General features: G+C 43.7%; 1 protein-coding gene across 2 annotated transcripts; it reads right to left on the bottom strand.

The window, feature by feature from the left end:
* Positions 1 to 1,872: 1,872 nt before the first annotated feature.
* ADRA1D (adrenoceptor alpha 1D) lies at positions 1,873 to 40,374 on the bottom strand. 2 transcript variants are annotated; one of them, XM_032444193.2, is made up of 3 exons: positions 38,880 to 40,374; positions 14,302 to 14,374; positions 1,873 to 5,544 (listed from the first exon to the last, which is right to left on the bottom strand). In XM_032444193.2, the coding sequence occupies exons 1-3, from the start codon at positions 39,844 to 39,846 to the stop codon at positions 5,310 to 5,312; spliced, it is 1,275 nt and encodes a 424-aa protein (XP_032300084.2). In that variant the 5' UTR covers positions 39,847 to 40,374; the 3' UTR covers positions 1,873 to 5,309. The 2 variants fall into 2 exon arrangements, with proteins under 2 accessions (XP_032300084.2, XP_015718525.2); XM_015863039.3 differs by lacking the exon at positions 14,302 to 14,374 and having other exon boundaries at positions 38,880 to 40,186.
* Positions 40,375 to 60,948: the final 20,574 nt, after the last annotated feature.

Here is a 60,948-nt window from a genome sequence, read left to right as displayed (position 1 = left end):
TGATGTACCTGTTTTGGTTGATGATGATGGTAGGTCTGTGTGCAGAAGCTTTAGCTTCTTCTCATTGGGAACCAAACCCATCAGCTCACCAAATGCTGTCTCAAATGCTGACGAGTTCATCACAGTCCTGGAAGGCTGCATGAAGATATACATGGTCTTTTAGAGGTTGCAAAGAGATGAAATGACTGAGTCAAAATGAGGTTGGACCAGCATCACCCTTTACTACACAACCCTAATCCCTGATTGTGTCTTAGTCACACAGTTTATACTATGGATTAAACTTGGAGTGAGAAGAGATGCTCAGCTCAGCACTGTGGTTCTGGCTCTGAAGACTCATTCAGCCCTTGTAACTATGGCATGGGTCTTGCTCAACGTGCCTTAGAGAAAGTCAACTAGCACTTTCCTCCTGGAATTCATGCAGTGCATCAGCCAAGCTTGTCAGTCATGCAGAAAGGAAGGAATTCCCTTCAGAAACTGAGAGTGGCATCAGCCAAGAGCATTGTTTGCTTCAGGCTTGCTAGAGGACATGGCATCTGTCTCCTTCCTCAGTGTCAGCCTGACTCAGCCACACACAGGCACAACCAAAATACATAGGTCAGTCATGACAGTCTTGCCCTGGAGCTGTTGAGCTGCAATCAGAGAGCTGTTTCTGAAGGATAGAAAGCCTTGGGTTATGTTCCATCATTTGCATTGTAAAGAACTATTTCTGGGATACCACTGTTGGATGCTTTCAGAGCTCTGCTCCCTCCTTCACTGCATTTCAGACTCCGTTATATGATGCTGCCCTAGAGTTCTGTGGGGCAGTTATCTTCTGTTCTTAACCTGTTTTCCCCTTTGGGATTTCCAGCTCAGAGCCTTTCCCATAACACAGCCATGAGGAACTGCTGCCTGGTATAAGGATGCATTCAGGGAAATGAACTACCTAGAGTGAAGCTGAAGCATGTGAAATGCTGTTTTATATCACCATGAGTAGGTTTTTTAGTGTTTTTTTTTTTGTGTGTGCGTGTGACTGATGATGGAATTTGAACTTTAGAAGGAAAACGATTCCTTTCTTCCCTACAGAAATCTTCAATAAGCTGAGATTTCAGTTTTCCTTCAAAAATCCTACTCTGATGGGCATTCTTTTACCAGACCTGAGCATAATCATAGAATCATACAATCATTACGATTGCAAAAGACCACTAAGATCATCAAGTCCAACCACTGACCCATCCCCACCATGTCCACTAAACCATGTCCTTCAGTGACACATCTACTCTTTCCTTGAACACCTCCAGGGGTGGTGACCCCACCATCTTTCCTGAACACTCTTTTGTAGAAGAAATGTTTCCTAATCCATAATCTGAACCTCCACTGGAGCAATGTAAAGCCATAACCTCTTGTTAACTGTGAGAAGAGTCCAAGTCCCACCCCACTACAATCTCCTTTCAGGACATTGTAGAGAGAAATAATATCTCCCCTGAGCATCTTCATCTGACTGAATAATCCCAGCCAGACTAAACAATGCCATCAACAACTCAAATCCCATAAACCATACAAATCCCACAGGCTGTGCAATAGCTTTCACTCCTCTTTCCATCTTCATTCCCTTGAGTCATGGCTGCATCCACATCCCTTCTGCTACAGGTAGTTTCTAGGAGAAGGCATAGCTTGGCCCAACCCCTTTATCCTATGTGGGATGAGGGAGATGATGTTCTCTTCTGACCTGTCATCACAAATTCTCACCTGTGGGAATGATAATCTTTGTGGAATTAGAAAATAAAAAACCTTTGTGAAAAACACAGTGGCTGGTAGTATATAGATTTTACTTCCTTCATCCCTCATCCCCTACAACCTGTGTTATAAAAATCAGACACAGCAGCAGTTCACAGCCATGTTTTAGACAGGTTTGTGCATGTATTTGGTACAAATAAACAAAAATATGTGCATTCTGTTTCATAGAGCTTACATCAATCCAACATTACTTGAATCACAAAACAGAAATACTCCGGCTAATAAATACGTCTGGGAATGAAAAATAAAAATCTATACATAAAAAATTCCAATGTCTGCTAAAGAAAATGTACACTTATATACACACTGTAAACAATAGTAATGCAACCCAACTGCTGTCCAGCTCAGGCTGATAGGAACCTTCTTTCTTCCTCAGATGGGACTCGTGAGAGTCTTCACTACTCAACACTTGACTCATTGAAGCAGCAAGCTCTGATGATGCAACAGTGGCACAAAGCCAGTGCAATGAGGTGATTGCTGTTGGATAACCAAGGGTTGAGTGCTTTGGGGATGGCTTGCTTGGAAAATGTGGAGAAATGGGGTTTTATCTTCAGCTGGTCACACCCCTTGTTGGTCTACAAAAATCAATGGGATCAGATAAAATTTACCTCCTGAAGTTTGAGCTTGTTTTTCCAAGCTTGGAGTTTAATGAAATCAGAGGGAAATGCACAATCTTAAATACTTAGGTCACATTTCATACAACATTGTCCTTCCCCTGGAGCACAGGCAGACCCAGTCTCCCCTAAATGAAGGTGTACAGAATCCAGTCCCAGTATGAATGCTTCTGATGCAATATCCTAAAAGAGAGGAGGGCTTTAGATGAGAAATTAGTGTTTTCTCTTAATGTGGAGTAGTGGAGCTCAAGATTTTTTCCTACAGCACCTTGTAGAGTATCTTCTGGGGCCTGATTAAAAACCCACAGCTGCAATGGGGAAAAGTAAATGGGCCAGAGCATGGGCATTGTTGTGTGTGTATCCATATGTGTATGCATATGAGTGCTTAAACAGATTTAATCTTCCTTTTCTATCCTGTAAGCCTTTATCCTGTAAGACTGGGATTGAGAGACAGAAAGACCTCAGAATAGTCTTTCTTTCCCTTCTCTATGTATCACATATATAAAAGTAATAAAGAGTGCATGTGTGTCAGTATGGTCACAGACGAGCACATTACTCAGTGCTATGGGTGTCTGGCTGGATTCTGAAAGAGGCTGTGCAGCAGCACTGAGGCAGATCTGCTCCTGAGCATCAGAAAGCATCTAATGACAAATGCCCATCTTTCCCTCGACTAGACTTTCACAGGCAGGCAGTAACGCATTTGGGTTTAGTGTAAGTGCAGTGCTGCCCATTTGTCTTGATGAGGTTAATGACTGGGAGGAAAATATTTGGTCAAAATCTGCAGTAAGTCATCCAGTTCAGAGTCCATTGCATTGAGTAAAGGGCAGAAAGGTTCTATGGGTGCTGAGATAGGGTCTACTCTGGGTGCCGTCTCTCAGCATGGGTTTAGATTTCCTTTAAAGCAGAGGAACAGTAAGAAGGAAGTTGCATTCTCCATGCCATGCCTGAGAGCTCTTTGGCTCCTTTGACAGCCTGAAACTTGATAATGACAATGCCTAGAACACATGACCAAGCAAGGTTTTTTGAGCTCTTCAGTTCAGGGTCTGTGAGCTTGGGGCTGAGCTATCCTGTTCCAACTCCATCCTCCCTGAGCTCCTGGGTGGAGACCATGGTGCCTCCCTGAGGAAACTGTGAGACTGTAAGTAGGGCAAAATTAAAACCCCATACCCTTATTAACACAGCTTTTGTCCATACTAACCAAGGGTAAGTGCTGCTAAGGCTTTGATGTGTCAGGAACAAGGAAAGCTGCCTGGGAAAGGAGTCATGAGTATAAAGTAATTGAATCATGTGGGTTGGAAAAGACAATCATGATCACAGAGTCCTGCCATCAACCTGACTCACTGAGTCCCATCACTGAGCTATGTCCCCTAGTGCCATATCCATCCATCTCTTAAATACCTCCAGGGATGTGGACTCCCCCACTTCCCTGGAGAGCCTGCTCCAGTGCTTGACCATCCTCTCCATGAAGAAATCCTTCCTAGTTTCCAATTTCTATCTTCCTGGTGCAATTTGACTGTTTTCTTGGGTCACAGTATGATCCTGACTGGAGAGAAGATGCATCCATATGAGGGAGCTCCCACTGCATGCCAGCTCCATTTAAGTTCTGGCTCTATGAGTAATGGAAGCAAGCCCCCCACATCTCTTCTGAGCCACAGGTCTGGTTGAGTGTGAACACAAGCAAAGCACCTAAGATGCATTTTTACTCAGTGCTGTTTGACAGAAACAGCAAGTGAGAATAAGAAAGGGAAAGAAAAAGACTAGGGATGGCTGACATCGAAAGAAGTTGCTTTCTCTGTGTCACAGCAGCTGGAACAAAGTGGGCTGCACATTTTTCCTCTGGAAAGTGGAATGAGAAATGTATCACAGGTTGGAATTAGAGAAGAAAGACCTGCATGCCCATTGGAGCAGTGTATACATCTGGACTGTTCCTCTGTCCTAAAATTAGGTGATGTGGTGGTGGCAAAGCTCTGGGCACTGCAAACATGATGGCTGAGGGACGAGATCTCCCAGCCCTGCTTGAGAATACTGCTGTTTGCTCACTGAGGCAAAGGCCTGGACCAGAGATCCTGTTGAGCCCCATGGCCCTGCAAGCTCCCAGCCTGTTGTCTAAAGGATCAGCTGCCACCTCCTGCTTACAACATCCATTCTGGATGCCACCTCTGGATGGAAATGTTATCATGTGTACTAAGGCAGAGTTGGCACCTTTCAGGGTTCAGTCCTTCCAGTAGTGGTGTTTTTAAGGCAAAGGAGACATCTTGTTCTCCCTTAATTGGACAGCTTCCTCCAAAGTACAAGATAAACATCTCATTGGAGGAAACAGACCTTTTCTGAAGGCCAGATGCACCCCACACTTTCTCTTCTTGCCACAGCTCATTACAATGGGATATTACATCCTCTCTTATTTGAGGAACCCATAATCCCATAGAAGGGATTAATGTCTCCTTGGAGGATACTTCCAAAACCTTTGGACAACTGCATTTTATACCTGATTGCTGCTTCCAATCTGCCTGACAGACCCACAGATGGTACCCCTTTGTGTTTCTGCAAGATACCACTAAAGAAACCATCAACACTTTGTCCCAGTGGCTTCAAATATCCGTTTCTCTCAGACCACAGCAGTCTGTTAAATCATAGGTTTGATAGTCAATGGTTTCCATAAAGTCATGAGGGATCCCAATAGAGACAGACTCCACCTCTGTCTTGTAGGTGGCTGTCACTCCTCCTTTGCTGGACCCTCCCCGGATTTTGTTAGAAAGACTGTTCATCTTCTCTTTCAGCTGGGTGGATGCTGGTTTCTGGAAAGGAGTGAGCATTTTCCAGCCCTTGAAGCTGAGTGTTCGCCTCTTGCTAGCTCTCTCCTGCAAGGAGGAGTTAAATATGAAGGAGCTGTTCAGGGTGCTAATCCTGGGCCTCAGGTCTGTCTCAGAGTCCTGCACAGAGCTGTTCACCGAGGCCCCTCTCCAGTGGTGGTCGTAGACACGCCAGATGGGCCGTCTTCTGCGGTGGCATTGGCACTTGAGCAGCCTGATAAATGCTCTCTTGAACTCCTTGCTGGAGCAGGGGTAGATGATAGGGTTCACGCAGCTGTTGAAGTATCCCAGCCAGAAGATGACCTTGAAGACCATTTCTGAGGGCTTCAGAGATGGGAAGAAAGAACCTTGGAAGAGATGGAAAGAAATAAGGTTAGAAGAAGTGGAAGGACATGGCAGCACAGTGTAGCCAGGCTGGTGGACAGACATTTCTTAGAAGGTGAGCCCTAAAAGAAAGCTGAAGGTATGTTTCTGATATTAGGTCTGGAACTTGCAATATTATTGCTACAAAAGTGAAGATCTAGGCACTACAATACTGGAAGGCATAGAACATGAAGATAGATAATACCATGCCATTGGCAGGACCCTCCCAGCCTCCACTGTAACAGGGCTTGTAGTCACTGTCCTGCTCTAAACTGATGCAGGAGAGCCAAATCCATGAGGCATCTTCCATATCTTGAGACCGAGTTGCTTTCTGAGACCTTATAGCAATGTCTGAGGGTATCGTTTTGGGGATAAGATTAGATAGTCTGGGGAGGCAGACCTCAAAGACCATCCAGTTCTAAACCCCCTTGCAGGCAGGGATGTCCAATACTTCAGGCACTAGGTCAGGCTGTCCAAGGCCCCATTCAACCTGATTTTGAACACCACTTCTGTGCTGGATGTTCCTGCTGGCATTCCTAAGAAAGCAGAGGTTTCCTTTGCAGCCAGAAGATGTCAGTGTTGTTCCCACATGGCCCCATCCCTTCGCATTACCCACTCAGATCCAAAATAACTTTCTGACTCAGCCTTAATTTCTTTTAATTTTAGCTCTGGATGACAAATCACGCCACCATGTGACTGAGCGTTAATTTGTATTTTAGTAAATAACATTAGCTCTGGATATCATTAGTATTTTCCCTGTGCTCAAAAGCCTGGTGTCAAAACAGTCAAACAGGTGCCAGATATTCAAGACTGAGGCTCCGAGCTTCCACAGACTGCATTAAAAGTCCCAACATTGATGGTTTTCTACTTTTTTTGATAGGGAAAAAAATCCACAAAATAAACCCAAACAAAAAAGCCATCATCCAGGACACTCAGAGCTCTGATTTCAGCAAAGCTTTCTTATATTCACCCATCCTTTAACAGTGCAGAGTCTGCAGACAGATGTGGTCTGTAATAGGGGCTCAGTGGGATATGTTGGCTCATACACAGTGGGGTATGTGGGATACCCCACCATAGAGAGATCTTCACATTTTCTGATGTTTAGGGCAGGGAAAGCACACAGACAGAAGTACAAATTAAATATCTGCCATAGGCCAACTCAAGCCATAGGGCTGGAGCACATGCTGGCTGTCAATATGTGCTGTGGGTGGCATTCAGTTAGGATAGCAAGCAGGCCTGATGTCTCTGTGCTGAAAAGACCTGGGGCTGTCATGGAGATGGATGGCATTTGAAGAGTAATGAGCAGCTCCTGGTGGTGCAGCCCATGGTTTCAAACAGCGAGGATAGAGGTCTGCAGAAGCTGTGCCCCTACTGCAGCTGTGTTTGAGTCAAAGAGTTTATTCCTTCTGAGATAGTGCTGAATTTAGAGGTTTATTGGCTGCTTGAATCACAGCATCAAATTCTAACCACAGAAAGAACCGTCTGTGGAGTGTTTAGACTCTAGCAGTGCTGGAGCAGTCTCCACTTGCACTGCATTTAGTGTCTCCTCCATTCTCCAGCCACCTGGGCTTCAAGCCTTCCCCTTTTCTTGCACCTCCAGCCCACCCCAAGGATCCTGATGCAACACTCCATCCTGATGCAAAATGGACCAGTGGTAGGTTTCTAAGATCAACACCAATTCCTATTCTTAATTTCAGGTCTTGGCAGCAATGGATGAGTACATTTTGGGTGGGGAAGCTCTTTACCAGGAGAGTGGTGAGGTGCTGGAATAGGCTGCCCAGAGAGGTTGTGGATGCCCCATCCCTGGAGGTGTTCAAGTCCAGGTTGGATGGGGTCCTGGGCAGCCTGGTCTGCTGTTAGATACAGAGGTTGGAAGCCCTACCTGTGGAATGGGGGTTGGAGTTTGATGATCCTTGAGGTCCCTTCCAATCCAAGCCATTCTATGACTCTCTGATTTTCCTGCTGGGCTCACCCCTGTTCCATCCTGATGGGGTCCAACCTCCAGGATGATGGGTTCCCTGCCTTTCAGCCCTGCAGTAAGACCTTACATTGTCCAATCTTGACTCTTCCACAGCTTGCTGTGAGCACTGGGAGCCAAGACAGGCAAATAAATTCTTGAGGCATGAAATCTCTCTCATATTCTTGTCAAGGGAGAGGTTCTGTGCCTCAGTTTACCCACTGGAGAAGGAGGATGGTTGCCATCATCTCTTTCACAGTGTTACTGTGAACCCTGTTTGCAGTGTGCACTTTAGTTCTTAGAGGAAGCATGGCTTTATGCAGAATACTTCTTTTTAATTGAGAAATAGGAAAATAAAACTTCATTGCACACAGTTCTATGTTCTTTGTTTTAGCACCCACACTGTAAATGCAAACTGAACAGCATAAGCTATGAACTCCCTGGCTGGTGTTCACCCCCTAGCACCTTGAGTACATCTGAAGACAAGGGACTCATTACCATCATAATTACCATGCAAATAAGCATGCCCTTGGAAGAGACGTGTATTGTGTGCATCCATGGTTTCCTCTTTTGATCACACTGGGATGAACAGAACAAGGCAGGGAGTCCCCAGAATAGTTCGCTGGCTTGTAATCTTGTGTACACTGGAGCATTTGGCTACCTTGGTAATCACTGGGAAGTTGCTTTTAAGAAAGAGATTCTGGGACCTTATTTAAGAAAAAAATAAAGTATGGAGAGAATTAGCTTGCTCTTTGTACACACGATCATTCAATTTTATTTTGATAGATGGAAGGTTTATGAATTGAGCAGTAGGACAATGGGACATAGAATCACAGAATCATGAAGGCTGGAAAGAGCTCTAAGATCCCCAAGACTGAAGTTCTGGCCAGTCTTTTACAACCTTCTCCTCCATCTACTGTCAATAACTCCCTCTGGTCATCTGTAAGCATATCAGGGTTCACAGAGGGTTAACACCTCCCAGCAACTGGTGGCATATCTTGGGGTGATGGGGGAGTTCGCTGTATTCCTAGGATGGAAGAGCTGCTTGGCGAAGGGAGGAGGACAGTATGTTCACAGTGACTCCAGCATTTTCCCCAGAGGACGATGGCGTTAGGATATTGAGTGGAATTCCTCAAGCCTGTGAGCCTTCCAGCTGTGGCCCGACCCCATAAACAAGCTGCAGATAAGCAACAGCTTCTGTCACACCAATGAAAACCCTGGTAAGCCGCTTGTGTGCATTGCTGCATGTAGGCATGCCTGTTTCTCTGAACTTCTGCACACTGATCCTGCTGGGAAGAAGAGCATGGAGAAACCACCCCTTCCCTACGCATTGCTGACATTCTTGGCAACACTGTTTTGTTCCATACTGGTGGTTGGATAGGCTCTTTCTGGAGATTTCCAGAAATGCCAAAGCCCATGATGTTTATGTATATTTGGAATGCAAGATCCCTGTGGTAGAGAGGATGATCTACAATGTGGTGGTGGGCTCAGGGAAGCCTTGTGTTAGGGCTGAGGGCAGAAGGAAAGTTGCAAAGATGGAAGATACCATCCATGCAGGTTTCTGGAAGTTTTGGTTAACCTTGACACTTTCAATAGCATACCAAATTTGAGAACTGAGTGTGGTTTTCTCATAAGCAAGCAAATAATAATGTGGCAGAAACTTATTCTCATAGTTTACTGGTGTAATTCACTGCTCTCCAAACATGTCCTCTCTGGGCTGTGGTTTGCCCAGAGATGTGGTTGATGCCCTGTTCCTTGAGACTTTTAAGTCAAGGCTGGATCAGACCATGGGCAACTTATCTACCAGATGTCCCTCTTCATTGCAAGGGAGTTTGAATAGATGACCTTTGAAGAACCTTTCCAACTCTTGATTCTATGATGTCTCCTTAGCTTTCCTCTTAAGTTACACCACATCAGTAGAAATTTGGCTGAAATTGCTTTCTTTTCCTCTCAGAGCTCTCACTGGGGCTTTACGCCAAGTAAGATGACCAAGGCAAGCCATTGCCATGTGAATCGTTCCAAGAAAATCTACCTGCTAATCAACTCACCTGCCTAAGTTTAGGCATCTAAAAAGGTCCCAGGGCTCCTCTTTCACTCAGTGGCATAATTGACAGTGTCAATGTAATGGATGGAGTAATCTATCTCAGTGTGAAGCTTTAACTCATACTGGCCAGGTGAATCACACTCAGTTTCTCCCAACTGGACTGAAACTCTTAGCTCATGGGTAGATACCACATTATATAAAGGCAGATCAGGGTGATTTGGGATTAATTTCATCCTTAAGTGTCATTGGCATCTCATAGTCTCCTGTCTTAGGAAAAGTCTTGCAATCTTTCCACGTAACAGTTTCCCCTGTGACTTCCATTTCAAGACAAGGGCAGGTGTGGCACTTAGGGACATGGTTAGTGGGCATGGTGGGATTGGACTGGCAATTGGACTGGATGAGCTCTAAGGTCTTTTCTGAACTTAATGATTCTGTGATTCTAAGATCTAAACTAACAGCAACTAGAGGATCTATCAACAGAAACTTAACTTGTCCAAAGTGCTAATTTGCTTAGAATGCTCCAGCTCGATCCCTCCAGATACATCTCATCCAGGGAACAGTTCACTCTGGAGACTGCTCTCAAAAGGCCACCAGGACATGACTATGAAGTCCCCTAGCAATGTTGCAGCAGGCCCTGCACCCTTAACCACTTCCATATGCCTTTATGCCACATCACAGGGCATACAATGCAAAGCATCTGTTTAAGTCTAAAGATCCACTCTGGTGGGCTGTTCTTCCAGAGACCCATCACTTCTGCAAGAGATTAATTATTTTGTAGGACCACTGGGAAAGGGCCTATGTGGGGCCTAAGAGAGACTCTGGGCCAGAGACTATGAAGTACAGAATCATAGAATATCCTGAGTTGGAGGGCACCCATAAGGATCAACTTAAACTCCTCTTTCCATTCAGGACCATCCCAAATCCAAGCTCTATGTCTGGGAGCATTGTCCAAAAGCTCCCTGAGCTCTAGTAGCTCAGGGCTGTGCTCACTGCTCTGGGTATGCTATTCCACCCCCACTGCCCTAACCCCCACCCGACCATCCCTGATGCTGCTCCATGTCATTCCTTTGGGTCCTGTCATTGTCACCAGAGAGCAGAGATCAAGTTTTCAAAGTACAATGAAGACAAGTCTGGACCCAGTGTATAGGTTGAGAGGGCACTGATGCTTTGTTTGGGGTCACACAACTAAAAACAGCAGAAGACAAGCTCCAAAAAGAGCATACATCCTTAGCATTATTCTTCCAAGGAATGGGATACCCCATGCTAGCATCATGCATAAAGATTCATTATCTTGAACTGAATCTAATGTTTCCCATATTTAATTAGGGATCTCTAAAGATGAATGTCTCGCACAAGATAATAAAGGAATAATTAATTTACCCTTAGGGACTATGGCCTGCTGCTGCACAGAGTTTGCTCTAAAGATGTATAGAGCAAACAGTCTTGGGTCTGTAGAAGAGGCAAGAGTGGATTCCCATGAATTCCAGCACTGTAGCCCTGTGGTATGATTATAAAACCATGCATTTAAAGTACTTCTGTCAGCAGATTGAGTGTTTTTCCCTGAATCCTGATATCTAACAGAAGCTTTGTGGACATGAATTGGGGCAGGACCTGTCTGAGCAAAGGCAGAGACATTCTGAAACCACATCTGTGGTTGAATGTTGCAAACCAAACTCACTTATCCATTTTTAAAGCTTTGAAAAAATGGTCAAGAAAACAATTCTTTTTTTGCAAGGGAATGAAGAGCAGGACTGAATGTCTGCTTCACATTTTGTAGAAAGCAGTGTTGACCCATTTGCTGTCTCATGCTTGCAGTGAAGTCGGGACCTGGGTTGCTGTTGACCATCAGTCCCAGGTCACCTGATGAACTTGCCATCAGAAGTATGTAGGAGGATGGGCTTTAAAAATGAGTCACAGGATTAATAAAAAGACAAAGATGTTGGCCTTTTTTTTTTTTTTTCTTCTTATTTTTTCATTTGGCTTCTAGTACAGACTCCCTTAAAAGTAATATTTTTTGCAGCATCTATTATGCATGGGAAAGATAGATGTATATCCAAATGCCTATTCCTTAATGATTCACAGATAACAGCCTGACTCCAGCCCCAAAGGGAACTTTAAAACAAACCTTAAAATTATGAGACTCAGCAAAAGGATGTAAATAAAATTAGGAAAAGAAAACAAAACAAAACAAAAGCACGTCTGCAAGGCTCACCAATTTGGCACATCCAAAGGGAAATATAAGGAAGGTTTTTATTTGCCTGATGCAAATGAGGAAAAATAACAATAATAAGTCTCCAGAGAGAAGGAAGAAATCAGGGTAACCGAGTTGCATGTCAAGAGCTCATCTTTCTGTTTGAGCAGGCTGAAGACTGGAATTCACTTGCTGATGTTAGAGCAAGCACAACAGAGACCGCAGTGAAATTCTTGCCTGCATGGTTAAACAGAGGAAACAAGCTTGGAGCAGCCTCTGAAAAGAAAATTTCCATCTGGCTCAGGATCTGAATGAACACAATGGCCATGCGATGTTGCTAGGTTCCCTCCAGGGCAATACAAAAATCAGTGTGTCATTCAGAGAGGAGCACTCCCGTAGCTCTCTGTTGTACAAATGCTTGAGTGTCCTGAGCATGATGGTGTTGCTTCATCTGAGCCTGGCAAACTCTTCTGTGCATGATAATGTCTCGGACACACTTTTGGGTATTGCAGCCAGTATGAGTGTCCTGTGGGGGAGGGAAGGATTTACAGGCATGTTTTGTAACGTAGGAGCAGACGTGGTCTTCGAAGTGGAACACTGCACATTTTGTTTGTCGGACTACATGAATCTTAAAGGCCCCTTCCAACTCAAACTATTCTATAATTCTGTTATTCTATGGACAAAACTTCAACTATAGGCACAGATAATCCAAAGATGCTACATATTCAAGTTCCCTAACCAGTAGCACAATGTGTATGAAGCCAACCTCTGACAATTCCCAGCCATGGATAATATTGTCCTAAACTGCTGATTTGCATAAAATGCTGTTTTGGTGGTCCATAACTCCATAGATGTAGCTAACAGCCTTCCAGTTACATCCTTAGCATCCTGATGTTTGCATTGCTGTCTCACACGTGTGACTTGGTCGGTTAAATGTAGGAGGCTGGTGGAATTTTTATCATCCTGTTGTATCTTTCTTGGCTTATTCATACAACTGCTGAAAAACTGCTGTGACTTTGCTATTTCCCAAGAAAAAACATGCTATGGGAAGTCAGTATGGGGCTAAGTTCAACATGGGGTTGGCTGGGAATATATACTGCATATTCCTGTCCATTCAGTCCCCCTGCAAAAGGAGATGTGTGAGTTTAAGGGGAATTTCTACTTCTTTGCATTCCCAACTAGCTTCCATTGGCAATCCATTGGATTTGTTTTTCACCCTTTGTCAGCAGAGGTTCCCAATAGACTTCACATTAATTCAACACCTGATCAATATTAGGAAATACTGAGTGACTTATTTAATGGACTATTCTAAAAAATCAACCAGAGTTTTATGACTCTCAGCATCATTATTTAGATAGATGAAAATATAGCACAAAGGTGGCTGCCAACTCAATTAAATGCACACTGAATCAAGACTAATGCACAATAACTAAGGAAGAGAGATGGCAAAAATTATTCTGGAGGGATCTACTGAAGATTCATCACAATAATCTACTTGAGGAAACCTGATATATTACAATGAATGAAGTGATGAAGATCTTCCCAACAAGGTGGGTAAGTCAGTAGACACATTGATATGATGTAACCCTCTGATAATTTGTTTGATGCATATATTTCATGGCACGTCATCAAAGATTTTTGCAAGTAGGTTGCAAAAATGTTTCTTCAGCTCTTGCCGCAAAACTTTGTTCTTCTGTATCTATAAATGGTGAATCAGTGCAGTACAGGGCTTTAAACTGGTTGTTCTCTCCTGAACCAGGAGCTGTTAATCCTCATCACTTTTGGAAGACTGCTTGGCTCCCTTAACAGTTCGCTTAACCGTTTATTAAGATTTCGTGGACCAGCAAGGTCTGGAGGCCACAACTCTGGATCCACTGTTCTAGATTATTGGTTCTCGCATTTACTAGAAAACACAATGACTTTGTGCCAGTTACTGCAACTGGCTTTCTCTATGCAAATCCTTTCAGCAGTGTTGAGTGTTCTCATAAAACTTCCTATGCAAGTAATTATTGTTCCTCTGTGGGTTCCACAAACGGAAGCTTGGCTTCAACCCATCTCCAAGACAAGATATCCCTTTTCTGTCAAACTGTCTCTTCCACTGCTGTCAGAAACATTGAGAATGTGCATTTTTTTATTTTTTTTATTTTTTTTCCCCACTAAGTAGAAAGCTTGGGAAATCCTGGAGAAAAGAAAGAGGAGAATGATTCCCAAGCAAGTCATCTGAGCCTTGGAAAAATCACTGTGTTTGCTGGGTCGGTCCCAAGACTACTCTTTGTTTTTCCAACTCAGAAGTTCTTTTCTCTGCACTTGGTTTTCTAAGAATGTGAACTCACCCGCCCCGTCCTGTTTACAAGCTCGTAAATATGTAGATCAGATTTGGCTGCAGGGAAGGCTTTGGAAGGGCCGAATCCTGCTGGGAACACATGGCATTTTATGTACACTAAGGCCAGATCTGAGAAGCGCAAAGGAAAAAGTCAATTTTTCACTGGGCCCAACCCAAAGAAAATTCTCCCCCAGAGCAAAATTCATGAGTCCTGGCTTTAACTTACAGTGCGAAGCAAGCAGCAATCACCTTGAGTGGGTAGGCATCACCAGGGCACAAATAGAGAAAGGATGATTGACCTAAAAGGTGAAAAACTGTTTTCAGCTGATTGTTTGTGGTGCTTATGGCCCTAAGCATGGAGAACTTGGCAGTGGCGGGACGCCAGCTTTTGGAAAGCTATTGGAGGAGGTGTGGGAGCTTCCTTAGTGTGTTTCCACCATACCAGTCCCAAGGACATTTTGTTTATATCACAGCCTAGCAGACAGCACGTCACCGGCCATAGAGCCTGGCACAGCACCACTTGCAGCCCGTGCCCCTTCCTGGAGTCATTGGCTATGAAAGATGCTGAACAGCATCCTCCAGAGAGCTGCGAGCTGTGATGTCATGGAGGAAAGGGTGGAGAAGAAAGACCGAGGGAGGCTGGTATTTTCAGCTTTCATGAAAAACCAGAACCTGTTGTGTGGGCTCAGGAGGGGTTATTCAAGACCAGCCAGCCAACTTCTTGTTTCTTGTCAAACTCAGTGTGGAAAATCCTCCAACACATGCCCGGTTTCCGCACCAAAGCTCCAAGGCACGGCCCTTCTACAGTTAGACTGCACGGCAAAATCTGCAGTTATTCATTGTTTGCTGTTCTTTCTGACTTCTTCTGACAAGAAGGAAAACTTTTTAAAAAGTTTGTATTTTCTTTTTCTTGCCAGCCTGAAATTATTCCAAAGAGACAGCTGAAAGCTGCTCTGTATCTCCCAAACCTAAAAACCAGCTTTCAGCTGATATCAAGCTCTAAAAACATTACACTCCCCAAGCAGGCTTTTTTTTTTCACCCCCCAGAAAACAATGGGTCACTGTAACAAGGCTCCAAAAATACAACAGGAATTCTGATAACAACATCCTCATAGCTCCATGCAGTTCCTGAAGCCTTAACTTGGAGGGATAAGACATCGTATGTAGTGCTACGAAGGACACCCCTTGGCCCTTGCTCCCACCTTCATGGTGAGGATCATGTCATCTGTCTGATAAGTCCTGTTATGCATCTTTTCATCCGGTTATTTAGAGGTGTTGGGCTTAAGCTGTATTTCTGGGTAAGGTCAACAGGGACAGAGCAAGGGATCAAGTTTTGACTGAGGGGCACTCAGGCTGTTAGTAGGGACCATGGAAAGAGTTTGGCCTGGACTTGGTGCAATGGGCAGCAGAGCCAAGGGATGGATGTTCACGCTCATCCTGGTTTGGGATAGTTTCTCTGTGGCAGTGCCAAGCATGTGGGGAATGCATTGGCCCCTTATCCCCTTTATTTGCCAGCACTGTTGTTTTGAGGTTGGACTTGATGGTCCCTTGAGGTCCCTTCCCACTCTTTTGTCACAGTAATGTCACAACCTGTCAGTGGAAAGATGTGACAAGCCCAGAAATCCCAGACAATCCTTTTCTTACTTGAAACACACATCTGGATGTCATGGCTGAATAGAAGGTAAAATGACATAAAATACACAAAAAAATAGTTATATAGCTGACCTAACAGCAGAGCTGAGCGTGGGATGAGCACTGGGATGCTGGGAAGGTTTATAACAACAGTCCAACCACCATCATGGTTGTTTTGTTCAAGGTTTATAGCCACAGGGAGTCTTAAGAATACTTTTATTGGGGGAGGGGAGAGAATGGAAGGACCTTGCCTTGGTTTGAATGCCTGCACAGGGCAATGGTATCTTTGCTGAGAGGAGATGATGAATGTCTCAAAGAGCCTCATTACAGAGATGAGGCTCACTCTCCACTGACATGTTCTCACTCTATCTCTGCCCTATCTCTTCTTCTTTTTTAATCTATGATTCTGAGGGGAAAAGATGAAAATTTGCATTCAATTTCCATGGCAATTTGTGTACATCCCATGAGATACCCACCTGCCTCTCTCTCGCCTTTTCACCAGATAAATAAGCCTTTTTGCTGTCCCTGCTCATCATTCACTGCTCAAAAGCAATAGCTGTGGGATATAGGGTGCCTGCTTTAATGTGTCCTTGACTCTTATTGAACTCTTAGATGTGCTAATTTTGCATACTGTCTTCTTGTTCCAGGGAACTAACCCCAAGTGGACTTTCCACCCCTTCTTAGAAAGGAGCTGTTTCCATGGACATTCCCTGTCAAGAACTGTGTCATCCCAGATAATTATTACGTCCTCTTCTCCCATCATCACAATTTTTTTTCACACATGCCACCTCATCCCTGATGAGGTGTTTACTTGATGAATAAAGAACCATGCCATGTAGACTTTGCTTTACTAGAGGACTGCCACCAGCAGTGTTGTCTAAAGGCAAAGAATCTGGGTGTCCAATGGGGAACTCCCAGTGGGTCCCCAAGGCCCACAGAGCACTGCCCCAGATCCTCAAGCCTTTAGGCTTGCTTATAGGACATAAGCTCTCAAGCTCCTTGCCCATTATACCCTGAGCAAAAACACAGACAGAAGCTTTCTGTAGCTCCAGATTTTTAGTCTGCTCCTACAGATCACCTTCAGATATTCAAAACACTGAAAAGAGCAATTTTGCTGGCAGCTGAAACCATCTGCCTCAGTGTTTCTTGAGGACCATCAACTTGCTTGTACCCAAATAACTTGTAATAGTGGGTGAAGCTGAGTCACCTGATGGTCCCTAGCATGAATGTTACGGTACAGATTTTAAGAATATTTACACTCTGAACTCTCATTAAATTCATGGCCACCTGGCATGAAAAAAAATACCCTTATAAACAGGAGGAACTTTTCCTCTGTTTCAATCCCAGTATCACAAACAGTGCTCTTGAATATCATTTCCACCCTGAAGAGCAGAACATGGGAGCATTTTGGTGAAATGGTTCTTTAGAGAAATACATTTCTTTCCAGTAACAGTTGATGACTTGATCTTGCAGCTACCTCCCTCACAGAAAGGCTGTCAAGGCTGCTGGCAAAAAGACATGTGCGATCCACCTCGGAGCAATGATTCATGGAGTGTTAGTAATAATAACAAAAACTCGGATCATAAACAAGCCAAGAAAAGGAACAGATGAACCGGACCAAAGAAGAGTGAAAAATTGAGGGAGCTCTTATGGAAAACCATGTTCCATTTCGGTGCCTGCAATGCAGAATAGATGCCGAGGAGATGGAAAATGCTCTGAGGAGCTCTACGAGATGATGCAAAGGTCTGGAAATCTTGACTTAGAGCGTGAAATTAATGGAGTGTGATCTATTGGCATTATCCAAGAGAAATTGAAGCAGCTTGCTCATGCATTGCAGTGACATACAGGGGAAGCCATTTCTGATAGCAAACGAGTTTTTAATCCAGCCAAAGGCAGTATAAAAGCTTAATGGTTTGGATTTATAGCTAGATAAATTTACATTGGAAAGAAAGCGGTCTTTTTTAGTAGCAGTGATATAAAGGAACTGGAAAAAGCCATGACTAGAGACATGGGTTCTCCATTATTTGCAGTCCTGGGTGTCTTTCTAAGAAAAAGCATGTTTTTGAGTAATGGGGTGAGCTGAAGAAGTTATTGAACAAGCTGCTTGTGTCGTCAGTAAATCACAGCAGACAGAAACTTCTAGCCTTGCAAACTGTGACTAACATTAGCAAAATATGTTCCAAAATGAGGTGGAACCTGAATATAAGACAAGTATAAAAACTGTCATGTTACAAGTGGTCTCCAGATATACTAAGTGCAATAACTGTCTGAGAACAGTACATCTGCTCCAAAAACTGCTTGAAGTGGGAATAGCAGTGGACTGATTCCCCTCTGCAACATCCCTCCCTGTGTTTGACATGCACATATGCTGTGATGTCTACATCTCTATGCATTTGCTCTTAATTAGAGGGACTGACAATGAGTCAAGCCTCTGTGTCAAGAGGTTTAATTGAGTATAATGAAGGTTTTGCTTCTTGGGGATCGTGTCAACATTAAATTAATTACAATGAGCTGCAGTGTTGATCTTTGAAAACAGTCGGACTCTCTGCACTCTCACACCCAGGGCTAATATCTTTTGGTATGCCAGTAATTGCCCACAGCAAACAAAGCTGAGAAGAAACAAGCACCACAGAGTGCCCTCTGGGCTCTTCCTCTCAGAAGAATGGCTGTCACTGGCTGGCACTGATGGTGATGTTTGCATGGAGGCCCTTTAGATGCCATCAGCAGAGACCAGAGCCAGCTTCAAACAGCCATTCAGGTCCCAGCAGCTTTATAACTGCATACCTTGTGCTGCTGAAGAAATTAATGCATCACATGCCAATACTGCTGGGCAGATCTGGAGACTCCGAGCAGCTGGCGAGAGAAGCCCGGGGTGTCCATGTGCTATACAGTGTGGTACTTGACCTTGTACTCTACTTTAGGGGCTTACAGCCCACTGGGGATAGGGCTAAAGGCCTCCAGAGGTAATGAAGGAGCAGATGTGTTAATGCTTGGTAGGAAAGGGCTTCTCTAATAATACCCCTGTCTCCTGACCTCTACCTGGTTGCTCCTTGTCCCAGCCTTATTTCCTTTGCTTTTTGTACCCTGTTCAATGCATTCTATCTTCTGAGAGTCTCAAAAATGGAAATAGTTGTGCCTGAAACCAGCCCGTCTTCAAGGAAAGCCACAATGGGAAGGCATAACTCCCTTTTTGGGAGGAGCAGACGCCTATGCTGAGGAGCCAGCTGCAGCTCTAAGAGGCTTTGAAGAGTTGTGCCAGAGCCTGGCTTGATCTCTTCTCTACTGCCTGCCAAGCAATCACGGCTGATCAGTACCTTAATAAATATGCTTTATTCCCAGTGTACCTTGGATGCTGAATGCCCTGTCAGGATAAGCATGATGATGACACACAGACTGACCTCCTGGCATTTGTCTCTAGAGGAAAGCAGATAAATCCCCTGATTCCAGCTCTTACAATCCTGCCTATGCTGATGGCTGCTATCTCCCAATTACATATCAGGCCATGTAGCATCACAGAGATAGACCAGACTTCTCAGCATATGCATTTGACTTCCAAAGTGCATGGCTCAAGATAGCAAGGAATGAGGATAGTAATTACTGTTTGCAGCCAGAAGCTCCTTGGATGATTAAAAAAATAATATGCTTTTCTGACTGAACCAAATCCTTAAAACCAAATGTCTTGGTGTGTGTGCAATGAAGGGGATGAAGAAAATTTGTTTGGGCTGCTGTGCTTGTATGTGGGTCCCAAAACAAGGCATGGCACTTCAACCTTGTGTATCTGGAGGTGAAGACTTCCATAGAACCCTAGGGGGTTTTTGGACTCCTCTGTTACACTTGGAATGCTCAAATCTCTCCATGCACAGACAAATTTTCCATGGAATTTCCATGATTAATTCTGTTCTAAACAGTACACGTAACCATGTGGCTACCTAAGGGCTAACTCACAAGCTTGGATCTTGCCAAGCATATTTGTTTTTAAATGTTCTCTGAGCTTGGAAAGTAAGAGCAGTGCAGCTGCACTTGCCCTACTCAGATAACCTCTTTAACATTTCCTAAAAGCAACTACAGAACACTTCCATTACTAGTACCACTAAGACCATGTCTGACCAGAAAGGACAGAACTCCCTGCCTATTTCTCACAGCCCCATGAAATCCATGTGATTCCCCAGCTAGAAATGCATGGGGAGGTGCTGTAGATGACTCTACTCTGGAATGTAAAGCAGTAAGCTGTTCAGCAGATGTGACCTTACTCCATGCTTAGGGAATAACATGGACAGATGTTTCAGTAAAGAAACGGGAATGTCAGCTGAGAGTTCCTTCTTGCTAATGGCCACGTTCTAAACTAACTCATACCATGAGACAATCAGCCCCAGGGAAAGGATGCTCATATCTAAATTGTGTGTAGGAACATCCTAGGAGAAAATAAGAGCCATTTTACACAGACTGGGGAAGAGGAGACAAGCTTTGAAATTATTCATCAAAAGTTGAATTTAGAGTCAATATACAGTACAACATGCACTGCTGGTGGACTTCATAGCTTCTTCCTAATGATAACCAGGATATAACAGATTTTTAATGACGCAGGTACTACCTGACATATATGAAGTAACAAAAGCAGATGCACACTGGAACCAATCTCAGTGTCAGGGCAGCCAGAAATTCCCAAGTAAGGGAAATATTCATAGAATCACAGAATTGTTTGGTTTGGACCTTTAAAATCATTTCATTTCAACCCCCTGCTATAGACAGGGACACCTCCCACTAGTTCAGGTTGCTCACAGTCCATCCAGCCTGGTCTTGAATGCTGCCAGGGAAGGGACATTCACAACCTCACTGGGCAACCTGCTCTAGGCCAAATCCAGCTCATCCAACCTGAAGTAAAGGGAGGAACTAGATAGTCTCTTAAGATAATTTCCAGCCCTTGTTATCTATATTTCTACGAAGCTAATGTCACAAATACCCATGATTTTAATGTGGAAAGATGGAACTTTAAGAACCAGCTTTTGCAGAGTGTGTCAGTGCACACTTGGAAGCAACATTCTCTGGAAATCCAGATGTCTATCTAGCTTGTGGGAAATTTCAGTTTGATATTTGCTTTCTTCCCAAAACAGAACGCAATAAAAAATTAATGAAAATTTCCAATGAACTATAAATTAAAAACAAATAAACAAATTCTAAGAACCTCCAATGCACACTGTTGTTTAAAAATGATGGATCTCTGCAACCCTGAGAACTACCAGCTGAGCAGGAATAGCTTGTTAATCTATGGAGACAGCCAAGCCAACACCCAGCATCAACCTGACAGATGTGCACCACTGGCTGGCAGGCTTCCTCTTCTCAAGCCTCTGCAATTTCAGGGTTCAGAAGATGTAAAGTTCTTGCCCAGGTATATTCCCCAGGCTTTCTATGGTTTGATCATAACGGGAGATTAGAGAATGGAAGTCATGCAGTCTAGAGTGTCCTAAAGTCTCCAGTATTAACACGCCTGTACCAGGAAACCTTAAAGCTCTAGAAATCCCTTTCCAGAGCCAATGTGCTTGGGGCTTCCAGGTTACTTGTGATGAATCCAGGAGTGTTCACCAAGTTAGGACAGAACTGCTAAGATTTTCAGCCTGCTGGTTGCATGGTAAGAAAGCCATGGGAAACTGGCATGAAAGCACTGCCCCGGAGCTATGAGTAGAGATCGAAGTAGAGGTTGTTAAAACCTGGAATATCTTTACTTGGTTTTCCAGCTGGCATTTCCCAATGAAATTCTCCTTTGTTGGCCAGAGTCCAGATGCACTACTTGGGAATCTCCTGTGTTTTGTATCTGCTTAAATACTTCTCCTGAAAGGGGCTCATAAGCAGGACGGGGTTGACTTTTTACGTGGTCTGGTAATGCAAGGAAAAGGTGGAATAGCTTTAAACTAGAAGAAGAGAAATTTAGATTGGATGTTAGTAAGACATTCTCTACTCAGAGAGCAGTGAGAAAGAGAAGCTGTGGATGCCTCATCCTTGGAGGTGTTCAGGGCCAGGCTGGATGGGGAGCTGGGCAAATTGACCTGGGGGGGGGGCAACCCTGTCTACAGAATGGAGATTAAAACTGGATGGTTGGTCCTTTCCAACCCAGGCCATTCTGTGAATGATCCTATGATTCTAAGTTTCTACAGTTCTCTTACTTCAGACCATTGCACCCAGGAGAATGATACGTGTTTCACAGGTGTGCAGGAGGCTGAATCCACACCCCAAATATTATATGAAGGTAGAAGAGGAATGGTTTGCTTTTGCTGCTGACTCTGGATTGACACTGGAGAGCACAGAGACTTCTACCATGGCTGCATAAAGGAAGTGTAGAGGTTGCACAAGTGTATCTTTTCTCTAGTTTTAACTTCTGCCTTCTGTTGTTTTTTTCCCCCTCTCTTTATGTACCATATATACCTCCTAGCCATTTAATACAAAAAGATGCCAATCAATCACCTGCAGACAGTAAAGCTGCCAATTTTGTACCCAGAATAGCCATTTGCAACTTTGCAAATGGAAAAACATACAGGTCTGCCCAACATGCCTGTGCTTTGCAGCAGCGTGGATGCCATCAGACCTCTGAGCCCTGCAGCTCTGACTGCTGTAAAAGGCAACACTTCCACCCCCAGCCATGCTGAGCTGGACACAAAATTAAGCTGTTGATTTGGGAGAAGAGAAATGACGTAAGCAATAGCAAACTAAGGTCTCTCACTCTTGATTGCTGATGAGAAGGGAGGGAAAAATGCTTCTGTCTAGGCAATATTGCTTTTCATTCGAGAAGAGTCCTTCCAGTAGTTGAAGAAGACCAGAACATACCTTAACAAATAGACATTATTTTTCAGATTATTTCAGGGCATGATTCCTTCCCTGAGCTCTCTGTTAAGGTAACTTCTGCTTCCCTGAAAAATTAAAGCACCGATGAATGCTGCTGAATTGCTACAGTGACCCTGTGGAAGGGGATGAGGAAGGGAGCATGGCTTCCCTCTAAGTCTCATTCTCCAGAGAACTCCTGGACATTCTGTCTGGCCCTTGCACTGGGCTATTTGAGCAAGAAGAGGAAGAACTTGGGTGACATGAGATATTCCCTTGGGCGCCAGGCGACAAATCAGTACAGAATTCATCCTCAAAGAAGGGGATGACCATTGGTCCAGCTGGGATACTTCTCTCCCAGGGTAAAGGTGCTCTCTGCCCTCCTCACTGCCTGGTACATCCGTATCATTTCTGTCTTCTGTCCATTCCTTTTGACCTCTCCTGGCTTGGCTCCCTCAGAGACCTCCCTGAGGAACAAGGAGGCCTGGTATCAATTAGCTGCACAAGACAGGAGGTCATCACCTTCTTTTTGATGCCTTGGCACAGAGAAATCCCTGGATGCTCACTCAGAGTGAGGAAATGGTGCAATCTGTGGATGTACTCTGCAGACAAAGTCAGGGCTCCCAGTGGGGACTGAGGACCTCAAGGATCAAGAACCTGCCCTTATTCCTCATCTCTCATGGCAGAAATGTCCCAGCTGTGGCCCACATTAAAAGGTGTGAGGGAGCCATGAATATTCAGAGCTTCAAAGAAAGATTTTTAGGTAACACACAAGAATCTGACTACATGGCTTAACATGACTCGGTGCCATTCACCAACAAGCAGGGCATGGTGCAATGAGGACAGATGAGTCTGGAGGCTGACAATCTGCTCCCTGTTTGTATGAGACTTCTTTGGAGTGTACCTCCAGCCCTCCTTAAGTTTTCCTGTCCATGACAGCAGTAGAAATAGGTCATTTCTATACATAGAGTTCTTTGTAGATGGAACTTGAGGTCTGAACAAGTTTCTTGTGATGTGACACTGGGCAAGGTCCCAAGGCACGGAAGGGGACATTCTTTATCCTGCAGTGCATCTGTGCCCTGAACTATTCCTCCATTGGGGTCTTCAGATGTTTCTCAATGGGAAACATCTGTTTCCCCCCTGTAGCTTGCCTGTGGCACACTCCACGGTGGTCTGGTCCCACTTCTCCCCCTACTCTCCCCAGAGTATCCATGCTGAAGATGATGTGCTCACAGTCCCCTACAGCCAAGACAGCACCATACCAAGCTGTCCCTGTCACAGAGCTCAGAGAATGCTGCTTTCCTTGGCCCCTGACGCTGCTTCCACAGCCAAGGGCATGTTCAGCTTGCAAGCCAAGAATGTCAGACTGACCCCTCCTGCCTGGGATTTGGGAGAGCTCAAGGGTGATTATTCTTTTAAGGATATCCTTTCTCACTCTCTGCCCTAAGAGTCCTTTGAAAGAGACCACTTAAAGTAATTCTGGAATACACAAATTAACAAAGGTGCATTTCAGTCTGCCACTTGTTCTCCAGTGGGAAACTGAAAATGGAGTATGATTAGGAAATGTCATGGCTGTTCATAGCAATGCCACACATCCACTTCATTCTCCAACAGCCTTAATCCCTTTATACACAGAGATTCCCAAGTGCTTTACAAGCAGTACCAGAGTATCTCTCCTGACACCACTCTCATGCAGCCTGCCAGAAAGAAAACCATCTGATGAGAGCAGGGGAAAAAATATATGGGTTGGCTGTTTCATTCACTAAGAAGCATGCAGATAAGGAGAGACAAATGCAAATATTCATGCAGGACAGACTCATAAAAGTGTTTTGGCCACAGCAGTTGAGAGAGAAATAGATTTTAAAGTCAAATGCAGAGTTTCATTCTTGAAACATTTCTAAACAAAACTTTTCTTTTGAGGTCAGGGGACAGAGATGCCAAAGCATGCGGTATTGGAATTTATATTTCTTTTTAGAAACAAAATTGAGCCTAATCAGAACAAAAAATGAAGTACGACATCGTGGGCCAATTTGAAATGCAGAGTTTAAATCTCTTTTGGTGACCTTGCTATCTTCTTTCACTAGATCCCAAACCTGCTGCTAAAAGACCCATCACCAGCCTTCAGGATCTCCCTTGGGTAATTTAGTCACATAATTACCAAACATTTTGCTGAAAACAAGGACTCTTCTGTGCATTTGCTATGGGTCAGTTGTGATATCCTAATGGTGTACATCTGCACAGTTAAGCTCTCAAAACCAAGGCAATAAAGTCTCTGGAGTGAGGCGCTACCATTTTCCTATGGGAGTTCCATTGGAGCTCTTGGATGCTCAGGGATGCTGCAGCAGCAAAACAGGCTTTTATTACTAGGAATAACAAATGAAATGTTCCCAAATGATCACATTCTTGATTCTGCTATTTTGTTTGTTTGTCTGTTTTCTCTCTTTGTTAACGGCAACAAACAGCTCAGTTTGCTTCTCATTTGTAGGCTTTTCTGTGTGGTTTTACAAGCATACCCAAATTCAATATAAACATCTGTGTGGTGGGATGCTTTTTGCTCCTTATCAGTACCTGGGGTGATGGAGGCACTGCTACTGCTTAGCTCTGGTGTCAACCTTGGTGTTCTCTGCCAAAGTCTGCAGGACTCAAACTCCAGTTTACCTATCCCACAAAAATATTTTTCATGTAGGGAATGAGAGAGAACATCAAGATAATAAGACAACCAAGGAGACAATGAAATCAAGGGAATTCTTTCCTGAGTGTCCACACAACAACAGTCAGGTGAAGGAGTCATTCAAAGTTGGATGGAAACAGTGCTAAAGGAGGAATGTAGGCATGAGAGGATGAGATGCCATGGCCAGGTATAAACAAAGAATTACCAGGGGTAGCAAGAAGTTCCTAAATCCGAGGAGGGCTTTTAACCCTGAGACTCTTTGCTTCCTTTTCTGACTGGAGCAAAGGCTTTCCCTTTTGCCTGGGTGCTGCATGCTGCTGAAAGTACATGAGCACCAGTATTGCAGGGAATTAGCTTTACTGTGGTCTAGACTTGATCCCGATGCCAGCCTACTTGGGAACTTTACTGATGGAGTATTTGATGGGAACAGAGGGGAGAAATCAGGTCCTGACACTGTGTATGGCCGACTCAATCTTTCTATTTCTTCTGAAACAATTTCTCCTGGACTGCCACACTTCAAATGGCAAAGGTTTGGAATTAAATAACTGGAATGGACTGTCCAAAGAGATGGTAGAGTCACTGTCCTTTCAGGAGGAAGGTAGATGTCACACTGGGGGACAGTTTAGTGGGCGTGGTGGTGACGGGTTGATGGTTGGATTTGATGTCCTTAGTGGTGTTTTCCAAACTTAATGATTCTATGGCTCTATGAAACCTTCTTGAAGCCTGGCAAGCTACTGCATCTTCAAAGCATGGATAACTTCTGGGCTGGGAGTGACAAGAAATTGATACGGGGAAAGAAAAATTGACTCCCAGATCATTTTTCTGAGGTGCTTGACCCAGTCACTATGGTGACCACGATGACTCACATCCGACAGCAAAGCAGCATTCTTAATCCACATCTCAGCGCTGCCTGAAAATGTCTCACAGCTTTCAGGTGTGCCTCCAGCAGTGGCCTGGAGAGCTATTTTCAGCTGATTTTGGCAGGTGAGTCCTTTGGAGAGCCCCTTATGAAATGAAATGGCAGTGAACAGGATCAGCTCATGAAATGAACCATCTGGCACAACCCTGAGCACATACTTAGAGGCAGAAGGTGACATCTATTTGTTTGTTCAGACACTCTTTCCTTAGAGATCACTGTGCCATGATTAAATCCCAGTGTTGACTTAATAGAGCAGCAAGCACCATGGCCTCATGGTGGCATTTACAGAGGACAGCCACCAATAGAATTAAGGTTGTTGCCTTCTGCAGCTCTACTCCAGGTGGGAGGTGTGATCTCACAGAATCATAGAACAGTTTTAGTTGGAAGGGACCTTTAAAGGCCATCTGGTCCAACTCCCTGCAATAAACAGGGATACCTACAGCTCCATCAGGCTCTCAGAGACCCATCCAGCCTGACCTTGGGTGCTCCAGGGATGGGGCATCCATCACCTCTCTGGGTAACCTGTTCCAGGGCTTCACCACCTTTACTGTAAAGAACTTTTTCCTTATACCCAGTCTAAATCTATCCTCCTTTAGCTTGAAATCAAATGCCATCGCTATTGCTAACAGTAGCATTACAACAAAATAGTGTTTGTCCGGAGACCCCTTTGGCCTATGGTCTTTCAAAGAATTGAACGTGAAGCTGATTGTGAGCACAGAGTTGGTCTCCCAATGTGTACAGATCACCTGTGATCTTCTAAAGAAGGGGAAATCCAATTGGACCAGTGAAATAACATGAGTGATAAAAGCAAAAGTAAGCCTATTAAAAGATAAGACTTTTGGCTTGTTCAATGCAGCAAAAGAGAGCCTGTAAGGGAAGAAGTCATCTGACTCCCTATTTGCCTGAAGGGTGAAATCCAAAGAGAGAATGGAACCACATAAGAAAAAGGTGATATGGTGAAAAAAAATCTGAATGATTACAAAAGAGGCATGGATATATTCCGGCTGCAAACCATAAATTTTCTTACACTTAGGAGCTGTTAGATCCAGAATGGTCTCCCCAAATCATTGGCAACAAAGACCATGGAATGGCGCACACATGAGGTTTCATACTGGATTTTGAATGGGATTGTGCAATGCAGTGATCTGCAGGAGCAAGTATTTTCTCAAGATGGAAACAACTACCTTCAATCTGAGCACACCAGAACAGGGTATGACCGGGAGAAGAACAAGTGAAAGGATGATGAGCTACAAAGGAAAAAGGTACCTGAGGGACTGCCAATACTCTTGGTGGGATTGTGGACCTGATTTGACTACGTGTCCTTCAAAGACTTGTCTGAATTCTGCCGTGAGTCAGCCTGTTCTGCTTGGGGTGGTAAATGTCTCTTTTTGGAGCAAATGATTTTTGTTCTGTCCATTAGGCTGCTAATTTAATCACCTGTGGTTTCTCTATGTGTATGCTGATGGGTATGCACCAGAAGTGCAGAGAGTGAAGGAACAGACTTTTTCCAGCTGGATGTGTGGAATAAATCGAGACATGCTGAAGGTCACATTCAATATAAACAATCTCCACTCAGCCCCCTACTCTCACTTCCTTTAACTCAAAGAGCTTCAGACACAGGGAAAGTACTGTTTTCAGTGCAAATGCTTTCCCTTGTTCCGTCATTGCAACAGGAAAATGAAAACACCCACGTCCCAGTTCCCCTGACCTTTAGGGGGATCTATCCTGTAGGAGAGCAGTCTGCTGCCTGCTGGGGCCATCAAGGGATGCTAATGAAACCCAGGAGCCTGCACATCCCGAGTGCTGTTTTGCGAGCTGGTTCTCATGTCTCAGTATGAACAAGCGGGCAAAGATTAAAAGCTGTGATGGGAAAAGCTTTGTGCACACAAGAGAATGACACAGCCTTACTATGAGCATCACTCAATGGAGAAATGAAACCCACCACTGACAAGTGTCTCCACATTCCCCATCTTAGTTGGCCAATGGGATCCTACTTATCCAGACTGATGCACAAGTGATGAAGCCTACAGGAGAAACAGACAGATCACACTGGCAAAACCACTTGGATGCTCTTCTCCTTGTCACAGCCCTTCTTTCAAATACTTCTATACATTTTTCTGCTTTTCCAGCACTGAAGCATTAGGTGTGGAATTTGATGCTTGACAGCAACACCAAGGAAGGCAACTTGACTCTTCATGGCTACACTATCTTAGTGGAAAGCAGCAGTGACCAATGACAGCTTCAGAATTAGTGGGGTTTTCTTTAGGTCTTGTCTTTCACCCACCTTCTCTGTATATTTGCCTCATCTACCATCTCGGACAGCACTGGGCATCTATCTTAAGGAATAAAATTGCACTCTACGTCTGGTTAGCACTCTCACTCTCTAGACTCCCATAGACAATAATGGGAGATCATAGAGTCACAGAATCATAGAATGGCTTGGGTTGGAAGAGACCTCGAAGATCATCCAGTTCCAGTCTCCCTACTGCAATGAGACACCCCAACCACCTGCAGCCACCTACCCATAGGCAACTACATGGAGAAGTTTTCACCGATGAATCTGGTCCCATATACCTCTTTGCTTATCTGCAAACTAGCAATAATTACATGCCTCATTTATCAAATAGGTGAGAGGAAGCAATGGTAAGGAGGTATTCAAGGATGGGGACTCAAGGAGAGAATGGGGTGGACTGGAAGGTGACCAGATGCAAGGGGAATAGGGCTCTTCCCCCTGATTTCCTTCCTAGGATAGAAGAAGCTATCTACTGACATTTACACAGCTATTTTCTACCCCTTTGCCTGAGTGCTGGCAAAAAAGCAGTTTTCCTGCACTGATCCATCCTTCCATGCCTCTGCATGCTCAGCTTTTTGTGAGGACTACACTGTGAGAGTCCTATGATGTGTAGTGGCTCAGTTTTGTTTCCCAAGTCCCTCCCTGCAATATGGAGGGAGGCAGACAAGCTCATGGCAGACTGCCTGCTTGCCTTCACAACATATCCTCACAGCTTTCATGGTAATTCCTGTGGAAAGCATTCTGGGAACAGAAAGAGCCCATGGCTATAAAACAATTCAGGTGCTGTTTGACAAGCATCTCCTGGATAAATAAGCAGAGGTTCAAGAGCTAGCACCTCATCTCAGGCCCTTCTCTATCTGCATTTAAAAGGGGCTGGTGAGCAGCTGATGGTGTCTCCATCCTTGTGTCATGTCATGTCTATGTGACCCATACCCTTCCAAATTGCATTTCTGAAATTATGTATGGGATAGGAGTGCACATCAGATCCCCCACCTAAGAGTCAGATGAGAGTGCTTCCACCTAGGGCAAGAAAACCCCCCACTGACAGCTCTACCAGTTGACTTTGGGGCTTGAAACTGGTTCTGAGACCCTGGACTTCAGGTTCCCTAACCTTGGCCCATCCTAGCACAGAGGGGTGGCAGTGCCTGAATCTGGACGACCATCCTTGTGCTGAAGGGAGAGTGCCCATCCCTGTCCGGGTCACATTGTTCTTGAATTCCCCCTCCTGGCTTATTGCCACAGGGAAAGACCATATTGCGAATATGTCCATGCACCTCATTGCTTCTATGCTACTTTACCATCCTTTCTTCTTAATTTTCTTTCATTTTCCTTCATACTTTAACTTCCTTCTAAAATTTCTCCATGAGCTTTCCCCCATATAAATGGTTTCACAAAGTTTGCAGAGTCCACATTGGAATCAATTTCAGGATAGCATCCCCATCAAAGGCTGGGGCTGCCTTCTTTTATAGCAGGGGCTGCCTGTGGCTCAAGCAGTCTTTGCATAATCAATCCTTACATGGGAGAACTCCTGCAGAGCCTCCTCACATGTTTTTTCCCCATTATGGGTGTCATCTGGAGGATTTGCCACGTCTCTTATCAGTGCCTTCTCAGCTCTCGAGACCTTACGCTGCCACAGTTTTGCAAGGAAATGAAGCCAGAATATTTGGACCTCTTTTATCCAGAAGATCGTAGAATCTGGAATCACAGAATACCCCAAGTTGAAAGGGACACGCAAAGACCATCAGATCCAACTCCCAGCTGCACACAGGACAACCGTGTGATGTACTCTACCCTTTATCTCATAGGGAAAAACACGAACCCTTTTAGCTATAACGAATACAAACTGCTGAGCAGAAGAGGGGCAGCTCTGACTGCAGGCACTGAACCCAGTTACACCAAGCTACTCATGCCCACATGGTTCAAGAAGCCTTTTAGGGCAGGTTTGTTTTGGACAGCCTGGCAGGGCATAGCCCAGTCCTTGTTCTCTCTTGCTGGTCCTCATTCATTGACTGTCATAAATGCACCCACTGTGAGCGAATGGACACACAGCTTGGACTTGACCAGGGCATGGATTTCTCACTGCAGAGATACCTTGCATTTATTTATTTATTTATGTATTGCTACTGGACATGGGGAAAACTAGAATTTGCATCTCAGAGGCCTTAATGACAGGATTGTGAATTGCTTCGGGTTGGAAACTTCCCGGGTAGAGGAAATGCCCTCTCTTTAGTGAGCTGACAGTTGGGTTTCTGCCACCAGACCTGGTGGTTCTCTGGCTCTACTCCAGATGCATTAGCTAAGGAGAACTCTTAGAGAAAGGCTATTCATTAGGAGCAGCTAAACAGCCATATCCTGTTCCAGCCACTCCAGTAAATCCATCCTTGGGCTAATCGTGCCCATAAATTATGGTGCAAAGAGAAGTACAGTCTTCTGCTTCAGCATGATGATTTTTCTGCAGAGTTATAACAGAAAAAGTAGGACAGGCAGAATTGGCTGACTGGTGTGTCAGCAATGCTGGAGAGCTACCAAGTGACTGTAGTACGTCTGTTAGCAGTACCTCAGTATCTCTAGTATCAAATGATGATGAACGGTGTTGTCTCCTTCCCTAAGGCCACCTGTGCATGTTCTCCTTGTTCCTATGTGGTCCTTTGAACCATAGAGCAGTCACCACGGGGATGAGTTTGTTCCCAGCATACGTTGTGTGGGAAGGTGTGAATTTTACCTCTTTCAGGTTTCCTCACCAGCCTGGTGTGCAGATGGTCAATGCCACCAATGAATGCCCACCACACTGTTTTTTGCAGTTCTGTGGCTATAAGTTGCTTTGGAAGAAGTAGGAGAAAGGAGGGTGTTTGGGGCTGTGTGTTCAGTTACAGGTGTGAAGGGTTCAGAACTCTCTGGATGGAAAGATCTTGCAAAGGCAGAGAAGGAAGTGCTCATCACTCACTGTCCCTAATGGCACTTAGAAGGAAACATTCACAGCAAATACCAGTGGTGATTAACTGCCAAATCAGAAAGCATTTCTCCCATGGAAGCATCCAGATGCTGAACTTTAATACTAATGTAATTCCTCATGAACTCACTCACTTGCAAATCCCCAAACCCTCCCAACCACAGTCAAAGCAATAAGATGTGCATTAAAAAAAAACCAGGACTGTAAATGACATTTGGCACTTGGAAAAACTCCTGTGGGGTTTGAGCACTGAGGGAGAGAGGAGACAGCTCTGTTTTGGGGCTCAGCAAGCCGTCTGGTTTTGTGTCACTTTGAAGCCCTATGATCTCAGGGCTGATGGAGATGAGAAGTGCTCCCAGCTCAACCATCTCTATGCCTCGCAAGCCTCACTGCATCCCATGCCTACTGCCTGGGCTGCACTGAGTGAAGAGGAAATGTCTTTGGGACACATACAAAATATAGTTAATGTATATAAATAACAAAACTTCTTTTAAAAACTTTTTTTTTTTTTACTAAAACATAATAAAAATAGGGTAAAAAAAAAGCATAACATTCATGGGCTGGATACATATGGACTACAGATACCAATTTTGGTCTTCAGCTGCTGTACAGATATATTTTCTCAAATATTTTATTAGATTCTTATGTTCCTTGCTTCACAATTAACTCCTGTGATAAAAATTGTCTTATTTAACTCTATTAAGCTAAGATTTCCAAACACTTTGTACTACAACCTACGTAATAAAACTTCAAAATGAATGGTCCTGAACTTGCAAAGTGAAAGACTCAAAAGATGGACAAAGTCAAAGTGGAAGCACAATTACAAAACTTCATCTTCTTGCATTTAAAGGGTTTAACTTCAGAATTGTTCTGCTCTCTGCAGCATCCCTACCATGCCAGCTGCAAGGAGAAGTGGATGTTTAGTTGAGTAATAGTCCAACAGAACTATTCAGTATCTCCTTGCTGGTTAGTACGTGGCTCCATGCTTTATAAATCACCCTACTCTGATGACAGAATTGTTTCCCCTTGGATTTATGAAGGTACTTATCTCAGTGACAAACACATACATATTTCTTAACATATATATCTATCTTTGGGGAGACAAAGCTGCCTTAGAACCATTTTACCATCCTACCTACTGTGCAATTTCAAAATATGTCTTTATTTAGGATGTGGAGTCTTGAGCCCTTGGTGTTACAGCCCTTGGTACTTTTGGGGTCAAAAGTTTTCACATTTCTGGTTTAGTTAGGAACATTAGCATGAGATGAACTGCAGCCTAAAAATACATCGTCTTCATTATTGTCTATGTAGAAAACTGAAAAGCAATGGGCTGAAGTCAGTGCTGTTGGCATCCAAAGCCAGGGACTCTCTTTACAGCAGGAATGGAAAACCTTCTCTAAGGTTATTTGACACTAGAAAGTGGGCCTTTATTTAAGGGGGGTCTTAGTAGGTACTATCAACCCTACCTACCCTACCTGGAATAAAGCACAGCAATCCTATCAGGTAAAAATCCTGAACAATTGATTTGTGTCACTTTCCAAGAGAAAATGCATTCAAATTCTGAAAAACCTTGAACAAAACTGATGTATATATTCATTAAAATGAATGTGCCTCTAATTAAAGCCTGCAGGTAATACGAACATTTTACAACACAACTTCCTATCATGACACAGTTGCTAAGATGTAGTTTATGCTGTTTGCTATGACAAAACCAATTAAAAACAAGCTGGTTGAGGGAGATTAGGCAGCTGCCTTGCACGATCATGACAAAGAGCAATTTTTGCTACATCCCATTAACCAGTTCATGAGAATTAATGAGTAAATATTTATCCAGATATGGATTAATGCAGATAGATCAGGGGAATTAAATGTTGCTTCCTATAATATCTTGGACAACATTTTGTGTGGGTAAGTATAATAAACCTTTTAAACCCAGCTTAATATAAATGCATTTAATGTTACACTGCACATTTTCCTGTTGGTCTGAAAATTCCTGTTGAGAGGATTTATAACATTCTGCCCACTGAACCACAGTAGCTTTAATTTTTTCAAAATCTCTCTCTTTTTTTTTCCCCCCCTTGTTTGGGGTACATCCATTATAGCAACTGCCTCCAGATGCGTCAAGGCACGGAGATATAAAAACAGACATTTGGCTTTAAATAGTTTTATTTGGTGGAGCAGTGGGTGGAATGGGAGCACAGTAATCCCTTATATAGGCCATGGGAGATCTGGGTCCTATTCTCAGTCACTTCATTGAGTCACTACTCTAATTTGGCCAAGTAGGGAAGAGCGTATGTTTAAACTTGGGTGCCCAAGTTGTGGTTTGAGGTCCAGATTGCTGCACTTCTTGTAACAGGGCAGAAAAACTATATTACAAGCATCCATCTGTAGCCTTCTCCATAGGGTAGTGGGTAGAAAAAGAGCCATGCACTCACTTGGGCTCTAAACAATCTTTTTTTTTCTAGCTATTTCATAGAGTCATAGAATGATTAAGGCTGGAAAAGACCTCTAAAATCAAGTCTAGTCATCAATCTGTCCCCACCCAACCACAACACTAAACCATGTTGCTCAGTGCAACAGGCATATACAGTTTGCCTGTTTTAGATTATCTTCAGGTAGATGCAATCAATGTGAATCACTCATAACCAGGGGCTGTACACACCTGGACTCTCCCATATGCACCCCTGCCTTGCCTACCATGCACATCCTATACATCATGCCATACAAAATGAAATTCTGGTAGGCTGCAACAATGCATTAGAGTTATTGTAGACACTCTGAACCATACAATAAGAACTGCAGAAAATACATTTGAAAACTGATTAAGCAGCAGTTTAATTTTCCTGGGAAATTAATGGATTTGCCCATACCCCAGTGCTTTAAAAATAGATTTGAAGAAAAAGGTCAGGAATGGTTGAGGGCCAAGTAATCTTCCCTAAGACATGTAGATGGGCTGGAAGGTCCATCCATCCCCCACAATTTAGCTCATTTATTCTAGTGTGGTACAAATCCATTTGATGAAAAATCCTATGGTGGAAAGCAGATGAGAAGAATCTTCTCTTTTGCCTGGGTGGTGTCCAATAAATCAAACTGGAGCCTGGCATTGAACAGATTTTGAGTCTCTGGGTCTATATCTTTGCTGGCATTTTTAAGAAATGTATGCTTCCTATGGCTCAGGATCAGTGGGGAATGCTTGGCAGATAGAATAGTCCCTTGCTATTGCTCTGCTTGCAGTTTTACTTGATGCTTTGATTCCAGTTCATCCCAATATCCAGTCAAAAATCCTTCTTCAGGTCAAAGCAGCTGCCCACTGCTTTTTCCATGCCAATTCTGCCTCTTTCACCATGACTCAGACTATTTCAGGAGATATAAGGCATTGTCCTTACAATCAAAGTATCTGAATAGTTTCTCTTTCATCTTCCTCCTCTCAAATTCCACCTTAGATCAGGTCCTTCTGAGCACAACCAAATTAAAGAAGTCTGATTTTCTGTGGAAATGTGTATTTTTAGTGAATGTTTTTTAAAGTCTAAAAAGGAGCAGAGCTCACTCTGCAATCACAGAATCAAATCAAAGAATCATTAAGGCTGGAAAAGACCTCTAAGATCATCAAATCCAACCACCCACCCATCAATCTTCCTTCCGTGGGGAACGGTATATAAGTTTCCACTCATTTGCCTATCATCTGCCCATTTTAATGAAACTTGTGGGAATTTAATAGATTGGAGACCTTTAGCACTTTCTTAAATGTGACTGAGATTGATGAAAGACTTCAGCAGAGGGTGGGAAAAGGTTGACATGCACATAGGCATAGAGTGACGATATAAGCTTTGCTTTTCCTTAGGAAAAACGTGCTAAATACTCTTCTACTAGAATTGAATTAGATTCTCCTACCAGAACAGGGTCAGTCTCATCAGTGTGCTTCTACCCACAATGTCCTCCCCATCATTTATTTTACAAATTAGTTTCTGAAATATGAGCAATGCTATGCTTCCGTGAGCCCATCTTGTGCAAAATATTTTGTGAAAGGACGTCTTCTGCCCTCTGCAAAATAGCACCTTCAAAAGTAATTTTGTTCTGGCTTGAAGAAACCCTTTCTTAAACCAGATTTTGTAGCTGCCTTTCCTTCAGGATGAAGAGAAAACAAAAGCCAGGATTCTGTTTTTCTCAACAAGTGTAAGACAAGGATTTTTCTTGTACTGAGGGATTCCTTGTCTGAGTAAGCTGTTGCTTGTGGGGGGACGGGTTGCAGGGATCCTTATGTTGTTGTCTTTGGCCTTGTGTGGCACTAGCTCACACTGGCACTGATTTTATGCAATCATTAAGGTTCAAAAAGACCTCTGGCATCGTGAGGTCCAAATATCAACCCATCAACCCACTAACCATGTCCATCAAAATCAAATCCAAAGAATAACAAACATAGGAGCCCACCACCCAGACTGGACTACTCTTGTTAAAAACCAAGAGCCCTGGAGGTACCATCCCAGGTACATGATTCCAAGGGATGGTTGTTCCTCTTGGATGCTTCTGGAGTGATGATAAAAAAAGGCTTTGCCTTCACTCCTCCTATGGTCACAACTGGGATCCCAGTAGGGATTTTCATGCTCCCTAGACACTGAAGAGTGGATGGGAAGCAGAGCTGTATTATCCTTTTCTTATTTATTTCCTCTTGCATCACACTGGAGACAGGAGATAACTACCTACAGGTGTTGTATGGAGGATTCTGGTTCCTTTAACCACTGTGTAAATGTCTACTGAAAGGACAAATTCAGCACCTAACTTTGTTAGTGGCTTTCCATTAGCAGAAGAGCCAATGAGTTCTCTATGGTGTGTTTCTTAAGAGAGTGTTGAAGTGTAGATTCTTCTGTGTCTAATAAAAGGTTGAGCTCATACAGCATTGAGCTTTTCCTCACCTGGGCATGTTGCTTCCATTAAATTTCAAAATATCTAGACTAGGTTATATCTCATGTGTCTACAGCTGAGGTGGAGGAGCTACTGATGAGACAACCAAAGGAACATCAACTGTATCACACAAAATACCCTTTAATACCTGCCCAGCATCTCTGAGGAGCCTCCAGTTATGTTCCCTTGTCAGGTCTTTGGCAAACGAAGAGGCATCCTGGCATAAATCACGACCATTATATGTGATAACCAGATAAGGCAGCTTGGTAGAGGTCTACTACACATCCAACAAAAGACATAGCCCATTAGGGCAATCTTGTAATCAGGATTTCATCTCTTGTTGAACAACCTGCAGCTTAAAAAGTCTCATTAGCCATGAAAACCAGCAATTGTGTTAAAACTGGAGATGGCATCTTATGCTTGGGGACGTGTTTCACAAACCCAAGAGCTAAATTACTCAGCTGATAAATAGACTGTGGAGGTATTTAGAAACTAGAGCTGGTTTAAAGAAGCACGTTTGCAGATTATTCAAGCACAGAGAAACGACCGAGAGCACTCACTGCATACATAGGTCCCGTTACTTAAAATTTGTAGTAGCTTCTCAGTGCTGATGTGATAAATATTCATTTTGTTTAATTAAGGTGGAAGCTGTGCTGCAGAAAAACGCAAAGACGTGCACAGCCTAACACAGACACTGCTGGCAGAGCCAGTTGCAGATGTTCTGATTACTCAGCCCATGCTATGCAGAGCTGGGAGGCTTTTCTCATCACTTATCCCCATTCAGGCAACAGTTGGTCAACAGTCAATTATTACTTCTCGCAAACTCACGACAAATGGAATAAGAAAGTCAAAATGTTTTGATATTTTCGGGAGAAAACAGAGCACATTCATTGCATTTTAAATGTGACGTCTCATGCTGAAATGCACCTGAGTGCTCATTTCTTAATTAACTTCTTTTCATCCTTTCCTTAAATTGGAACATTATGTTTAACTTCAAACGAAAGTGTTATTAGTTTCCAATCACTGTTTCACTTTCATTAAAAATACATACATTTATAACATATCCAATTGGCTCCGAACACTCTCTCGTGTTTGTCCAGCTAGCAAATACAAAGACCATTCCACTTAACCATTTACAACCTTCTTTCCAATGAGAACTGCTCAGTTTATGGATTTGCAGCAAACTTCACTGATTTCTCTGAATTTCAGACCCACTTCCTGAGCTGTAAAATCACAGACTGGACTTTGCAGAAGTTTATGTCCTCCTCCTAGATAGCACTGAATGATTAGCTGACTTGAATCGGAAAATGCAATTAATAAAAGGGAGGTGAAATCAAAGGCAGCATACTTCGTAGTCACAAAATAAATGAACTTTTGCTGTGTTTATATTATGCACATAATATGGCAGGAAGTGGAGATCAAAACTGTGTTTATAAAGAACTTGCATGCTTGGAAGAAGAAAATGAGTTCAGAGGAGGCACTTAAGGAATAAAGCCTGGATTTCTAGCTGGCGTAAATCAGCATTTTCCTTTTACTTCAGTGCAACAGTTGTGACTTGCATCACTGCAGGAGCTGGTTCAAGGGTTTCAAAGAAGGACAGAGTTCCCTCATGGGAGCTGAGGTACTCTCTGATTCTAGGTTTCATAGCTAGAGAAGCTTAGCACAGCCTGAGATAAACCACCAACATCCCTACTCACACTGGGTGAACACTTAGCAGAGCTGAGAGTGTTTCCCTACTCTGAGATGAGAAGTGTGGTGGACTGTGGAACACAAAGTTCCCACACAATGGTGTGACAGAACTCCCTGCTTGGCTGGGCTCTGTGCAAAGCCCATCGTGTATATTCAGAAGTTATTTTAACACTTTTGCTTTCTCCCCTGATTTAGCTACATCACCCCAGATGATTAATCTGATCCCTTGAGCTGATGATTGCTGTTCTGTGAGATGATGGTGAAAAGCTCTGGGTTCTCTGCATTCTGTGGGCCATGTGTCCTGCTCCAGGTCCCAACACAACATCAGCTTCCTGAGAAGTCATCAGGTCTCATGTTTCAGCCTCTGACATAGATTCATAGAATCCTTAAAGTTGGAAAAGACCTCCAAGATCACCAACCAACCACCCATCCCCACCATGCCCACTAACCATGTCCTGTGCAGAGTTAAACTTCCCTCATCTCCAGCATCACCACCAGTTCCCAGCTGGGGTGAGAGCCCTGAGCACATGGAGGCAGATCAGGTGCCCTCCCCAAAACTGGGATGAAGGGAAAATGGGGACAGAACTGTAAAGCCGTTGGGAACCATTATGCCATAATTACAGCCTGTTCGAAACAGAGCTGCTTCCTGCCTCCCCAGCCTGAACTCCATTAATTAAAGTGCTGAATGCAGAATAAATTAATTAAACCTTTTTTTTTGGTTGTTGTTGCTATTTTATCCAGTTGCTGTATATTTTGATGGATTATGCACCTCCGTTTAATAAATACTGAACAAGTGTTAATTAACTGGATTAATTCACTGCTGGTTTCTTGACCTATCTGTTACCTTTCCCTCAACTCCACACCTGAGTTGTGTCCTAGAAGTTTATACCAAGAAGTAAGGACCTGGGGCTCTGGCTGGGACAGGGGACAGGGTCACTTACCAAAAGGCAGGACGAAGAAGAAGGGGAACCAACAGAGGATGAAAACGCCCACAACAATGGCAAGAGTCTTGGCTGCTTTTTTCTCACGGGAGAACTTGAGGAGACGCACAGAGAGGGAGCTCCTGAAGTTGTGCCCTTTGCTCCGGGTGCTGGAGAGAGGCTCCTCCAGCACGCTGCGGCAGTGGATGCGCAGTACCACCTCCATGGATTTATTCCTCTCCTTCTTGACCCCCGCCTCCAAGCTCCGGGTTGTCCTCCTGGCCACCACATAGATCCTGAAGTACATCACCAGGATGACCATGAGAGGCAGGTAGAAGGAGAAAAGGGATGAGAACAGGGCATAGCCTGGCTCCTCGGTGATGCTACAGATGCTCTCATCCGGTGGCGGTGGCTCCTTCCACCCCAGCAGCGGCCCAATGGAGATGACCATGGAGGAGAGCCAGACCACCACCAGGATGACCCCAGCCTTCCTCTCTGTCATGATGGTGGGATACTTGAGGGAATACTTGACGCCGATATACCTGTCCACGGAGATGATGCACAAGCTCATGATGGAGGCAGAGCAGCACAGCACGTCCACCGCTGCCCAGATGTTGCAGAAGATGCGGCCAAACACCCAAAAACCCAACACCTCCAAGGTGGCTGAAAAGGGCAGCACGGTGGTGCTGAGCAGCAGGTCGGCGATGGCCAGGTTAACGATGAAGTAGTTGGTGACTGTCTGCAGGTGCCGGTTGCAAGCCACTGACAGGATGACAAGGATGTTGCCCACGATGGCTGAGAGGATGAAGACAGCCAAGAAGACCCCGACGCCGACCGCCTGCACGTCCAAGGCGAATGTCAGCGTGGTGCCGTTTCCTTCGGGGGACTCCTCACCTTGCAGCCCCCAGGACTGGTTGGCACCGCTCTGGCTGCCCTGTCCCGTCCTGTTCCCACTCAAGCTGCCATTGCTCAGCTCAGGGAAAGTCATCGTAAAAAAAGTCCAGGCTCCATGGAGGGCGAGGAGAAATCGATGCCGAGGCTCAGCTTCCCCGGCATGATCCTCGCAGCCCCCTCCACGACTCTCTCAGCACCTCACCCCCAAAAACCGGGGCAAGGTCTGCCTCCCCCGAGCCGGGATGGAGTGATCTCCCAGCCTTCTTCACGCCGGATTGCGGTGCCCCCCTCCCCGCGACAGCCCCGCCGCCGTCCCACCGGGGGGGGCAGCGAGGACGGGGCCCCCCCGCTGCCCTCTCATACTCCGGGGCTGCGCTGGGGCAGCGGCTGAGCAGCGTTCGGTTTTCTCTGTTCGCTTTCCCCGCTCGGTCGATAGAGCTCCGGGAGGGGCGAAGGGAGGGGAAGGAGGGGTGGGCCGGTCCGGGGGGTGTCAGGTGGAGGAGGAGGAGGAGGAGGAGAAGGAGGAGGCGGTGCGGCTCTACGGGGCGAGGCGAGCTCCGGGGCAGGGAGAAGCGTGTAGAGCACCCCGCGAAGAGGCGAAGGGATGGAGGGGACAGGCACCCGCTCGCGGGGACAGGACCCACTCGGCTGGAGTCACCCGCTCGGGGAGATGGGACTCACACGGGGGAGATAGGAACCCCCAGGGATGGACACGCGTGGGAGAGTAGGGAAGCATCACAACGGGGGCGGGCAGCGGCGGGGGGAGCGGGAGAACATTCGTGGGCGTCATCAGGCACCGCTCGGGGGTTCAGGCAGCGCTGGGATGCAGACACCTCGGAACGGGGCAGCACTCGGGGGCCGCCGACCCGCCGCCCGCAGCCGCCAGGGAGCAGCAGAGCGCACGGATTGCCCGGCGGTGCTGTCAGACATCGCAACCCCCCACTCGCCCTCTCCGGGGGTCGTCAGTGTGCGGTGGGGCTGAGGAGAGGATGTGGTACCCACTGTGCCACAGACCCGGCCTCTATACCCCACCGAGAGGCTGTTTGGAAGGGATGGTGGGTCACCCACATCTTCAGTGTCCCATTGAGAGTGTTTCCTGCAGGGTTGGCAGCCCCCTCCATCCCCAGCCTTTGCATCTCACTAGAACGATGTTTTGCAAGGCAAGAAACCCTCATCCCTCGCTCTTCATCTTCAGCATCCCACCACAATGATTCCCTACAATGTTGACTGTTACCCTCTCGCTCTAGCATCCCAACAGAGTGATGCCCTAAAAGCTGGAAAACTCATTCCCTCACTCCCCATCTTTAGCATCCCACCACAATGATGCCCAGCAAGGCTGGAAACCATCACCTCCTACCACCCATCTCCAACATCCCACTGGAACGATGCCTTACAAGGCTGGTAGGTCTCTTTTCACGCCAGGACAGGACTTCCAGCAAGCATCCTTGCCAGCACTGATCCTCCCCCCAAGCTCCTCCAGCCCATGTATCCTGCCTGGTTTGTGAGTATGGTGCCCCTTGTTCATCCCTTGTAACAGCAGCAGGAGCGATAGATGTCTTGCATTCAGTGGCAGCTCTGTGTCTGCAACTTAACCCTGCTGCAGGACTTTGAAACAGCACTGTATGATTAAAACATGTACAGGCGCATATTTCTGGATAATTGAAGCTGTGTTGTTGTGTTTTATTGTTTATTTGTTTGTTTTTTTGTTTCCCACTGATAAAACCAGATCCTGTTTATGCTGGTTGCCTCCCAGTGACCCTATTCTTCTGCCTCCATACATTGTGATGGGGACTGACTCCAGTGTAGGACAGTTTTCTCTCAGCTGCTTTCGACTCTACACAGGAAATATTTCCTTGCAGTGTGTTTACCCATGAGTTTTCAACTTTCTTTTCTTAACATAAATAAAATTACATTAAAAAAAGGCTTTAAAGGGCAGTTCAAGTAGATAGTGAGGTGATTTGACTAACGGAGCAGGGCACGTCTGTTGATTCAGTGGATATGAGAGTGAGCAAAAAATGATAGTACATAAATTCACATATATTTTCCTTGACATTCACTGCAGGAAATGACACATTATTGATCTTCCTAATTTCTTCTGTGCACTTTTCTGACCCTTAAGATTTAACCCATCTTCCTAGAGCTGGGTTTTTGACCCTGCTGGGAACAAGCTCAGTAGAGCAACTGGAACATGCAAGCAATCAAGAGCAAATACTGTACAAGGAAAATATTCAGAAGGATGGTTTTGCTCTGCTTAAAAATAATAAAAAAGAGATTTTTAAAATGGGAATTAAAAGGAAACACTTAACACTTGAGATCAAATTATTCATTTTCCTTATGTTTTGATGAAAACATGTCAACCAGCAAAATGGATTATTGTTTCTTATTAGGATGCTCAACTCAGCATGGGATGATTGCAACACATGGAGTTTCGTAGCTGTATCTCTGTAGCTACAAAGATTGCTGTCTACATAAACATATCTCAACTATTCTATGTGACAGGGAGAGATGATAACAAATGCCAATAGGGTGAAGATTCCATTTACCCTGAGACTTGTCCTTCTTGGGTGAGCTCTGCTCTTGCCCATGTTGTTGGGACATGACCCATGAGCCCTTTGGGGTTGCGTTGACTTCTTTCTCCTCCAAACAAGGGAGAGCACATCCTACACCATCACCAAAGCTCAGCTAACAAGCATCAACTCATTAAAATCCATCTACCTCACTGCTTTCCATCTGTCTCTTTGTTTCAGTCTAAACTGGAGCTATTACAGTTAATTTAAGATGAGAAGGGACAGGTTTATGGTAACTCACTTACACCCAAATCCACATGCTCCTGTAGGACTATATGGAGGAACAGAAGTGCCTGAAAGTAATGCAGCTCTTTGAGACCTTGGGACATGGCCAATCTTTTTGGTTGGAGCTGGAAGGAGGTGCAGCTTTTTCTCCCCTTTCGTAGAATCATGGAATCATTAAGGTTGGAAAAGACCTCTAAGATCCAACTCTAAGGTCCAGCCATCGGTCCATCACAACCATGGCCACTTTGACATGCTGTTGTCCAACCATCAATCCATCATCATCAGCATGGGCACTTTGGCAGTTCTTTCCTCCTTGTATTGTATCTTCTGTCATAGAATCATAGAGTCATAGAATCACCAAGGTTGGAAAAGACCTACAAGATCATCCACTTCAACCTGTCTGGGGCTGAGTTTACCCTAGGACTTGAATTTCAGGCACAGGTAGCTCTGCATGGCACTGTGCATGGGGCTTTTAAAATAAAAGTCACATGAAGCCCATGAACATATGTAGTACACCATGCCAGTTACAACTTGTGCATGTGCCTTGTAAAGGGAAGGCAGTTTTTAAGTGCAGAAGACCACAGCTTAAAGCACTTTGATCCACATTTGCATGCATCCCAGATTTGCACTCACAGTGCTGTGCCCTTGGTGCACCTTTCCTCTGCAAAGGAGAATGAGCTGTGGTGCAGCTGCCTGCAGCATCCCCTGGGCCCAGTGACTGGAGAGATGGATCCTGTTCTCATCATGCTGGAATTATAGTATTTAAGTGATTGTAGAGATGTGCATAACTTGCCATAGGCCAGCGATTCAATGATCCCCTGGGAAACGGGTCCGATCTTCACTGCCATGTCCAGCTGGAGGCTGGTGAGCTCTGCTTGCTTCTCTGATCCTCTGACCCCAAGGCTTTAAACATAATAAAACATGGGATAGAAGTGATTGTGAGCGATGATTCAAACCTGTGCTGCTGTCTTGGTTTAAAGAATAAGAAATAAAAAGCACTAAAATTCTCAGCTCATCTCTCATGGTGCTGCTCCCTGAACTATCCCAGCCACTGTCACATCAACACCATTAATATCTTTTAGTGCATTTGTTACTTTTCTGCTGTATCTGTGAATGCGTCTTCTTGCTTGTTCCTTTCCTGTTTTTTTATGTTTATTTATTTCTAAATGTCATTTTATTTTTCCTTTTTACTGTCTTTCTGCAGTCCTGGTGGCCACCAGTGGTCTCTAGACAACACATGGGAAGGCAATGGTGACCCAAGCCCCCTTAATAAGGACAGATTTACTTCTTCCAAATCCATCTGCTGCTCTAGTGTTTTCCTCCTGCAGCAGACCCCAGTGCCTCCCTATCCTCTCCAATAGAATGTCTCCCATGATACAACATACACTTTCTTTTTGCTGTTATTCCTTGTTGCCAGTTGATGTGAAGACTAATTTATGAACTTCTTATGGGCTTTAGTTTAATTTTTGGATAGCTGTATAGAAAAAGACAAAGGGAAAAAGAGAGAAAAATAAAAGACAGGAAAGGAAAAGGGTAACGAAACACATTAACTTTTCTTTGATCATTCTTATAGTGCAAGACAGGGATTTCTTGGAAAGAAACCAGTGGAGGGCCACAAAGATGGTGAAGGGCCTGGAGCATCTCCCCTATGAAAGGCTAAGTGAACTGGGTCTGTTTAGCCTTGAGAAAAGAAGACTGAGAGGGGACCTGAAGGAGATAAGCCTGGTTTGCAGAGCTGATTGGAAGTGTTTGTTTTTCCAGTGGAAATGTTGATGTGTTCAAAATGAAGCATTCCATGGGGATGTTCTGCTTTGTCTTTTCAGTCTTTTAAGAATAAAGCTTCTTAATACCAAGAGGAACATTTTCAGGTTTGTATTTCAAAATGGATTTGGGGTGTGTGTGTATTGGGAGGGGGTGGGAAGAGAGAAATGGGCAAAATGTAAAACCAATTACTTCAGAAACAGCAGGCAGAATTAACAATTAGCAGAACACTTGCTAATGATTAGTTTAAAAAGAACAGTCATTGATGTACGGAGTAAAAATAAATAGTAGCACAAAAGATACATCAAAGCAGAGCTAAATATATGAATCAAAATGCTACAGAAGGTCAAAACTGCAATGAAAGTCTTCTCTGTCACCACAGAAGAATATTTGTGATGACAGTTTGTTTCTCTTTGAGAAATTTCCCCTTCTCCAAATGTTGGTATTTATTTGCCATTTGTATTTTTCCAACTGGGGAGGAACTCAGACAAGCAGCTGCCCCAAATGGCAGGTATGGTAACAGCCCTGAACAAATCCCCCTCTGATGTGTTAAAGTTTGCTTCCCATGAATGTCTTTTTCTTTCCTACAAAGAAAAGCCCTGAGAAAAAGCTTTGTAAAAAGGATGCCAGACTAAGACTTGGCTCACAAATAGAAGTTTTTGTGATGTTGTTCCATTCCAGCAACCATTAGGTAACCATAAGGCTTGAGAAAGACCTTGTCCCAAAGGCTGCTATTTAAATAAATGAAGAATAAAAGAGATGTTTGGAGAAATGGTTTTCAGGATCACTAGGAGGAGAGGAGGGGAGGGTTAGCAAAGAGTCCCAGGTGTTTGGCTTGAGGACTTCAAGGTCAGGTTAGATGAGGCTGTGGGGAACCTGATGCCAGATTGCAACTCTGCCTGCAATTGGGGATTGGAACTAGACTATCACTGAGGTCCTTTCTAACCCAAGTCATTCTAACATTCTGCAATTCTATCATTCTATGACTTCTTCATTGCCATCAGGAGCAGGGAACACATTTGGTGCCAAATCTCTCTGGACACGGTGACCACGTGTGAAGGCACCTCTGAGCTTTGAGGCATCCTGGGCATGAAGGTGCTGAAGGGATATGGAGAAAGCAAGAAGAGAGATTGCTCTGCTAGCAGGGCTGGGGCAGAAGGCTGAGCTGACCTATGGTGTTCATCCAGGTCAGGAGTATGTTATGCATGGAAGATAGTGATCTTTGAATCACAGAGTCACTGAATCATTAAGGTTGGAAAATACCACTAAAGTCATCAAGTCCAATCATCCAAACTTTGGTTCACTTTAAGCCCAGTACCCTAAACCCTTCTGGCAATGTAATTTGCACGATGAATCTATATAAATCTAAATAAAAACATAAATGCATGTAAATACGATATCTATAAATTCAACTTATTTTGTGCTTTCTTGCAGTAGCTTGTGTGCTTTCTCAAGTGAACACAGAGATCTCCCAGCCTTTAATTTAGCACAAATAAACACAAACAAATATAAATCCATGGCATGGAAATGTCTGGCAGAGGCTCAGGCTAAAATTAAACGCCACAGACTGGGTTCTGTTCCTCAGCTTTGCCTTCGGGAAGGAACAATCAGAGTTACTTTGGCAGCTACTTTGTGATAGGGAAAAAGATCTGGGGTCAGTAAGTGTGCATTTATTATTCTTTTCGAATGTCACTAAAAGTAGTAGAGAATGAGGAATAAATGTTGGGGTCATCTATTTGTGTGGCATTAAGTTCACAGCCTGACTGGCCTCCTCCTCCCATGCCCCCTTTGAGGCAAGTGTCACCAAAGGAGTGCTTAGGATGAGGACTTGGCGCAGGTACCGCTGAGAGGTTGGACCCAACATCCACATGCACACTGTGACCTTCCTTCTGATGGCTGAGACTTGGGGGTAGCTCATTGTATAACCTCTGGGAGAAAACAAGCTCTCTTGCATTACTATTTTCAGCCACCAGCTTTGTTTGCCCCTTGCAGTTTAGTTTCCATTTGGTGTGTTGCTTTGTAATTTGGTTTCCTTTACAGTTTAACTCCATACTCCATTGCAGAAGCCAAATTTTAAAGAGTGTAAATTGTGCTTGTACTCTGATAAAGGACCATGAATGTCTTGTCTCCATGAAATGATTGCAAAACAAAGGGAGTATAGGAAAAATAAATATTATAGGGAAGGGAATAGGAAAGGGAATATAGGAAAAATAAATGCAATCTATCATTTCTTTTCCAGGTTTTAATGCCAACGAGTGGCAATGAAGTCTTCCTCCTGTAGACCCTTTCAACACAATTAAAGGTATTCACCATCGCTCTGGGAACAAATTCTGACATCATTCTCCCACCAAAATAAAGACACTATCTTGTCTTACATCTTCTGAGAGATCTGGCCCAACATATGGTTGTTCTGTCCTGATGGCTTTCTTCTTCATCCAGGACAAACACAGTCCCTCCCTGCAGAGGCTGGTCTTGACAGTTCACAGAATCACAGAATCACAGAATCACAGAATTACCCGGGTTGGAAGGGACCTCAAGGATCATGTAGCTCCAACCCCCCTGCCCAGCAGGGCCACCAAACATACACCCTTACTAGATCAGGTTGCCCAGGGCCCCGTCCAACCTGGCCTTGAACACCTCCAAGGACGGGGCATCCACAACCTCACTGGGCAGCCTGTTCCAGGACCTAACCACTCTTCTAGACAGTTCTGCTGATCTACAACACTTGGGAGTGTGGATAGGCTAAAGGAAGCTCATCTCCTTCTGTTCATGAGAGTCTCAAAAGCTTTTTGGGTCTGTGGCATGGGTAAATTAGGATCTCCCCCTTATGCTTCTCTTTTTCATTCTGTTAAAATGTGGCCCATTGTGCAGTGCAAGCCTATGGCAACACCAAGAACAGAAGGAAGATATCTGCTTAACCCCATGACCACATCTTGATGACCAGCTCTATCTTCCCTGTCCACATCATGGAAAGTAAGACGTGCATTTCTGGGTCTTTTTGCTCAAAAGGGCTCTTGCCAATGCCCAAACTAAACCAATTAACGGTGTCCCCATGAACGATGACAACCCAATAGTTTTCTAGCCTGGGAATACTACCTTCAATAAAGACATTGTATTTGTACAAACACCCAAAGTTGTTACAAGAAGAGCAAAATAACATCTCCAGCTGCTAGTCCAAAAATTGCAACGTGATACAACCTATGGAGTTAAAAGCGATAATGAACTTAGCAACAGGCACAGAAATGGGCATGTAAAATCATTAGCCAGATGTTTGCTTTTCACATGACACGTGCAGTAGAGGTTTGTTCTTTGCCCCCTGGCTCTAAAGTTGCTGCATGAATGCATCCTGATTTAGAGGCCAGAAGAAAACATTGCCTTTGTCTTGGTTAGCAAACGTGAGAAAACACTGCTGATCAACCTCTAGTTTGGAGGTGAACCAGGTCAGTGTAGCCCCATTAAGATAAGTTTTGCAAAAGCAGTGACTTCACTGAGCTGTTGAGTCTTTGTGGATGGCAGCATCAGTTTCTTATCAGTCGATCCCAAGTAGTTCTGTGATCCTCATCACTTGGCTTCCCAGCACATGGCTTTTTGTTATTAGGCAGAGCTAGGGAGGAAAATGGGTAGTGCTAAATATAAATGTGCCTTAGCTGATACTCCAGAGAAATAGGTACAGCTTCTGGAGACAGTGGCTCTCTGCAGATGCATATAGTTGATTTGCTATGGATAGAATCATTAAGGTTGGAACAGACCTCTGAAATCATCAAATCCAACTGTCAACCCATCACCACCATGCCCATTAAACCACAGCAGACCTACATGGTGCAACCTCACATCTGTTTGTGACACCTGTTTGCTCTCCAGGACTTAAGGTGGTCACCTCCTGTTCCTCTGTGCTGCAGCTCAGTAGTTCAGCCACACTTTGCAGGAAATCACTTGATAATTGTATCATATTCCTTTTTCTCTAAACTCCCAGAGTGCTGGGTGTCAAATCCAAACCCCTTAGATATGTTCAGGCTGGACCAAGCTATGAATAATCTAATCGAGCTGCAGATGTCTCCGTTCATTGCAGGGCAGTTGGACTAGATGACCTTTAAGGGTCTCTACCAACTCAATAGATTATATGATTCTGTGATCCCGTGATCAAATCTGTTTTCTTTTTTCCACTGGCAAATTATTATCCTCATTTACTGAGAATCTCCTTCAAATTATACCTCCCAGTTGTGAGATAATTTCAAAAGCATTTTGCATATTATCCTCCCATTAAAGGCAAAGAAACAAGGGTATTAATCAAGATCCTTCTGGGAAAGTAGCCAAGCCTTCTGTCTCCACCATTAGATTTCCTGGATCACTGCAGTTGCACGTGACCTGTGTTGGTCACCTGCCCTCACAAGGCTGCAGGGTACAAAGTGTGGGGGAAATGGGGGATATTTTGACATATCTTGTCATGTTTCCTAATTTTTTTCCTTTCTGAGCATTTTCTTGGAGGTCAGATAGTCCTTGTTGTGGTGATACTGGCAGGGCACATGGTAGAGTCATGCTTTCTTCTGATGATGATTCCATGGGGGTCTGCTTGCGCTACTGCCTCTCAAGAGGAATCCAAGTTTTACATGCTAGTCAGGAACAACCTCCCCAAAGGCAATATCTGAATCAGTCTTTCTGATCTTGGCTGTTAGGCTTGAAACCTAATGAGTCAATCAGACAGAAGACATGACTCCCAAAGACTCATGGAAATTACTGGGCAGAAGACAATGAATAATCTTGCGTCAGCTAAAGAGCTAAATCAGGCCGGGGAAGATCAGTCATTATTAAAATGATCATCATTATTTTTAGTAGGGATTGGAATATAAATATACAGAGAGGAAAAGTAGAGAAATACACTTCCAGAAAAGTGTGCATTAAAAGAAGCTTATAAAACTGGTAGGTGCACAAAACAGATTTTTTCAGCTCTGTTCCAGGAAGGAAATGGGATTTAGTATTTGCTCTGCAGTGTTTGAATAAAACTGCGTCCAGAAAATCAAAAAAGAGGTCCTCGTTGGAAAAATTACATCGCAACACTGTTAGACGGGGGAAGCCTAGAGTGGTTCTGAAGGCTGCAGCTGCTTCCAGCTTCTGGTTTGGAGCAGTGCTGATTGCATGCAATGATGCAGGAGCAAAAAGGAAAGTGCTGTAATCTAATACAGATGTTACAGCAGTGAGTGAATCCTCAGTTTTGAGAACAGTTCTCTGGTATTCAGGAAATGACTGTGGTTAGAGATCAGTGTTTTCTACTGCTTCTCTTTCTGCCAGGACGAGGGAAAATAAATCATGAAAAATGAATGTAAAATTTGAAAAACCGAGAGGCGGTTTTAGAGTTTGTTTTTTTTTTCTCCCACATTTAAAACCATATTTGCTGGAGAAAGTGTGAGAAGCAAATGTTTGCCTTGGGTTATATTTGTTTATTCAGAATATAACTGCCAATTGCTATAGGCGACAGCGACCAGAAATCAGGTTCTCACTATCCAGGGTGCCTCCCAAATCCAAATAATTCCCTGTTAAGGGAGCACCTTAGCACAGCAGGGTCAGGGTGAATGTAAGCAAAATTAGCATGAATGCTTGCTGAATGCTAGGGAAGTAATTCGTCTAGGAGAGCTATCAGCATCCGCTCCTGTTGACTTCACACTCCTTCAAGACAGAGAATCTGCAGATGAAACAGACCAAGATGATCACTGACAAATGAAAGTAAGATGTTATTACTGAATATTGTAGAATCATAGAATCACAGGGTTGGAAAGGACCTACAAGATCATGTAGTCTAACTGTCCTCCCATTACTGTTGCTACCACAAGCTACTAAGCCATATCTTGTAGCCCCTCATCCAGATACCTCATCTTACAGGTCAGCTTTGATACAAGTTTGGCCCTGCACCCACACATATCTGGTTCAAGGGACATTAACTATAACATTTAATGATAGAAATCATAGAATTATAGGGACTGGAAGGGACCTCTGGAGGTGAGTTTTGTTATGAAATTTGACTGAGTAGATTAGGAGTTCCTAAGGTAGGAAAGGAATGGTTAAAGTTGAGGATGAAAAATCATCTGGAGTGGAGATGGAAAAATTGTTCTTTATCTCTTCCAGTGGAAGAACTGTTGTCCACTGAATGAAACTCACACATGAGATGTACATGGAGGATGTGGCCATTTAAGCAACAGGCTTTCTTGTCAGAGGATGCTGTGGCACAGAGTGATTCCAGGGAGATTCTGCACAAGTACGTGAAGAAAAGTCTTTTGGGACTTAATAAATGAGCAAATTACATGAGATTCAGGAAATCCTCTGAGCTGAAAGTCATTATCAACAGTGGGAGCGCTCAAGGGAAGTGTTCTGTTTTCATGCCATATTCTGGCTTTCCCTATGGACTGACAGAGTAACACGCGCTACTTTGATAGCTTTGAAGCCAGATCTGGGAACACTAACATCATAGAGTTCTTCTCCAAAGGCAGGCTTCCAGTTCCTCCCTGTGATGCTGTGAACAATATCATCACTCTCTGCTGTGCCCTGATAGCACTGATGTACTTCTTTAACCTGTGCTGCCCTATCCATCCCCCGACCTACCCTGAAATCTAGCGCTAGTTTTGATCTCTGTGCTCCAAGGCTGAGAGTGTTTGACACAGACGGGAGGTGGCTCTGCCATTGTGCCAATGCCACTTGTTTCCCAACTGCTGATTCTGAGGATACTCAGCTCTGTGTTCATCTGAAGGAACTGGGGAAGATTTTGTATGCTCTGCCTTCAGGACCTGGCACAAAATGTAGGCTCTACAGCTTTACTCTGAACTCTGCAATGGTAACCTTCCCTTTTCTGGCTGTGAGTGTTGCATTTCCCCAGAAGAGCTGTTTCAGCATCACCAGGTTGGTCAATGAACTGGAACAATTTCATCAGGGATGAACCAGTGTTGGAATTCACCCAAGAGATGTAAATGGTTCAAGTACCTGATTAGGATATGAGCTTAAGCCAATTTGCAAGCAAAAACAAGGTCTGTGGGATTTAAATCAATTTCTATCTTGGTCATCATCTCAGGACATGAAATGTAAGAGAGATGAATCTCCATGTGGTTGGCAAAGATTAGAAAATGTGTTGTTTCCTTCTCATATGATATACTTAATTCCTAAGTATCTGCTGGACAGCTTGAGTGGATTCTTTTCAGTGCTGACTGTCCCAAAGCAATGCTACATCCTTCAAGATAATGTACTCAAAGCAATGTGTTCCTCTTTCAAAAAGCTACACAGCTGAGGAATTTGCTTAATTGGATCTTCTCTAGAAATCAGGTCAGATCCACTACAGCAAATCACAGTGATGGTCATTTAATTGGGATTCATAGCCAAAGGAGGGCATGCCAGGCAAAGCCTGAGAAGGGTGTGATACACATTCAGGTTTCTGGGACATTGACCCAAATGATGTTGAACAATGTGAACAGCCCAGTACTTGCTGACTTACTTTGTACGTTTGTATTGCATTCTTACCACTAACTCTTGGCAATCAGACAAGTCATCATAAATGAGTCACTCAGATCTCAGATTTCAATTTTGAACCAGGTGCTTTCGAATCAAAGGGAAGAGTCAACCACATGTTGATGGCACCGTGTTGTCATAGACATTGCTCACCTAGAAAATCCATAACACTGCAAGACTTTTGCAAGGAGATTTATATTTATATCATACAGGATGGAAATTAATGATTGGATGCTGAAGGAGTTAGGGCCAAGATATGTAAAAGATCTACCATACCCTTCAAATGAAAATCCTGGTTAATGCTTTCACTCTTTTGTGGAGTTCCTTTGAAGTGAATAAAGCTAATCTTGTTCATAGCAAGATGCAGTTGGTGAGGTTGTTGAGCTAAATACCACAGCTTTTCTTTTCCTTGGTCCTGGCTTTTTAAACCTCAGTGTATAATAATATGACAAATACAGTGTATTTATTAAATAAGCAAATAAACAAGAAAAAGATCGACACTCCTTGCATAGTGTGGAAGGGTAAAGACAAGAACAGAACTAAGTCACATACGTTAGTGCATTACCAAGAGCTGCTTAGACGCAATGGCTGGAAGTGTGATGTAGACAAACATTCAGAACATAGAAAGAAGCAGAAGAGATAACCTGTGCAATTGGTAGTGCTCATCTTTTAAGCCCATCCAAATAGCAGGATCCAACTGTTTTTTCTTTTTATTGTGTCTCTGTCATATAAATTCAGAGAGCTAAAAAAAAAAGAAGATAAACGTGAGAAAGTTTTTAATCGAAGCATTACAGGAAATTTCCTAGAGGATATTAAGATTCCCTAGAATCAGCTGCTAGAGGAAATAGAAGGCAAAGAGATTCAAGCACCAATTAAGCAGATGGGTGAACTATAAGGAATATAAACAATCTGGCCACTAAACTGGGGAAAAGCTCTTCTCAGTGGAATTTGTCCATACTCTCTGTGACATTGCATATCCAAGGGAGCTGGAATGGTCTTTGTGTTTTCTACAAAGCTAGGATGAGAATCACCCCAACAAACACTCCAGCAATGTCCCGGAGCTGTGGAAAACAGCCTTTCCTGCTGTTAGGCTTTATTTGATGTTTGATTTGGTTTCAGTGTTTATGAGAGATGCCAGAACTGATATGATTGAAGGAAGGTCCCTGGCATAGCAACAATTCACTCCTTTTGCTGAGCAGTGATTATGTTTTGATGGTGTGCCACAGCCACCTTCCAGCTCTCAGTGTGAAAGATCCATGTTTCATTTCTGAATCAATTTCTGGGAAATGAACAGAATTAGTCAAAGTGATACATAATGGTGGTGGCAACTGAGGGATGGGAGTAAGGAATTCCTTGATCCAGGTGTATCTGGAAAGAAAAGAGAACAGGGGGTATGTAAAGCATGCTAGAATGCTCTAGTCATTATTAAGAGTAATAATGCAGTAAGTAACTACATAATACAGTCAAACAGAAAAGGAAATGTAACGAGTATTCTTTTAATAGGTAGGAACTCACTGAAAAGATAGAAGATAGTTCGGATGAGACTGAAATAAAGTCAAGGGATATTAGGGAAATAAGGAACAGTATTGATTATAGTCTTTGAAAATGCATTTCATCAAATGGACAGGTAAAAACTGGGAGACAACTATTCTGGAGAACTGGCAAAGCCTTAAGAAATTCCTGTTAAAGGGAGACAAACAGACTCATCCCAACATGAGGAATGGCGTAAGAAAGTTGCACAGATCTACTTGGCTATGGACAGTCTTGGTGATTTCAGGGATAAGAACGCGTATAAACTCTAGAATTTTCATCAGAGCACTGAGAGGCAAACTTAACAGACAAGAATAAATATATAGGGATAAAAATGAGACTGTCTAAGGTAAGAAAATGGATATCTGAATACGAATATATAAATATATGAAGAGTAAGTAGAATGTGCATGGTATAGTTGCTTCTCATCTCAAGGAAGAGAAAGGTGTCTGCCATAAAATAATAGAGCTATTCAGTGTGTGTGTGTGTGTGTGTGTGTTGTTTTTTCCTCAGATGTAGTTATGTGTTTGATACAGCTACTATGACTGACACAGTAAGAAGTCAGACTGTAATGGAAGAAAAATGATGTAGCATTTAGGTGATCTGGGCTTGATAACATTCACATTTATGTATTCTACAAGACAGCTGAATAAAAGCAGAGATATGGTAATGACCACATACAGCACAGTGCCAGTTTTTGGAAAGATGGATTGGATGCTACAGTGAGTTAGCAGTATCTCAGTTTCCAGAATAATATTGAAATAGTCATGAGTGATGTTCCCCAGGAGTTGGCATGGGGTCCTGTCCTGTTTAACATCTTTACTGATGACCTGGATGACAGCATTGAGTGCACCCTCAGTAAGTTTACAGATGACACCAAGCTGGGAGGAAGTGTCGATCTGCCTGGGGGTAAGAAGGCCCTATAGAGAGATTTGGACAGTGTGGATAGATGGACTGAGGCCAACAGGATGAGGTTCAACAGGATCAAGTGCTGGGTCCTGCACTTTGGCCACAACAACTCCAGGCAATGCTACAGGCTTGGGGCAGAGTCGCTGTATGGAGGAAAGGGACCTGGGGGTGTCAGTTTGATATTTGAGTGGAAAACAGTGAGGCATTTATAACTATTCTCTGAGAAGTGTCAGACAATGCATGAAGAAAAAGTATCAGAAGTCCACTGTAGGAGAAGTACCAGTTAACAATTTTATTTATTATTTTGTGATGCTACAAACTGATGGCATTTCCAATCCATATCAACAGGCAGGAGGAGGCTGCCAACGTATGAGAGAAAAATACTGAAATCTAAAACTGTACTGAAAAATTGGAAAAATTGTCTGGAGAAACAAAGTCCAATTCAATAATACTAAATGTAGAATTCTATCTCTAGGTAGGAATAATCATCTCTGTGGCACACAAGAGCAGATGAGTGGCAGTAACAAGCAGAGGAGAACTGGGGCAACAACAGGCACACCATGTCAAGAATTCATATTGTTGTGAATAAGGAAACTGACCTATAGAGACGGGAATGCAGCAGGGCATCATCTGCACAGTACTGTAAGCCATTAAAGTAGTTCTTATCACACAACTGCCTCAGGATGATAATTCAGTGTAAGTGGTGGGTATAGTTTTTGGTACTACAGTTTGAAAGAGGTGAACTGGGTGAAGGAGTTTGTTGGAGAACATGGAGAACCATGCTAAATATTGGAGGAAACTTGACATAAAAGGAAGTAGAATGAAACCAATGTTCATATTTGTGAAGAGGCTGCTGTCTTCCAACATGTAAAAGTCAAGGGAGAAGAGGAAAATAATGTGATTCATACCCTCTGGTCAAAGCAAAGAGTAAAGAATTAAAAAGTTAGGCAGCATGGCACACTCATATGATGGTGTTCCTTAGATCTCCATCCCTTTACATGGAATGAAGGTACCTGTCTAGTTTTCTGATATTACCCATTATGGCAAATAGAGTTCTGTTGAAATTTCATAGAACTGTAACATCATATATTCATCTGGAAGTCCAACACCGCGCTCAGAAACAGGTTTCACTGGATCAGGTTGCTCAGGCCATGCTCAGTTGACTCTTGGACACCTCCAAGTGTAGAGTATCACCTATTTTTTTTCAGAGTATAACTTTGTTTCTTAGAGGGACTGAAGGGGTAAAACTGAAAGTAGTTTCAATTCTATAATTTCCCTGAATGCCAAAAAATCAGATGTTATAAGATAATGTGGAAAGAATGAATTACAAATGTAAAGAAACTTAAATAATGTGTTAAAAAGATTGGAAGCAGAGGGGGAAAGAGTTAATTCATTTTTTTTCTATGGGTTGCAATACATACAGACAAACAGATAACAAGGTGCGAAAGTCCCAAGTTCTTTACTATTTTGATTGGCACAAATAACATAAATAAGTCAGATATAGTTAGAGCTTGATCCTACATGTCCAGACAGCACTGTAAAAAGTGAGAAATTTAAGGAGTGGTGAATCCTGCCAGCACTTTCCCAGACATGTTAAATTGCTGAGTTCAACACCGCTACTTCAGTGGAGAAGCATTTTCAAGACCGTGTGCCAGTCATGTCCCTTAAACAGATTGGTCTGAACTCTTTGGTCAACAGTCTTTTGAAAGCATGTTCGATTCTGAGGCCCCTTGGAAACCTTACCTGGCATTAACTCCATCTGTATTTACAAATACTATAAATTATAAGTGTCACATGGACTGATATCTGCAAAAAAAAGGTTGTTATTTTTCAGACAGTTAGGAATTACACGTCTTCCTGCATGCCAGAAAGCATAATTTCCCATTTAGAAGAATGTAAAGAATTAATTATTTGGCAGAACTGACTTGCGGAATCAAACTCTATAATCCAGAGATGGGTTATAAAGCAGGTATGTTTATTCCAGCGTTGCGCAGCGCCGGGTGCAAGGGGGATAGCTCCTCCAAACTTGCACACCGTAAAGAGAAAAGTGTGTTACAGATATAGGTTAAGCTAATACATAATCAATAGTCTCCTCCTCAGTTTGATTACATATTCATTACATTCCCTATGGCCCCGTTCCCCGCAACCCCATTCCCTCATTCCCCCTGACCCCATTCCCCGCGACCCTTGCCGATGTTTTGGGGTGAAATTCTTCTTCTGTTTTCTTCTTGGTGTTATCTGCTGTTATTGTTCTCCCATGTCGGCATCATCTTGCCCGGGGGGGGATCTAATCCTTCTTGTCAGAGGTCTCCGGACAGTTTCTTCTTATCTTTATTGCCCTCTTCTCTGGCTTTATTTTGACTAAGTGTCTGCAATTCCCCCTTTCCCTGCACTTTTAAATGTACAGTTACCCTTTGTCTTGGTTTCTGTGAAGTTCCCCTTTCCCTTTCTATAGCAAAGTGTTACCTTACCACCATTTTGAGGCTTTGCTCAGTCTTCAATTCCCCCCTTTTCTTTAATCTAGCAGGCTTTTACCTGCTAGATTCTTAATGGGTCTCAAAATAGGCTCCGCTCTCTACCTTTTGTCTCAGCTCATGTCTCTTCCAAACCTCGTATTCCCTTCCAGTACCTTGGTACAGACACAAAAGACATCTTATAACAACACAAGTAAAACACACCAAGAGTAGCAAGGTGATGCAGGCTAAGAAAAGCTGTTTTAGTCATCCTAAATTTGGCAATTAGTAAGTTTATTCCATGATCCAGAGAAAACTATTCCCCAATCGGTGTTATCCCTGCCTACTCCATGTTGCAATGCATCTTTGGATAAACAGGATATCTCCTTTTGGATTGTCCATCAAGCATCTGCAGCAGCATCCTCAATTGTTTCTAAGGTTACAGAAATTTTCATACAGTGGTACCCCCCTTTTCTTGGGAGTTCTGTGAACTCAATTTGCCGTTGTTGCCCTGGAAGGCCCTCTCCCATGAAGCCCACTTGTGCCCTGTTCCTGGTACTGGGACTGTACTTTGTAGTGTTGGTTTGCTCAATATATTCTCTTATCTTCCCTTATAACCAATTTCCATAAAATACTAAAGGGCATAATAATGTGTCCATTTGGGCATGCACACATCTGTCAGCTTGCTCTCTTCCTTTCTAAATCATTAATTGGACTCCTGTTCTCTTTAGAATATTTTACAGGTTTTGACTTGGCTTCAGAGATTTTAAGTTTACCGTCTGGAATTGAAGCCCTCTTCAACTGCCTGTTCTGCCACCTGATCTATCAGCTTATTTTCTGTTTCCTGTACAGTGTTACATTTCTGATGTCTTTTACAACATATAATAACCATTGGTAGATTTAAATCAGGCTGTTTTTCTTGTGTGTGAGCAATCCTTGCTCTTTTCAGATGGTACTATGAGCGTGTGGCACATATTTAGCATCTGTCCATATGATTAAAGCTCTTGTCAAGGCAGTTATTTCAGCCTTCTGAGGGAAGTCCCCACAGCTGGTGGTTGTGCTTCGATTACCTGGTCAGTAGCAGTTACTGCATGTCCTGCCTTACAGTCTCCTTGTCTCATAAAACTGCAGTTGCTGGTAAACCAGGTGTCTTCTGCATCTTCTAAGGGTTCGTCCTTCAGGTTCGACTGACCGGCTGGAATGTGCAGCTTCAGTTGATTCAAAGCAGTCATGTAATACTGGTTCTCCGGGAGTTCCGCTAAGGAAAGATACTGGGTTGACAATATTAGTCACAATTATTTCTACATCATCTTGCTCTACCAGGATGGCCTGGTATTTCAGGAATCTTTGGGGTGAGAGCCAATGAACTAATGTCCCCCTTTTGCCTCCAATACAGTAAACACTGTATGAGATATTAAAACTGGTGTCCTTTGGCCCAGTGTAGATTTATAGGCTTCTTGAATATTGAGCACCAGTGCAGCCACTGCCCTCAGGCACCATCCCTTACTCACTTCAAGCTGTTTGAGGTTTACCATCAGTCCGTAGCTGTGTATCCATGGTCAGCATCCTCCTGTCATTCCTGGGAACGTATGGAGTTCCTTGACAGTTTGCAGCTCAGGGGCTTAGCAGATGGCTTCTTTCTTGGCAGTCCTTAAGGTCCAAAGTCCAGCTGTAATTTCTGAGTTATTTGTGCTTTCTGTAAACCAAGAAACTCAGCAAACTCTCAGTCTATTGTACACAGTCCTTTTGTTGCTGTGGCATCCACATGCTCCAGTAAAGTTCCACCCTAGGATGGAGGATCCCAGGTCTCAGGCTCATGAGTTGACCAGTTCTCAAAGATCATTAAGCTATTCTCACAACCCTGGGTAACACTGTCCAGGTTAACTGAGTCTCTTCTCCCTCTATTAGGGTTTTCCTATTCAAAGGCAAATAACCTTAGGCTTTCTTTAGCCAAACCAGGCAGAAGAGACATCCCTCAAATCCAGGAGGTAAACTCCACCTATTCATTCCTTAACTTGGTTGATAAAGTGCATGGATTTTCCATCACTGAGTGTATCCATTCAACAATTCCATTACTTGTCCTCATGTCTTCTACCAAACTAAAGCACTTGCTATCCGAAAATCTAGCAAATTGGCAAAATTGGAGTTTTGTACTTGGATTCCCATTCAATTAGTAATTCAAACTCAAAAAATTATCTATTATTTCTTTTGTCCTTCTACAGTCACATATCCTCAAAGGGCACCACTTTACTCTGAGTGGGTGAGCTCTTGCTTTTAACTTGTATTTAGGGCTTAATTTTTGGCCCTGATGCCCACACCCCTAAGTGTGTCTTAATTGAGATTGCTGTGGCTCCTGGGGGTATAACATTGTTTTTCCCAGTTTGTGTTAATAGTCAGACTTACAATTCTTAATCAGCCAATATTGTTTGACCCTTAGCTCCAGTTTTATTAAATTTCTTGCCAGGGTAACCTGACAGGTACAAGAATTTCTGTATTCCTACTTGTTTTCTTAGCTTATATTTAATTAATTCCAAAAGTAAGCCTTTTCTTGTTGGGCAGTAGCACCTACTAATGTTACAAAACCATCTATGGGTAGTAAGAAGCTCCCATATCCATCAGAAAATGAACTACTTTATCCTGCTTCTTTAGCTGCAGTTTCATCGGTGTATCTGCTAGGGTTAACTTCCCAAGTTCTCATTGTTCAGTTCTGCAATCAGAGGCAATTCCTTCTCACTCAGCTTGGTCGGATTTCTCTACCAGTGTCCCACTGCATTTGCACACTGCTTTCATTCCAGTGGGGCAGAGCCCTCCCTGGGCTCTTCAAGCCTCCCTCCCCCCCCTTTCCTCGTGGGGGATCCCTGGGTCCTATGGCCCTACTCTAGCACCACAACAGTAACAGCTGTTATTATTCTCAATTCCCTGAACATCTCTGATTCTCAATCAGGTGTTTGTTTTGTTATTTGTTGTTGTTGTTGTTGTTTGTTTGTTTTCTTCTTATTGTACACCTCTCTTCAGACCTGACATCCCTGTTTTTATCTTTGCCTTCCTCAACTTTTGTCCTTCCCAAACTTTCTCACTTTCCAAACTCTAATCATTACATTTCACCTCCTCTCCAGAGCCATCCAGTGCTGCCCAGATTTCAGATTTCCCAGATCTCTGCACATGAAGGCTATTCTCACTTCCAGTGCCCTGTCCTCTCCACCTTCCCCTTTGCTGTTTACAGCAGCAGTCTCTGACCCTGGCTCCCTCTCCCACTCTGAGAGTTCTGATTGCAGGGGAACGGTGCGGGGGGGTTGTTCTCATGCCAGCACAGATAAACTCACTTTCTCTTTAACCCTTTTTCCTCTGTACACTATTCCACTATTTGTACCCTCAGTTACACTTCCACATACCCTCAACTATACTTCCGTATGCCATTAACAACTACACTTTCTTATACCAGGAAAACAGTTTGTCCCATTCCCTTCAAAACCCACAAATCAAGCAACACAGTTCTTCAGTTTCCATAAACACTCTTACTACCTTATAACTTTCCCTTAGCAATCCATATCGTTCAGTTATACACCTCTCGCCACAGAGCCAGCACTGACTGACCCACCTCCCTTACACCTCTTCGCAGGCAGAACACAGTATCACATAAATGGCTTGATGCTCATTCCACACAGACATTCCTCTATATGTTCATTGTCCCTGTCCTCTAGCTTATACATCAACCACCACTGATTACAATATTTAATCAGAATTTTTTTCGGCTCAGGGTTCCTCCTGGTTGCCCAGCGATATCTCGCCAATGTGCCAGTATACACGTCAGGGGTGAGCGCGCAGGGACCTCTTTGCTCTGTGATTTTCCCATTGTAACTTAATATAAACCACCGTATTCTTTTATAAGTAAAACCACTTCTGACACAACAGCATTGTTATGACTTATGACCACATACTTTACAAAAACCAGTAATTAATAATACAAAATAAACACGTATTAAAACATAGATAAACAAGTATTGGAGACAACTTTCGCTTCGTCCGTCCCCGGCCGTTTCCCTCGCGGGAGGACGGAACCGCGGGTCGGGACTCCGCACTCGCCCCGCAGCTGTGCTGCGTCTCACTCACACCACACTCACACAACAATTCAAACAGAATTACAATATATCATTTGTTAAGCTTAACCAAAGATGTTAAGAACACCGGTGCTAGTTGTTGACTTAGGTCACCTATATAGACAGCGCTGTACGATACCAATTATCCCAGGATTACCCAAATCACCCT

Source organism: Coturnix japonica, chromosome 4, assembly GCF_054131305.1.
Source record: "Coturnix japonica strain WE chromosome 4, WE-NBRP24, whole genome shotgun sequence".
In the NCBI taxonomy this organism is placed as follows: domain Eukaryota; kingdom Metazoa; phylum Chordata; class Aves; order Galliformes; family Phasianidae; genus Coturnix; species Coturnix japonica.
Note: the sequence above shows the minus strand (reverse complement) of the source record. Positions and strands in the feature narration are given on the sequence as shown.

What these genes read in the sequence shown, in the direction of transcription:
- ADRA1D (XM_015863039.3), bottom strand. Translation starts at nt 39,846, where the DNA reads ATGACTTTCCCTGAGCTGAGCAATGGCAGCTTGAGTGGGAACAGGACG. An exon ending in CTTCTTCGTCCTGCCTTTTG is followed by an intron (nt 5,545 to 38,879) that starts GTAAGTGACCCT and finishes ATCTCTTCCAAG; the next exon opens with GTTCTTTCTTCCCATCTCTG.